Source organism: Talpa europaea (assembly GCF_964194135.1).
Source record: "Talpa europaea genome assembly, chromosome: 3".
Lineage (NCBI taxonomy): Eukaryota > Metazoa > Chordata > Mammalia > Eulipotyphla > Talpidae > Talpa > Talpa europaea.
The window spans coordinates 84,559,534-84,620,481 of record NC_140069.1 but is presented as its reverse complement, the minus strand read 5'-3'; the positions used below and the strand labels follow the sequence as shown (position 1 = coordinate 84,620,481).

The window sequence follows — 60,948 nt, the reverse complement described above, 5'->3', positions numbered from 1 at the left end:
TTCCTAGATACATAGAGTATATTTTGTTTAATCATTAATTTTCTTTTGTCCAGTCAGATGCGTCTGTGTATTTTCTTTATTAACCAATTTTGTGTCCTTTCCTCTGTGCTTTCACTATAGAATCCATGAATCCAATTTCTTTAAAAAGAGATGCAAAGAAAGTGAAGGAAATAAATCACCCCTCTGGTGAGTCTGGAGTTGGTGGTGAGAATGGAGGGGGGGAAAAGACATCCATTTTGACAAAACTGTAAATATTATGCTTTTTAATATCCCCTATAGTCCAGACTCTATCCTGACTTTTAACTTATTTATTTTGGTATTGAGGTAACTTGGGTTTACTATACTGTGTATGCTCTAGGGGGATCAGTTCATACCTCTTCCACGCATGTGGTAGCTCCAGGTACTACCCTGGCCTCCTTGTAACATATCTGTGAGTGGCAGCAGAACGTGCCACCTTAAAGTATGCCTTTACGGCATAAGGATTATTTTGAGCTAATTATTTGAAGGAACTGCAGACAGAGGCAAAACTCTGAAAATATCAGAAGTTCAATTAGAAAAGTATGTCTGTAACAGGATGAGAGCCATTACCAGAGGTCACATTTTTCTCCTGAGAGTTTTGTCTGAGTGACAGGGCAACCTCTGTAGCCTCTCCTTTTCTCACCTTCTTGGGAGTTATCGTCCCTGTTTTGAAGTCCTAGAACCCTGACCATATTATTTGGCTGCCTTTGGAGTCTTATATCTTTGTAGGGCTACTGTAATTAATGAACTAGTTGATTGATTAACTTAAAATTTAAAATCTTAAATTTATTTCAATTTAATTAATCTAATTAATTTAGTTAATTAAGTACATAATTTTAATGATGTGCTTCATTTATATTTTTCTTCTGCTAACCTGTCTTTTAGTATAGGGAGGCTCAGCAAGAATGTAGGATAGGGGCCTCCCAGGTGGCACTAGGGGTTAAGCACAGCACTGTGAAGCTAGCCAAAGCTACTGCAGCAACCAGTTTGATCCCCAGCCAGGGAGCTACCCACATGGCACAGCACACCTCTTCTGTTTAACCCGCTGCTCCCTTCAGTAGTGTATTTCAGTCAGTCTGCCTGCTCTGTTCCCCACTCTGTCTCTGGTGAATCCTTTCACACCACGCATCTCTGGCCTGTACCTCAGTTCTTGTATGCAGAAATAAATAAATCTTAATAATAATAACAATAATAATAATAAAACAATGTAGGATAAAAGGAAAATTATTTTTCATTCTCAATTTTTTTAAAAAATTGATTTATTTATTATTTTATTTTTTTATTTACACAAAAGCTGGGGTACAGGCCAGATGCGCCAGAGGGTGAGAGGATTCACCAGAGACAGAGTGGGGAACAGCACAGGCAGACTGATGAAATACACTGCTGAGGGGAGCAGCGGGCGAGATGGGAGAGGTCTGCTCACCATGTGGGGTTGCTCTGAGGCTGGCGGGGATCGAACCGGTACTGCAGAGGCTGCAGACAGCCTCACAGCACTGCGTTCAACCACCTGCACCACCAGGGAGGCCCTTCCTTCTCTATTTGTGGGATACCACGTTACATCAGAAGATCTGTTAGAAATTTTGCTATAAAACATTATTGTCCTGCACTATCCATGAGAGGGAAATTGAGGCTTAAAAAGTTAAGGTTACTAGCTTATTAAATAGATGATAAATAGTGCTGCTATTTCATCTTCAATAATCTTGAAAATATTGAGTAATGTATTTTATAATATTTGTATCAGTTATTTTCTCATTAAACTTTTTATTTTGAGACAGTTGTTGGTGCATACGCACTAGTAAGAAATAATGCAGAGAGAGCAAGAAAGAGAACCCATGGACCCGTTACTCATTCCCCTACGGCAAATCTTACAAAACCAGAGCACAGTTTCACAACTAGGATGTTCACATCATGCAGCTCAGATACAAACATTTCCATCAGCACAACGTTCCTTCCTTCTATAGTAACACCCACTTCCCTTCTGCCTCCACCCCCTCTTTAACTCCTGGCCACCACTAACTTAGTCTCCCTTTCTGTTATATTGCACTTCAAGATGATATAAGTGGAATCATTTGGGTTTCTTGTTGCTTTAGACCATAGTAGACATGAGTCAAAGCCCATTTGCTCTTTTAGTGAACTATAAATATGAATGTAGGGGGTAGACAGAAGCTGCAAAATTATGAGGCTGGAAGAGTGGGCAAAGGCCAGATCACATGTGTCATATGCTATAATTAGACCGGTATTCTATAGGCCATTAAAACTGTTAAAGGATTTCAGTTAGGAAAGTAATGGCTTCAGGTGTGTGATTTAAAGAGCCCACTCTGGCAGCCGTGTACTGGATTAGTCTAAGTGGAAGCAGGAGAAACAATCAGAGCATAATGTCAGTAGTTCATGGAAGAGATTACAAAAAGCTGAACTAAGTGGTGGCAGGAAGAAGAAGGGGAACATAATAAGATATTAAAGAAAAAGCATGTAAGTAGAGGGGTGAAGGCCAGGACTCTGGCTTAGATGGTTCAGTAGGAGGGCCATTTATCAGGACAGTGAGGGGAAAGATTGGAGTTAAGAGGTTAATTCAGTTTACAAATACTCATTTCAAGGCACTTGAGGGACATCTGTGGGCAATGGCCAGAAGGATATGTGAAGTGTGAGGTCTAAAGAGAGGTTTAGGGACTCCCTGGAGGCACAAGGGTTAAGACACAACCTATGAAGCTTTCCACAGCCACTGCAGCTTGAGTTCGATTCCCGGCCAGGGAGCTACCCACATGGCGCAGCAGACCTCTCCTGACTCGCCCGCTGCTCCCCTCAGCAGTATATTTCAGTCAATCCATCTGTTCTGCTCCCCACGCTATCTCTGGTGAATCCTCTCACCTCCCACACACACACACACACACCTCTGGCCTGTACCCCAGCTCTTTTATGCATAAATAAATAATTCTTTTTAAAAAAAAAGGGGGAGAGGTTTAGACTGAAGACTGATTTTTCAGTCTTCCAGAAACACGTAAAAGAATGCAATCCATGGGGACAGAGGGTCCTGCAGAGACCATGGGCACAGAGAAGACACCAAGCCAGCAAATCACTCCCATCTCTTTCCTTATCTGTAAATTGGGTATCATGAAAATCATCAAACCTATACCATATTTTGTGGGGAGGGAGTGTGCAAGGCAAAAGTTAAAACATTATAGAATTTTATATATTCACGACACAACTACTATAATTATGATAATCTTAAAACAGATTATCATAAATACTAGCAAAATTTTAGCCCTCTGTATTTTCCTTTTAGTACTAAACACTTTTTTAAACTTTTCCAAACATGTAAGTCACACTCCTATTTTTGAAGAACTCAGAAGTTCTTCAAAATTGCAAGGCAGGCTTGCAATTATAGTAGATATTCTGAGTTGTTGTTCAGAGATAAACAGCAGCTTCAACAACAAGAATCTCATAATTAGGGGCAAACCCTCAACCACAGCACCAGAAAAAGTAGGATGGGACCAAGAAAAGCACCAAAGGGTCAGATTCACATTGAAAAATGTAAGTTTTCTTACTTTGGTATTTTCATCTTGTATTTTCCATTCAAGTATTGTTCTGAATATTTTTTGCCAATGCAGTGTTGACATGAATGGAGAAAAGAGACCCACTTGAAAATCAAAACAATCTAGTCATATTCGGCAATTTCCTCCTCCCCATTCCCACCACCAACTCCAGACTCACCACAGGGTGGATTTATTTCCTTCACTTTCTTTAAATCTCTCTCTCTTTTTTATTTAAAGATTTATTTATTTATTTATTTATTTATTTATACAAGAACTGGGGTACAGGCCAGAGGCGCGGGAGAGTGAAAGAATTCACCCGAGACAGAGCGGGGAACAGAACAGGCAAAAGGACCAAAATACACTGCTGAGGGGAACAGCAGGCGAGACAGGGTCTGCTGCGTCTTGTGGGTATCTCCCTGGCCAGCGGGAATTGAACCCGCACTGCAGAGGCTGCGGACAGCTTCACAGTGCTGTGCTCAACCTGCTGCGCCACCGGGGAGGCCCTCTTTATTTTTTTTTTATTTTTTTTATTTTTTTTTTTTATAACTTTAATATTCTTTTTTTTTTTTTTTATAGAGGCATGCTTTATTTATTTGTTTGCTGGTTTGTTTGTTTGTTTTTGTTTATACATGCACTGGGTACAGTCAGAAGCGCGGGAGGATGAGAGAATTCACCAGAGCCAGAGCGGGGAGCAGAGCAGGCAGAAGGACCGAAGTACACTGCTGAGGGGAGCAGCGGGCGGCAGGAGAGGTCTGCATGCCATGTGGGACCCTCCTCTGGTGGCCGGGGAGCAGCCGGGGATCGAACCGGCGCCGCAGAGGCCGCGGGCAGCTTCGCAACCCAGCGCTCAACCGTTGCGCCACCGGGGAGGCCCTCTTTAAATCTCTTTTTAAAAAAATTGTGTTCATGGATACTAAGAAAGCACAGAGAAAAAGACATGAAATTGGCTAATGAAGAAAATACAGATTTATTTGACAAAGGAGAATTTATGCTAAACAAAATATTATCTATGTATCTTGGAAATGAAATCACAGATTTCCAAATATTCAAGAGAATTCAAATATGCTATCAAATTTATACATGTGTCTATCAGACTGTTTTCCTCTTGTGATACTGAGGGAAATAGGAATCATTCATTCAAATTCTTCTTGACACTGATTAATTCATGCTTTCATTCCTCTAAGCAGCATCTACCTAGTGAGAACTATGTGCAAATCACTATGTTAGACTCTGGATGAGACTTGGGCCTTAAGGAAATAGCTTGAAAAATTCCTAATTTGGTAGATATTAGTGATTCAATAGAGTCTTAGCTGATGTTATAAAAATCTTATAAAGAATTCCATAGTATCTAAGGGGTTACAGGAAACCATAGGCATATATACTATGGAATCTCTACTATTTACTATTTCCTTTTTAGATACAGCTATCTATCATTGCCTAATTTCAAAAAGCTTGTGAACTAGTGGCGAAGGGTCCTCAGATATGAATAAAGGGTACCTGCACAACTACAATAAAGATTCCTAAATCACCAGATGACTACCTCTGCCCAGGGGAAAACCAATTATTGCTACTTCCATGCCAGTCTGAAGCTCTGCTGAATGCAACATGCAGCAAATCAAAGCTTTAAGAAAGAAGGGCTTGTTTGTGGTTTTATAACGGCTGAAATTCAGAAAGCTACGAAGTGCCTCTTAGAAGGCCCCATCCACACCTAGCCTATGTCTCTGCTCTTTATCTGGGCCTAATCTGCATTGAGAAGCACCACCTTCACTTATCTGCAGCCGCAGTGGTACTGAGAAAAATTCCCTACATGGAGGAAGAACAGGGGGCTGCTCCATCAGGAGGTACAATAGAACTGAGGTGCAGTGGCGTGAAAATCATGAGGGCTCATGTTGGAATTTAAAGTGGACAAAACAGGGCCTCCCTGGTGGCTCAGAGGGTTAATATGCAGCACTATGAAGCAATCCACAGTCACTGCAGCACGAGTTCCATCCCCAGCCAGGGAGCTGACCCACATGGCGTAGTAGTCCTCTCCTGTCTCAACCACTGCTCCCCTCAGCAGTGTAGTTCAGTAGATCTGCCTGTTCTGCTCCCCACTCTGTCTCTGGTGAATTCTCTCACCCCCACACCTCTGACCTGTACCCCAGTTCTTGTATGCATAAATAAATAAATCTTAAAAAAAATAAAGTGGACAAAACAGATCTTTTACAGGTCAGGGGAAAGTAGTGTTGGGGGAAGAAAAATGTGGAGAAGGGAAGAAACATAGTTTCTCTCTTTTACTGACAGGCATGTGTCTTGTCATTTTTTTCTTTTAATGTGAAAACATTTCTATAGGTTTTATTTACAAAAATGTTGAAAACAAAAAATGCCCTTTTTTTCCAATATTATTCAATAAAAAGCATTCAATAATAATGTTTTGTTTAAAAGAGACCATTCACTTATAGCACTATAATATCATTAACAAAGAATGTACTAGAGAAAACAGCCAGTGGGGCTAATATTTGGAGATTTGCTAATGTTACTGGTTGAGGTGGCGATAACACACATCATAACTTGAGCTCCATCATTTCAAGGTAAAGCTAGTGATTACCAGACATATTCCTACCCATTCTGTGATTTGGTCACATATTCTTTGTGGCTAAATATTTCACAGTCTTTTTTATAAATATACATAAAATAGATTGCAAAGATATGCACCAAAAAATTAACAAGCATTACACTCCTTAGGTAATTTATTCTCTTTCTCTCTCTCTCTCTCTCTCTCTCTCCCCATCCATCCATCCATCCATTCATCCAGTTTATACAGATGATGGATATCGATATAGATTGCATTTTGTTATTTTGCACAAAAATATCTCCATTGTTTTCTTTTTTTTTTTTAAAGATTTATTTATTTACTTATACAAGCACTGGGTACAGTCAGAAGTGCGGGAGGGTGAGAGAATTCACCAGAGCCAGAACAGGGAGCAGAGCAGGCAGAAGGACCAAAGTACACTGCTGAGGGGAGCAGGGGGCGGCAGGAGAGGTCTGCGCACCATGTGGGACCCTCCTCCGGTGGCTGGGGAGCAGTCGGGGTTCAAACCGGCATCGCAGAGGCCGCGAGCAGCTTCGCAACCCAGCGCTCAACCGCTGTGCCACCGGGGAGGCCTCTCCATTGTTTTCTTTGCAACAACTATGGAAACACAAATTTTTTATCTTTTACATTGGTAAAAAATATACCTAAAAATGTGTTATATTTGGACTTGATGAAATTGATTTGTGGACTCAACAATATAGGTCAAAAGTTAAAAAAAATTAAAATAAGGGTAAACAGTGATAGGATTAGAAAGAATCAGATCAAGGGAAAAGTGCTATCATACAATAACTGCAGCTTTTCAACATCTTGAATACCTCTTTTCTGGGAGCTACTAACCATCCAATCACAAGGAGTTTTTCCAGAAGGATATAAAGCTGGTTTAAAAAATTGTTCTGTCACAGAGCAGTCTACACATGCCAATTAGAAACTGAAAATACTAGATGGGAGATTAAACACTATGTACAGAACAGCAGTTACTAAGCTCCTCAGTGGTGCTTTTTTGTGTTGTCTTGTTGAATCAACTGTCTGTGCGATGTATGTGCTTTCTTTCATGAGTCAAAGACAAGTAAACACTGTATTAAGTTGGCAGAAGGTCATTTTTTCCAGTTAAGAAGAAAAATCAAAATTTCTAACAAAAGGGTTTGATTCAAAATCAAGGGCAAACTTGACAATCCACAATCTCAAATAAACTAAAACTGTGGTAGAATGGAAGGGAGACGTGAGATAAGGAAGTAAATTAGTCAATGCTAGTTAATTTAAGAAAAGGAGAAAAGCAAAGGTAAGTACATTTTATTAAAAATATTCAGTATGATGTACATTTTCCCACTCTTGGTCACATATGCCTGCTAACAAGTATATTAAAGCTCAATTTAACTTGAATGCTTTTCTCTTTGTTAAGAGCCGAGATGGGAATGATTATACTAAGTATTAAAAGGAAAAAATAAAATGGTCTAAAAAAGAAAGTATTGTCTATGTTCAAGGAACTCAACCACAGATAAAACCTACATACCAGCATGTGTGTGTCTCACATAAAATAAATGTCAAAGGACTATTTCAGGCCATGAATGTTGTTGGCTTCCTCTTCACATGCACCCCTGTGCTGTTCTGTATGTGGGAGCCAGAATCAAGGCCATACAAATGACCGCAGTATTTGGCATCATCAATATGATCTTCACAAAACATTTCTCTCAGCTTAAAAAGAGGCCAATCCTGAGAGCCTTTCTGTGAATCAGAGCCTGCCTGATGTAATGGTCCTATCCGTTCAGTTCCAACTGCTCAGCAATTTTCTGTGAACCACTTTTGAGATTTTTGCAGCTCTCTGTCAGGTATTCCACATCACAACTGATAGGAAAAAATAATTGAAGGACCTCAAAGAAGTCAAATTCTTCTTCCAGCAAGTTAGAGTTGGTCAGGGTTTTGGTGAAACAAAGTCATAACTTTTGATCCCTTCGCAAAGGACCACTTGCTTCTACTGATGTCAGAAGATGTTCTGCAACAGACTGGATCTTAAGTCCTTCCTCTTCATATTTTTCATCTGGATACCAGATGTTGTTAGTAGTTCTATGGAGTCATGGGTGTACCTGTCTTCTGTCAAATTAAATTGAAAATTAAAGTGCCAGGTTCAAGGCTCAGAGGGTGTTCTCCTCGCTTATTCATAAACATCAGTCATAGCTGAATTACCTCTGACAGGTCCACATTACATGCAATTGTTGGTAATGGTTGTCAGTATTGCTCCTGAGTTCACCAACGGGTCTGGCAGCCACTCCTAGAAACCCAGTGTCCATAGCAGCATAAATATTTTCAGAAAACTGAATTTTCTCATCTCTTCATCCAGGTGGCAAGTCCAAACCTCACAAATTCTTTGGCTATGATGTACAGTTGCTGCTAACACAGTGAGGGCACAAGGGCATCTAGATGCTAAGCATCATAAAACACTTTATCCTTTATTTATAGGCTCGTGCTTCATAAAACACTTTATCCTTTATTTGTAGACTCATGTCACTGAGCTTGCGTTCCTCCACCTTGCCTGAAAGACAGCACCTGGAGGAGAGCAAGTGGTGGTGGCCAGCATTAGCAGTGCGTCCTTCATAGACACCTCTCCTCTGCAAAGCGGGGAGAGGAAAAGGGAGGCAGAGCTTCACCTTGGGTCCTGACCAGAGTCTTTTTTTTTTTTTTTAAAGATTTATTGATTTATTTATACAAGCACTGGGTACAGTCAGAAGCGCGGGAGGGTGAGAGAATTCACCAGAGCCAGAGCAGAGAGCAGAACAGGCAGACAGACGAAGTACACTGCTGAGGGGAGCAGCGGGCTGCAGGAGAGGTCTGCACGCCATGTGGGACTCTCACCCGGCCGCCGGGATCGAACCAGCACTGCAGAGGTTGTGGACAACTTCGCAACCCAGCGCTCAACTACTGCGCCACCGGGGAGGCCCCTGACCAGAGACTTAACTGCTTCTAACTCCAAACTAGGTTTTATAAATTGGCTGTTTCTTTATCTCTCCAAAATGAGTGAGAAGGAATGCCAGCCAGTTTAACTAATCATACATTTGACAAATGCACACCTACTACAAACAAGCCGTGGAGCTCATATTCTAGTTTGGCATGTGCGTGGGGCAAATGACATTGCAAATTGTCAAAAACCAGCATCCTCATAGCACTGACCGTCTTGTACTCTTGACCCAAATAGTCAACATGTTACACGTGTGCGTGTCCTGGTCTCCTAGCCACTTGCTCTACCTACAGGACCATCGGCATCGCTAGTCTCTCAGTCTCGACTCCCTGTACACTGGGTCTCAGTCACACTGTTCCAGCCCTGCTTATTCAAGCTCATGTCTCACCTTCTGCCCCATTCACTCTTATGCATTGTAACAAAAGAACAATGAACAGTTTTCAGCATTTAACCAAGACCTGAGGTGTAAGTTTCCACTCCTTGCTTTCAGGGACTTCTTCAAACAACCACTCCACCTGCTTTGCCCTTGTTTTGCTATAAGCCTTTGACTTTTGTACATGCCCCTCATCTCTGCACCTGCAGTCATGACTGGCCAAGTGCTGACCTGCAGCACATTCATCACTGAAGTCCACTGCAAGTGCTTAAACCCGTGTATGTCCTTCCATGCACAGAGGGCTGTGCTACAAGCCCCAATAGGGGGGATGCCACCCATCAGGCCCCAAGATGTCACTCACACCGATTGAAACTATCCTTGTGGGCAATCGACCTCTTTAAAATCCAGAACAGTCAGCTCTCTAACACTTGATTCTAGATAAGCAAAGGAAATTGGAGGGGCTCTTGACTGGAATAAGTTGGGATTGCACCTGAGCTGGGACCTTTGTGAAGCACTTTCCTGTCACACTTTTAATTTGTTATTATCATTGATGACATTTTCTGGATATCACAAATCACTATGACAATCAGAATCATTACTATGTGCAGATACAATAATTTGTGAGTAGCTGGTGTTGGTTGATGACCGACTTCATGTAGAGATGATAATACCTGAAATCAAAGGTTTCTGTCTATCATCCTTCCCCTCACTTCTCATACTCCTTTTCTTCTCCTCTTCATTCAATAATTTAGATCTTTTACTAGTCTGCAGGATAGTTTGGTGTGAAAACACTGTCTTACAGGGCTATAAATTAAATCACAAGCATGGCCTCTGGGAGCTTTTGTGTCAGAGAGAATCAGACCTTCAAGCCAGTTTGGTGTTCAGGAGAGATGAGACAGATTCGTGAAATAGGATAAGGAGTTATGTAAATGCAACATAATGAACAAATGCAAATTCAAATCATATGGTAGAGCTACAAATTCTAGAGAGGCCTGGAATAGAGATGTCAAAGGTAGTTTGCAGAGAACAAAATCCTCCCCAACATAGTGGTTATGGTGCCTGCTGGCAGTTTGCACCATTACATATGCCAGATAGAGGGAAAAAGGGCCAGGGATGCCAGGGGAAAGCCCCGTTTCTGTGGCAAGCTGTCAGATAGTCATTAGCATTTCCCTGACCACAGAGGAGCTCAGATTTGAAGGTTTCGCCTGATCAAACACACTTTCTGTGAGTATTAAGCCAGACCATGAATAAAAAACCAGTACGTCTTCCACTGCAGTGGCATTTGGAACATGTTACTCTTCTGTTAGTGGGATTATATCTCCATCAGGCCTATTATCTTTCTTTCATTTCAACTATTAAAGTGGAAGGAAATGACTTACTTTATGGTGGAACGTTTATCTGATGCACATTCTTCCAAATCAGTTAACAAAGGTGTGGGTAGTTCTGATGTAATAGACAGTGTCTATATTGATCTAATACATTTATTTTAACAGTGTGATACAGAGAAAGGGGAGAGGTTATAGGTTCTCTGCCCCACCTGCGGAAGGGTAGAGCTGGGCAGAGATGAGAAGCTGAAGAGGAAGTGCAAGAGGATGTTAAAGAAGGCTGGGAGTGGGGAACTGAAGAAGAATGAAGACTGGAGGAGACATGTGGGCAGGGAGACATGTGAAGAAGAAGTTGTGCTTTCTTGTACCAGGGACTTGCTAAACATGGAAGGAGGCACTTGAAAAAGACATGGGTGAGAGACCCATGGGAAAGCTGACAATACAAGCCATTACCTTGACTTGTGTTTTGATTTTGCTCTTTACCTTCCAGATTTTGCTGGCTCCTTCAGCCCCTTTCCTATGGGTCCCCACAAGATAATGCCTTAGACTTGTGGCAAGGTTTCAGGACCTCAGTGGTCCTGCTTTGGGACAACCCTGTTTGGCTGTGCATTTACCCACAAGGGGGTGGGAAATTTGGGTGTTTAATTGGAAAACTATTTTAACTATATTCTCTTCTCTCTATAGCACACCAATTTTATTAAAGTTCTTTTCCATTGAAGGTCTTATGCACTAAAGTATGTTTTGTCTTTATGTGGTAGATGGCAGGACCCATTCATAGCCGGTGTGAGGGTCCCGGGTGCTCTTTGGCCTGCCTGCTAACATTATGAATAATAACTAATAAGATTTTGAAACAGGTAATATAAATGGAGTTGATTATTTTTCCTTCTGATACATTTTTCCCACATATATGTATCTTTTATTTTTATTTTATATGCATTTGTATATATTGTCTATATAAATGCATATTTATGTATATTTATATATGATATAAAATCCATTAAAATACATTTGTAGATATTTTATGGACATTTATAGATATTAAATGTATTTGCTATTCATTAAAAAAACAGAAATAGGACCTCCCTGGTGACGCATGGGGTTAAGCACCACACTGTGAAGCAATCCACAGCCTCTGCAGCTTAAGTTCTTTTCATTTATTTATTTATTTATTTGTTAAAAAGATTTATTTACTTATTTATACAAGCACTGGGCATAGTCAGAAGCGTGGGAGGGTGAGAGAATTCACCAGAGACAGAGGGGGGATCAGAATAGGCAGACTGACGAAATACACTGCTGAGAGGAGCAGCGGGCAGCAGGAGAGGTCTGTCACGCCATGTGGGACCCTCACTCGGTGGCCAGGGATCGAACTGGTGCTGCAGAGGCTGCGGGCATCTTCTCAGCCCAGTGCTCAACCACTGCGCCACCAGGGAAACCCAGTAGCACAAGTTCTATCCCCAGCCGGCCAAGGAGAAACCCACATGGTGCAGCAGACCTCTCCTGTCTCGCCTGCTGCTCCCCTCAGCAGTGTATTTCAGTCAGTCTGCCTATTCTGTTCCCTGCTGTCTCTGGTGGATCCTCTCACCCCCCCATGTCTCTGGCCTATACCCCAGTTCTTGTATGCATAAATAAATAAATCTTAAAAAAAAAAAAACAGAAATACCAGGCTTTCAATTTCTTCAAATCTCAGAAGACATATTCTTTTGATTACATATTAGTGTTAACAAATATATACTCAAATTTTCTAAAGAAGTTCAACTGGAAATGCGTTCTATGTTCTGGCTTGTTGCATTATCAAAAATAAACGCCAAGTTTACATAAGGTAGATTGAATTTAAGAAACAGCATGATTCAGAGGGCAGAACAACCCAGTAGCATCTGTCTCAGGAGTACATAATTACTTCTCAATAAATACCACAGGCGTATACCACTGTATACCATTAGGGTTGATCTGTACAACAAAGAGTTTAGGGAACCCTCGGGCAGAGTGCCATTGTTGGATGTGTTTGTTTCTTATCTAGCTAATTACTGCATTTCTGAGAAGTTACACCCAAACTTCAAAAGCTGCAAGGGAATAGAACCAGTGTTTGCTGGGATGGGTATACCCTCGGGCTAGAGTCAGAGGGTCACAAAAGCAGTAGTTCTTTCCGGGAGAGAGAAGTTCCTGAAAAACACCCAAGGAAGTACTCTTAATTGGAAGAACTTACAACCTGACACATAAAAAAATAAGAAAACTTGACAGACAGACTGAGATTGTATGTAAATTTAATAAAGCCCCCGTATTTTTAGGTTTACTAGAATATTAAAGCAAAGGCAAACTCAAAATTGAAATATTATTCATAATATTTTACATGAATAATATTGGTAATAGCTAATTTTCACTTACCTTTCTTGTTCACTGGAAATTTAGCTAGCTACCCCTTTTTCCGTTTGAGTAAGAAGTGACTAATTCATCTTCTCAAGATAATAGCTTGAGAAGTATCTTTTCATCGGGGTGGATAGTTGCCCAAGTATCTCTTGCTTGATTTGTTAGAAATGCACTTTGCTTCAAATAACAAGCAAACAAAAAATGCCCTAGGGGTCAAGGCTTTCATCAGGAATCTTGATCCTTCCACCTCTTGGCTCCTTCTGTCCTTAGTGATATAGTTTTCTTCCACCCAGTTGGAAGGTAATTGCTGCATCTGAAAATATCAAGACCATTTGCAAGGTTGGAAGAAAGCAAGCAAAGGCTAATAGCAATATTCTTTTCTTTACCAGGCATCTTTGTCTTTTATTGGTGAAGGAAAACCTGAAGGCTTCTCTCCTATGTCTGAGAGTCATATCACACCCTTTGCTGAAAGGGAGCATAGGAAGCTATTTTTTTTACTGATATTTTAGTTCTAAACAAATGAGCATTTTGTGAATTTGGAAAAAGGAGAAAATGGAATCTAGCAGGTAAGTGACTTTATTTGCAATAAGTAGCTTTCTAAATCTGTAATTCTGGAGCCGTTGTTGTTACCTACTTTCATTTTCTCAGTTCTTACTTCTTCCTACTGATACACAGACGTTGGTTGTTAGGCCCTACATTACTTTCAATTATCTTCTTTAATCTTTCAGAAGCATGGCTATAGGGGTGCTACAGTCATCCAAGTGTTACAGGATAGGTAGAGGAGGACCCCAAAGCCCCTAAACCTGCATGCTCTAAATATGTTCTGCTATCTGCCACGTAAAGACAAAACATACTCTAGTGATTAAGGCCTTCAATGGAAAGGAAATTTATTATGATTTGTGTGCAATACAGAAAGAAGAAGAATGGGGAAGAATATATTTTCCAAATCAAGCACCCAGTATTACCCATCCCCTTGTAGGTAAATGTCTAGCCAAACAAGGTTGGCCCCAAACAGGGCCTCTGAGTCCCAAAAGCCTGCCACAAGTCTAAAGCACCTTCTGGTGGGGACCCATAGAAAAGGGGCAATAGGGGCCAGGCAAATCTGGAAGGAAAAGAACAAAATCAAAATCATGATAAAGGGTGCCATTGTCAGCCTCCCCACAGGTCTCTGTTTCAAGGAGGCCAGGATGAAAAGGCAATCGCAGCTTCTTCACAAGTCTCTCAGCAACATGTACCTCCTCCAGATCTCCTTCCTCTCCATCCTGCTGACTTCCTTCCCCAGTCTCCTCTCCAGCTTCTCCTCCCTGCTCAACTCTACCCTCCTTTGGGTGGGGCAGGGAATCTGGAACCTCCCCTTTTCCTGAGGACCATGCTATTACACAAGGACAGGGCCCAACAGAGGACAGGTCACTGTCTGTGGCGTTTTCACCCACAAGCACAACTGCAAGATCACTCAGGCTCAGGGAATAACAACAATGGGGTTTACTCAACAAGCAGAGGAAACAGAGTGTCTAAGACTGATGGAGTTTTGTGGAGTGCTGGCTCCTTGGGTTCACTCTGGGAAAGGTGCCACCGGAGCTCCGTTTCTGCGGCACGCTGTGAGTTCCCCAGGCGAGTTTCTCCACCAGACAGAGATGTTAGTTATATTTAAAGGGTAGGTTTATTAGGGAAGGGATAAAATATTTAAAGACACTTGCATAGACACAAGCAGGAAGGAAGAGGTGCCCAGAAGGGACAGGTTTGCTAAGAGAGGCCTGCATGTTTGCAGGAAGGAGGCCGCTGCCCTGCAGAGGGAGAGAGTTGGTGAAAAGAGGCACCTGCATAGTCACAGGTGGGCAGTGGGAGTGCTGCCCCGAGCCTGTGCAGAAACTGCACTGATATAGTCCTCTTCTGTTTGGAAGGGGTCATGCCTCTATGGAGTGGCCTGCTTGTTGCTGATGTTGGGTAACAGGCAAAACCAGGAAGGGACCTGAGATTCCTGGGTGGGTCCAATCTCCATATCTTTACCCTCAGGCCTGTACAGCTCCACTCCCTAGAGCAGTCTGATTCTGCTTGGGTCTCCTGCCTTGTGATAAGGCACTGGCGCCTAAGGGTCCCAATCTCTACAGCCGGGTAAATGGTCAAGTTATTCCCCTCGATCCCCATCTCCTAGTGTGAGTCAAGTTTTAGTCTTGCGAGGCCCCCTTTCCAGTTTTTCTATTCTTGTCCTCCATCAAGAGCACAGGTTTCGCCATCTCACCGTAGAAGGTGTCCACAGTGTCCAGAAGTCCCAAACAAAAGGTCGTTCATCCAAGATGGTGCTCTTCAGAGGTCGGTTGCTGGATGCTTTTCTTTCCATCTTCCAAGACCAGATACAGAGGGGGAGAAGTCTGGGCCTCTGGGCCTCTTAGTATCTGGCAGTCCGGGTGTCTGGGAGTTGAGGAGTCTGGGCCTCCTAAGCTAGCCCTTGCCCTGCCTTTTATCCTCTTTCAGGTCCTTACCCTAGTTGATACCTGTCTGATTGGACCATTATCAATTCTTTTTTTTTTTAAAAGATTTATTTATTTTTATACAAGAACTGGGGTATAAGCCAGAGGTGCAGGGGGTGAGAGGACACACCTGAGACAGAGCAGGAACAGAACAGGCAGATTGACTGAAATACACTGCTGAGGGGAGCAGTGGGCGAAACAGGAGAGGTCTGCAGCGCCATGTGGGATCCTCGCCGGCCAGCCAGGATCGAACCGGTGCAGCAGAGGCTGAGGACAGCTTCGCAGCACAGTGCTCAACTGCCTGCACCACTAGGGGAGGCCCCCAAAGATTTGGTTTTAATGCCCGGGCATAGTTTTTGTTGCCATATAAAGATGAGAGAATATTCTTTGTTTTTGCAGAAAAATGTCTTGCTCCAAGTGCATGATTGTACATTACACACAGCTACTCCTTTCTGTATTGTATATAAACAGCAAAGCTGGAAATTTTACCCAGCACAGCAGGGGGTAGCATCAGTACAAACTGATCCATGCACATGAAATATTCACTTAGACTTCAAAAACAAATCTTGGATGAGACTGAACATATTGCTTCCTTTCATCATGAACTAGAACAATACACAGAAGAGGAATTCATCTACACTCTCTCCCTTCCATACTGGAAAACACTAAATGCTGGCCATAGCCATTGTCAGCATGTGGCTTTCAAACTAATACCTACCTTAAAGGGGGTTGGTTTTGCTTTCTTCTTAACTTGCTTCCAGATATCCTGGATTTTTACTTGTATTTTAAAACAGATTTCATCATTAGACAAAGGAACATGCTGAAGCATCTTTGATACATCTCCTTTCTATACACTCCAGAAAGAAATATTTCCAATGTATAGTAATTTACCCATTACAAGACCCCCTTTCCTGGTCTACAAATTTATCATTTGTTAATATGATTTGTATCCGGAACTTCTCAATCACACAAACTTAAGATTTTTCTATGATTAAATCACTCCCTAGTGCATGAATGATAAGAAGTATCTTCTCCCATTTTAGAAATTAATCTTCCAACAAACTCAGTGTTTATATAACCAGGTGCATAGCAGAAAAAGTAGACATCAGATAGACATCTATTATAAGAGGAAAGAAAAAAAGATTAAAAGAATTAACACAGGTGATTTTTGCTGTGGAAAAAACTACAACCAACACAGTAACAGTTAATGGCTAACTACTCAAGCGCACTGCTGGCATGTCTACATGTGCATCAAGAATTATCCCACAGGGCCTCCCTGGTGGCGCAAGGGGTTAAGCACAGCACTACGAAGCAATCTGCAGCCTCTGCAGCACAAGTTCGATCCCAGCCAGCCAGAGAGAAACCCACATGGCACAGCAGACCTCTCCTGTCTCGACCGCTGCTCCCCTCAACAGTGTATTTCAGTCAGTCTGCCTGTTCTGCTCCCCACTCTGTCTCTGGTGAATCCTCTCATCCCCCGCATCTCAGCTCTGTATCCCAGCTCTTGAATGCATAAATAAATAAATCTTAAAAAAAAAAAAAAGCATTATCCCACAATGTGGCAAGACAGATGAACCCAGAACAGAACAGCTCTATATAAGTCAGTCCACTTGCCCGTATACACATCATTACTGACATTTGCTTTATTTTCACGGTGAAAAAATTTAGAATCCGCAATAGCCAACTCATTCTAACCAGTTGAACATATGCCTTTTTCTCTCTATCAGGTCTGATTAGGGCATTGACCTTGGCCACGTCAGTATCGTAGAGCTTCTGGTGTTTGCTGGCCTTGCCATGTGCAATGAACACAAGTAGGCTGTTGTCATCTATCATCATCATGGCTGATTCGGTGGTCAGGGAAACTTAATATTGGCACAGTGGTCAAGATTGTTTCTCTTGGGGGCATTCTTCTAAGGATATTTGAGTTCACTGAAAGGTGGGTGACATGTAGATCTCTCTCTCTCTTTTTGTGTGTGGCTCTAGGGGCCTTTCAGCACTGCTTTCTTGGCTTTCAAACCTTTTGCTTTGGCTTCAGCTTTGGAGGGTCTTTCTTCTTTACATTCAGCATCATCTCCATGAAAAAGTTGGCATTTTCTTTTTTGTGTTTTAATTAGTAGCAGAAAGTTGTGCTTGGCACAGTTTTATACACTGGTGAATTGGGCACTGGCAAGATGTAGCTCCAACGAATCCTACTGTGGAATCTAATTATGTGGCCTTGATGGTAAAATAAGACAGATCTTCCTCTTCCAGAGAGGCAAGAGCTCTCTGGAAATAACCTCCAGTGTAGAGAACTGAAACAACATAAATTCTATGTACATTGTCTCAGGTGATATTTGAAAAACTTTATAAACTGAGGTTTATGAGTGCTTGTTTACCCTGTTAAATTTTGTTTCCAAATATTTGTTCAACGGGGCCTCCCTGGTGGCACAAGGGGTTAAGATGCAACCTATGAATCTATCTGTAGCCACTGCAGCACATTCGAATACCAGCCTGTCAGGGAGCAACCCACATGGTGAAGCAGATCTCTCCTCTCTCGCCCGCTGCTCCCCTCAGCAGTATATTTCAGTCATTCTGCCTGTTCTGTTTCCCACTCTGTCTCTGGTGAGTGAGTCTTCTCACCCCCTCCACCTCTGGCCTGTACCCCAGTTCTTGTATGCATAAATAAATAAATCTTTTAAAAATATATTTGTTCAATGCTCCTGCACATATCTAATTGGTTCAAACACACAACTTATTATAATAATAAAGAAAAATTTATTAACTTCTCACATGTCCAAGACTCTATGCTAAGGAACTTACCTACATGCTCATGACCCTGCTTATCCTTATATAGATTAAGAAAGTGAGGCTCAAAACTTCTTTTTTCAGTTTTATTGAGATATAATTTATGTAACACACTGTTTAAGTTTAATGAGTGGCTTGAATTACAAATATTACCTAATAAATTCAGTTAACACCTAGTATCTCATACAGTTATAAAAATGCTTTCTTCTTTGAATGACAGCTTTTAAGATTTATTTCCTGGGCCTCTCCTGGTGGCGCAGGCAGTTGAGTGCAATGCTGTGAAGCTGTCCGCAGCCTCTGCAGCGCCAGTTCAATGCCTGGCCGGCCGGGCGAGGGTCCCACATGGCGCTGCTGCAGACCTCGCCTGTCTCACCCGCTGCTCCACTCAGCAGTGTATTTTGTCAGTCTGACTGTTCTGCTCCTCATTCTGTCTCTGGTGAATCCTCTCACCCTCTGGCGCCTCTGACTGTACCCCGGTTCTTGAATAAATAAATAAATAAATGAATGAATGAATCTTTAAAAAAAAGATTTATTTTCTTAATAACTTTCAAATATAACATACAACAATATTAACTCTAATCACCATGTAGTACACAACATCCTCAGTATTTATCTTGTAACTGGAGTTGAATCTTTCGACATTCCTCCATTTATCCCACTCCTCAATCCCTGGCTCTGGTAATCACAAATTTGATTTCTTTTTTCTTTGAGGTGTTTGTTTTTAGATTCCACATATAAGTGAGATAAAATAGTTTTTATCTCCCTAACTTAGCATAATATCTTCAAGGTCCATTCACGTTGTCCAAATGGCAGAATTTCTTTCTTTTTTTTTTAAAGATCTATTTATTTATGCATACAAAAGCTGGGGTACAGGTGAGAGATGCAGGGGGGTGAGAGGATTCACCAGAGACAGAGTGGGGAACAGAACAGGCAGACTGATCGAAGTACACTGCTGAGGGGAGCAGCAGGCAAGACAGGAGAGGTTTGCTGTGCCATGTGGGCTGCTCCCTGGCCGGCTGGGGATCAAACTCGTGCTGCAGAGGCTGCGGACTGCTTCATAGTGAGGTGCTTAACACCTTGCGCCACCAGGGAGGCCCAGAATTTCCTTTTTTTTTTTTAATGGCTGGATATTTTTCTATTACACACATACTTCTTTATATTGACGTTTTTGTTATTTCTGTATCTGTTGATAAATAGATTGTTTCCAAGTCTTGGGTGTTACAAATAATGCTGCAATGTACATGGGAGTCCAGATATCTCTTCAAAATTGTGATTTCATTTCTGTTGGATATATGCCCAGAAGTAGAATTGAAGATCATATAGTAATTCTATTTTTTATTTTTTGAGGCGCTTCCATACTATTTTCCATGGTAAGCTGCATTTACATTCCCACCAATAGTGCATGCGAGTTTCCTTTTCATCTTCAGAAACAATTTGTTATCTCTCCTCTTTTTGACAACAGATATTATAAATGCCAACCTGTAACAGGACAGGGAGAGGGACACCCCAGGTCCCCCAAAATGCCTGCTCTAAACAGGTTCTGCCATCTGCCAAATCAAGACAAAACATATAAGACCTTTAATGGAAAGGAACTTTAATTCACTTAGAGAACAATACAGAAAAGACAAAGTTATAATTTCTAGGCCTCCCTTAACCCCTGTGCAAGGGGTTAAGACCCAACCTATGAAGCAATCCTCAGCCACTGCAGCATGAGTTCAATCCCTGGCCAGGGAGCTACCCGCATGGTGCAGCAGACCTCTCCTGTCTGGCCCGCTGCTCCCCTCAGCAGTGTATATCAGTCAGTCTGCCTGTTCTGTTCCCTACTCTGTCTCTGGTGAATCCTCTGAACCCTACACCTCTGGCCTACACCCCAGCTCTTGTATGCATAAATAAATAAATCTTTAAAAAAAAAGAATATAGTTTCTAAATCAAGCACCCAAAGTTACCCATTCCCTCATGGGTGAAAGTTCAGTCAAACGTGATTGGCCCAGAGCTAGGCCTGAAAGCCTGCCACAAATCTAAAGCACCTTTCGGTGGGGACCAATAGAAAAGTGTCAGAAACAGCCAGACAAGTCTGGGAGGAAAAGAGCAAAATCAAAATCAAGATAAAAACTGCCATTGTCACCTCCCCACGGGTCTCTCACCCACATCTGTTTCAACTCGTCCAGGACAAAAAGGCAAGCACAGTTTCTACAGGTGTCTCTCTGCTCAATGTGCCTCCTCGGGGGCTCCTTCTAGCCCTCCATCCTGCTTCCTTCCTTCTTAGTCCCTTCTGCAGCTTCTTCTCTTCTTCTTGCTCAGCTCCGCTCTCCCTTGGATGGGGCAGGGAACCTGGAACTTCCCCTTTTCCTGTGGACCACCCTGTTACAATCCCTGAACTGAAGTACAGGTATGTTAGGGTTGAAATGTTCCTTAGCAGTTAGATTTATTTTTCAAAATATTTAGTATATAAGGGGATATATTTTCATCCAGAAAATATTCATGCAGTAGGGTATCACCAACACATATATATCTCTAGAAACACCAAAGGCACCAAAAAAAAAAAAAAAAAAATTCCCACATCGTTAACACACAGGCCTGAGAAGAAGACTTGCTATTCAGCAGGGAAATAAACTTCTTTCTTAAATCAAGACATAGTTGATTTGTGTATAAGCAAACTTTCACACTTTTTAATTAAATGTTAACATCATGATTTCAGACACACATTTGGATAATTACCAGTGTCTCTTTTAAAGTTCTCAGATCTTAGGCTATTAAGATCTCTAGTCACCCAAGGTAGGTCTATTCTGTGTATGCCTCAAGTCTTTCCTTCTGGCTGACCTTTCAGGATAGAGTCAGGCTTATTGAAAGATGGGATTTAAAAAGCATACAAACAAAATGAAATAATTTTAATCTGACATGGAATCAAATCTCATGTTACACTTGTATTTGTATGCCCTTTATTCTTTTCAAACTTCCTGATGGCTCAATCTCCAGGTAGTACTGACTGTAATCAGTAGTCAATATATTCATTAATTCAACAAATGACACAATTTTATAGTTTTAGGTAGCTAGGGCCTCACCTCATTGGAAATAAAGTTTAAAGCTCATATAATGGATGTCTTTAATCCATTCTGGATTTGTTCTTTTAGAACAGGAAGCTATTAAGTAGTAACAAAGACCTCATTGGTTGAAGATAATTAAGGTACAAGGAAGTTGTTCTGGATTAGGCAAGGGAGGTGCCTCAAGGCAGCTTTGCATATACCATCACAGTTTTGGTTAATTTGGTTTCTCCTGGGGCCAAATGGAAGAAGTCCTTTCCTATAGGAGGAAGGCATTCTGACCAACTGGGGTCAGATAACCATTCAGACAACTAACATTTATGACTCTAACTTAAGTGTAAGGTCTATTCCTGGATGTTGTAGGAAATGAAAAAATGCAGACTTAGCTCTGATAAAATCTGCCAATATATTGATTAAAAGAGATAAGCTGTGTATGATATGGTTCAGGTAACTGTCATGAAAAGTACAGACAGGAATGGTAGTAATTCCCTGGGGGCCACAAAACTGACCATGAAGAAACAAGGAGGACTTGGGCAGGCAGAGATTGAAGAGAATGTTGAGGATGCAGACAGTAAAAGTAGACCAAAGGAAGGTGTGTTCTGGAAATACCTCAGGTCACTAGGAGTAAGTCTGTCAGCCAAGTCAGCAGGAAGCAAAAATTGAAGGGTTGTGGCACCCCTGGGTGGAGCAAGTAATCAGCACCATGAACTTAGTGCCTCGTGTCACATGTAATTAGTGTGTGTAACATGGGTGGGTTCTCTACTCCAAGGGGAGAAGAAACCCCTGGCTTCCTGGGACTCAACGTCACCATCTCTACAGTGTGAAGAATAAGTAATACTGGAGTGGGGAGATCTAGTAATAGATATTGTTTCCCACAAATTTCTTCAAAAATGAGTTGTCAGTTACAGTAACAGGGGAAATATGTCAGTTTTCAGATTGGGAAGGGTACCAAAACAGACTCAGGAAAACATATGTCCTTCATTATATGAGATTTTTTTGTTTTTCGGCTAATAAAAAATTTGTCCGGTAAGAAATATGTTTGGTGAATCTGACAAAATAGGCTTTTGTTTTATTCTTTAAAATTTTATATATATATGTGATACTTTTAAGGCCATTTGTCCTTTGGATCCATACAATCCCATACAATCTACTGGAAGCAGACATTTCAACATACTTCTATTTGCTATTTGAAGTTGGCTTGTTGATTTGTTTCTATCCTCAAACAAGGTCCCTAAAGTTGAGCAGGGACTGACTGGTTTGAAATCTTTTGAATGTTCTTTGGGTTCAGAAAATATTCTTGAGATTCTGTTGTAGAGCAACCCCGATACAAAACGGGGTGCCTGACTGTGGGTCCTCACCCGCGCGCTTAAAAGGACTTATCAATGCTCTACTGCAGGCACACGTGAAAGGTTAATAAAAGGTTTATTTACAAGGGAAGGGGAAATGAGGAAATGTACAGCTCTGGGAGAAAAGCGGGAGACAAAGTTTTAAATGAGTCCTACCCGATCTGCCAATCAGGAATCCCAAAATGGCGCTCTGAGAGCTGGCCGCCAGCCAGGAGCGGTGAAGCCGGGAGGCGAGCGATCGCGAGCCAGAGAGAGAGCCCAAGGCCCACGTGTTTGGTTTTTTATACCCAACCTGGCTGCCCAACTCCACCCTCAGGTCCCAGCCACCCTCCCTTTGGTGGTGATGGGATTTGTCTTTCCCAATGTCCTGATGGCTTTAGTCTGGAGTGGGGGTGGGGTCCACAAAGCCTGTATGGGATTAACTCAGGACATCCCTTCCCCCTAACAATTCCACTAACTGAGCAAGGGGTTTTCTTGCTCTAAGACAGGAGAGATCCTGGATTGATAAATGGGGTTTGTGAATGAAATCTTCAGAGGAAACAAGAGGCTCATTAGGTGATTCTGGTGTATAGCTATGACTGAGAACTCACTGGCCAATCACTTAATTTCTCATAACACCAGGTAGTCCCCCATGGATATAATATTTGCTACATAGGATAGATGTTAGAAGTAGACAGGTTGATAAAATTGAAGCTCAAGCCAAGTGCATGATAGGTACAATGTAAGATTGGCTCTCAGTTTATTCTCCATTTCTACCAAAGTGGTTTTAGAGGCAGATTCTAGTTTTCTTTTCTTTTCTTTCTTTTTAAAGATTTATTTATTTATGCATACAAGAACTGGGGTACAGGTCAGAGGTGCAGAGGAAGAGAGGATTAACCCCAGACAGAGTGGGGAACAGAACAGAAAGATTGACTGAAATATACTACTGAGGGGAGCAGCAGGTGAGTCAGGAGAGGTCTGCCGCACCATGTGGGTCACCTTCCTGGCCAGGGATCTTGCTCATGCTGCAGTGACTGCAGATAGCTTCACATGCTGCGTCCCAACCCCTTGGGCCAACAGGGAGTCCCCTCTAGTTTTGTTTTCTTAAAAATATTTATTTTTAATTATATTATAGAATAACTTACAAAAATAGTTGCATAAATTTGAAGTGTACACATAATTTGGTATATGTCTACTTTGTAAAATGATTACCAAGATCAAGATAATATCACATTCATTACCTCCCATAGTTAACTGTGTGTGCGTGTGCATGGGCATGTGTGTGTGTGTGTGTACATGCACTAAGAATGCTTAAAATATACTCAATAACTTTCAGGAACAACTCTATTATTTATGAAAATCATCATGCTGTACATTAGATCCTTAGAACTTATATTTCTGAAAATTTGTGCCCTTTGACTGGTATCTCACTTTCCCCTCATTCAGACTCTGAGGTTGAGCCACTATCCTTTTCTATTTTTATGAAATTAGCTTTTACAACTCTCATACAAATGGTCAATAGGTATATGAAGAGGTGCTCAAAATTACTGATGATCAAGGAAATGCAAAAAGAAAGTACAATGAGATATCAACTCACATCTGTTAAGACAGATATTCTTAAAAAGACAAGAGATAACAGACATTGGCATGGATGTGGGAATAAGGGAAACTTTACACACTAATGGTGGAAATGTAAAATGACTTAGCCAACAGAATGAGGGTCCTCAAAAAGCTAAAAATGGAACTATCACAATGATCCAATCATCCCACTCTTAAGTAGATTTTGAAGGAACCAAAACCACTATATCTAAGAGCTATTTGCACCATCACATATATTGCAGCATTATTTTCAATTGTTAAGACATAGAGACAGGTGGGCATTATGCTATATAAAGTCAGACAGAGAAAGACAAATACTGTATGGTATCACTTTTACGTGGAATCTTAAAAGATGAAATCCTAGTTTTCTCCAAAGAAACAGTGTTTTGTTATGTTTTTCAAAATAGTGAGGTGTAAAGCAACAAAACAAAAAACAAAATAGTGAAGTGTAGACTTGTTCTGTCTACTGTATTTACTTCTCTGTTACTGCTCTAATTACCATAAACTTAGCACCTTGATGATCAGCTTATTATCCCACTGTTCTATGTGTTCGAAGTGCAGGCAAAGTAGGAGCTAGGTCTCGCACATTTAATATCAAGGTGTTGGGTTGGACTCCTGTTTGTAGGCTTGCCTGCACTAGAATCAATTAGAATGATTTAAAAATTCAGGTTTCTGGGTCCCACTCCAGACCTACTTGATTAGGAATCTACACTGTAACTAGCAAGCCAGATGATTCCCAAGCACATTTAAATGTGTCTGTCTTGTCTGTCCTTGCCTTTTACCTCTGGAGAGTTAATTATAAATGGCGCCTATATAAATTCTAACAAAAACAAATGATAAGATCGTGATCCAGGATTTTTGGTAAACAAAAGGTAGTTCAAATCTAACGATATAACTCAAAACATGCATGACTTAAAGTTACCATGTTGGATATCAATACTTTATTTTATGTTTAAATGTCTTTATTTTGAAAAAAGAAGCCCAGGGTATTCAAAAAACAAGAGGAATTTACCCGGTCTGTGTCAACAAAGATACATTTGCTTTGTAATTAAGTTCTTTTCCAGAAACATAAATCTGCCTGTCTGTTTATTTTTATTTATTTATTTTTTTAATTTTCTAGAGGCATGTATTATTTATTTATTTATTATTTGTTTGTTTTTTTGGTTTATACATGCACTGGGTACAGTCAGAAGTGCGGGGGGGTGAGAGAATTCACCAGAGCCAGAGCAGGGAGCAGAGCAGGCAGAAGGACCGAAGTACACTGCTGAGGGGAGCAGCGGGTGGCAGGAGAGGTCTGCACACCATGTGGGACCCTCCTCTGGTGGCCGGGGAGCAGCCGGGGATCGAACCGCAGGTAGCTTTGCAACCCAGCGCTCAACCGCTGCGCCACCGGGGAGGCCCTCTGCCTGTCTGTTTAAAAGAACTCTTGTCTTTCCTAGTGAATGTCTAACTTTCTTGCCCCGGTCCAAAAAAAAATTCAAGATGTCATCTAAAGCCAAGTGGGACAAATTACTCGGTCATACTGAGTCACATATATACGGTAAATGTACACAGTATTAAGATGTCTCTCTGATTTTTCTTGCTTTTATCAATCAGCCTAATGTTTGTGTGATTATTCGCCAGCCTTGGTGTGTGAAATTGTCCCACAAACAACCCTGCAATTTAAAATTCAAATCCTAAAAAAAAAAAAAAAAAAAAAAAAATTTATTTTCTTTCTAAAGTGTGTGTTTACATCTAAGTCATCTAGCACAAAGAAGGAACAGTATAACAGCTATTAGTGTCTTACTAAAAATGAAAGCTGAATAAATGTAAGTAAAGTGAGGTGTATGCTTAAAAATATATATATTAAAAATAAGTATTTTAAAGGTCCTGAAAGTAAAGTAAAAAAAGTGTTAAAGGTCTGAGAGAGGAAAAAAAATTTAAAAAAAGAAATGAAAGAAAGTCTTAAAGATCTAAAGACAAAACAAAAGTAGGTCTAAAGGTAAAAACAAGTAGCTCTGAAAAAAATTTTTAAAAAGCAAAAAAAGTGTTAAAAATTAAAAAAAAAATAAAGTTAACGGTCTGAAAGAGGGATCTTAAAATTTTTTTTTTCAATGACTTACTACAAACTGTAAAATTGTTAGGGGGAAAGGATGTCCTGAGCTAATCCCATACAGGCTTTGTGGACCCCACCCCGACTCCAGACAAAATCATCAAGACATTGGGAAAGACAAATCCCGTCACCACCAAAGGGAAGGTGGCTGGGACCTGAGGGTGGAGTTAAGCAGCCAGGTTGGGTATAAAAACCAAACACGTGGGCCTTGGGGGTCTCTGGCTCTGTCGCTTGCCTCCTGGCTTCACGGCTCCTGGCTCGCGGTCAGCTCTCAGAGCGCCATTTGGGATTCCTGATCAGCGGATCGGATAGGACTCACTTAAAACTTTGTCTCCCACTCTTCTCCCTGAGCTGTACATTTCCTCATTTCCCCTTCCCTTGTAAATAAACCTTTTATTAACCTTTGGCGTGTGACTGCAGTAGAGCATTGATAAGTCCTTTTAAGTGCGCGGATGAGGACCCACAGTCAGGCACCCGTTTTGTATCGGGGCCGCCCTATAACAAAAGGACAACCTATTCTAACAATTTATCTCATTAGCTCCAGAGATTTGACATGGCTTTAAAGGCCTACTGGAAGGAGACCAGTCAGACTGAGGGAAAAAAAGGAAAAAAAAGACAAGAGAAGGGCCCAGTATATGGTTGTTGCCATTGTCAGTACCCTGCCACCTCAGACTCACAGGAGGCCCCTTGCATCCCAGGCATTCAGGACCTCAACCTGTTTGTGGGCTGCCAGCCTGCTTTTACCACCAGCAACCAGGACACGTTAGCCACGAGTGTCTAAAAAAGGCACGCCCAGGCCATGCCCTCAGTGCCATGGCACAGGACACTGGAAGAGGGACTGTTTCACTCTCTGAGTCAGGGGTGGGAGGGCAGCCCAAACCACAGGCCAGATGGGAGGACAGGCTTGACTATCAGCTGCCTCTGACCACAAAGAACCAGGTACAGAAAAAAAAAAAGATGTTTTCTAAAAAAGCCCAGAGGTAAGACAAGCCTCGGGTGACTGTAGACGTGATAGACAGAAAAATCACCTTGGTAAATAAGGGGCCACTTACTTTGCCTTGCTCCAACTCTTTAGACTGGCCTACTGGTCATCTATCTCCCTCACTAGTACTGATAACTAGCCTGAGCCAGGATACTTGACAACACTGTTACCTTGCTCACAGCCAAGGCTGGGGGAGTTTGTGCCCTCTTAAATGAAAGTTGTTTTTTTAAATTAACTCTTCTAATGAGGTTAAAAAAAAAGGAAAACCTTGGCTGTATTAAAAAATATCTATGTTTTAAATTACTTTAAAAGACACATAGAAAAGACACATGTAGCCTAGTTGGCTACAATCCATCTTTGCCTCTATAAAAAACCAACTTCTATCCTGGTTGCTCCCCTTTCTGATTCTGTTAGGGGGAAAGGATGTCCTGAGCTAATCCCATACAGGCTTTGTGGACTCCACCCCCACTCCAGACTAAAGCCATCAGGACATTGGGAAAGACAAATCCCATCACCACCAAAGGGAGGGTGGCTGGGACCTGAGGGTGGAGTTGGGCAGCCAGGTTGGGTATAAAAACCAAACACGTGGGCCTTGGTGGGGCTCGCTGTCGCTCGCCTCCTGGCTACAGAGCTCCTGGCTCGCGGCCAGCTCTCAGAGTGCCATTTTGGGATTCCTGATCGGCGAATCGGGTAGGACTCATTTAAAACTTTGTCTCCCACTTTTCTCCCAGAGCTGTACATTTCCTCATTTCCCCTTCCCTTGTAAATAAACCTTTTATTAACTTTTCACGTGTGCCTGCAGTAGAGCATTGATAAGTCCTTTTAAGCGCGCAGGTGAGGACCCACAGTCAGGCACCCCGTTTTGTATCGGGGTTGCCCTACAACAGTTCCCTCACTATATTGTTCTCTTGTTCAGGCCTTGCATCTGCGCACCCTCGTCAAAACAATCACCTCTCACCTAAAGGCCAACAGACTTCAAGTGGTCTTTCAGATGGAGCCAAATATGACACTTCTACAGTCCTTCTTCTGAGATCCGGTAGATGTTTGCCCTGCGTTGGAGCCCTATCTAAAAAAACTCTCTTCGAGGGTACCCTGAAATCTGTGCCACTATAGATATGGTGATATAAAAATAAAAGGGGAAAATGAAGTGGAAAATGCTAGGCTGACCTGTTGATTAGCTAAAGTTGGGACATGGGCTGTAGACTGAAAGTTTCAGGGAACAGCTGATAAGCACCCTCAAGGCCACACACCCCCTAATTCATGCATTTCCAGATCACTGTATCCCTTGCTTTAGTCAATAAATACTCTGTAACCTAGTGTCTCGGGACTCAGACTTTGGAGAGATCTCTGGGCCCGCCCAAGTAAAGCCCGCTGGTGTAAATAAAGAACTTCTCTCCTCCTGTCTGAATGATGCCTGCTTCCCTGACTGAATTCTGCCGTAACACTCCCTCACTGGGTTCTGAGCGAAGTCCTTTGCTGAGTTTTCTGTATAACTTCTTCACTTTACTAGAAGGTCAGTCAACAGATCAGTGGAGTTCTCGGACTGACAGTTACATATATACTACTTTCACACATGCCACAGCCACTGAAGACTTTGGGTAGATTTTGTTTCTATAAGATGAGACACACATTCTTTTGTCCTATTGATACCGGAATTGTAGTTCTTCAGGCCTAGTCTCCAGCCAGGAATGGATCCCAGGCTGCAGTGGCAGCGCTGAGCCCCAGCCACTAGACCTCCATGGGTTGGTGTCTCACGAAGCCGCAGCAGGAACTTCGCAGATGTTCAGGCAAGCAAGCGAGAAGAGGCAAGTTTGTTTAGAGAAAGAAAAAGTTTATTGAGGAGAAAAGGAACAGAAATAAAGTGGGATTCCCAGATCATGAAACCAGGCCAGGGAGGGGCAAGGAAGCCAAAGCCGAGTCGTGCCTCAGGGAATATATATACCTTCTTTCCCTAACTATTCTAAAGCCCCACCAGTCTCTGTGATTTGATTTGTTAGTTCTCCGTGGTCTCACTCACTGCCCTAATGTCTCTGTGCCCAGAACTAAGTCTCCATGTCACAGCCCTTATCTTTTTTTTTCTTTGTCCTCTATTTGGAATATCTTGTTGACCCTAAGGTCACAAAATAAGTCCCTAAGATCATAAGTCCTGGAGTGTTTGATTAGTCCCCTTTGGAATTTGTTGTCCTTACCTCTGGAGACGTCCTTAACTCTCCTGAAGGCCCTGCACTGTCCTTGAGGCTGCCTAATTATCCCTAACTTGCCCTAGGATTCACTATTCCAAAGACTACTGAGAAGAATGATGTTACTCCCTGGTGGCACAGGGGTTAAAGTCTCAGCTCTGTCAAGCTAATGCGACTGCAACATGAGTTCGATCCTCAGTCATGGTGCAGCAGACCCACATGGTGCAGCAGACCTATCCTGTCTTGCCCGCTACTCCCTTGAGCAGTGTATTTCAGCAGATCTGCCTAATCTGCTCCCCGCTCCGTCTCTGGTGAATCCTCTCAACCCCCGCATCTCTGGCTTACACCCCAGTTCTTGTATGTATAAATAAATTTAAAAAAATTAAAGCAAAAATATAATCTCACTGGGGCCTCACTGGCAGCCTAGGGGTTGAGTCTTAGTGCTGTCATGCTACTGCCTGAATTCAGTGCCTGGACAAAGAGCTAACCCACAGATGGCACAGCAGATCTCTCCTGTCTTGCCCGTTGCTCCCCTCAGCAGTGTATTTCAGAATATCCGCCAAATCTGCTCCCCACTGTCTCTAGTGAATCCTCTCTCCCCGCCCCACAACTCTGGCCTACACCCCAGCTCCTGTATGCATAAATAAATAAATTTTTAAAAAAAAAAAATAATGAGGTAAGTGGAACATTTCACCTCAGGCCTGACTGGTAGTGACGGAACAGGGGTGGGGGCTTATTCCATGTCTCTAATGGCAGTATTTCTCCCATCTCACATATTTAGTAGAGAACTCAAATGTACAATGAAATTTTATCCAATGGGGAGGAAGTTGTGGACATCACAATACATAGTTGAAGTTAGTTGCTCTGTAGTTACCTTGACTTAAATACTAAAGCAGAAAAAAGCAGTGAACCATGTTAGTGACCTTTCCTGTGTGCAATGCATGAAGTAGAAAACTGCTGAATTAAATGATGAATGAAGTCTTTGAAAAAAGAGTTTTGTTCCTTGTGTTGTAAATGGCAGAGAGCTAGTATTCCTAAGAAGACAGCCCTGAAATGTCAGCAATGGTCAGGTTTAACTGCTACTTTCTTGGCTCTAGAAGCCAGATTACCTGTGAGATGGCTCGTCATTCTTATACAAAAGGTGTAGACTGAGTAATTTAGAGTATTTGATGCCTGTATTACCACACTCTGGCCTCCTGGGTGTGATTTTGACATATATTATAGGTAACAAAAGGAATAAAATGTTTACTGACAGTGTGTATAGGATAGTTTAGGTTGAATTGTTGGAAGAGTTACCCATGGGAAACATGAAAAAGTGAGTAATCATGACAAATCATAATTTTAACATATGCCATGGGTGAGGTTAATTTTAAATTCTTAGTTGTGACGAAGTACAATGGCATTAGAGAGGAAACTACTGCCACCCATGACATGTAAGGAGTTTGGAGAAAAATGGTGTCAGTTTAAAGAAACCAATCTACTATTTTAAACTTCATTTAAAAAATAATATCACTGTGGCGTCTCTCTGGTGGCACAGGGGTTAAAGTCTCAGCTCTATCAAGCCATTGCCAGCCACTGCAACATTAGTTCAATCCCCAGCCAGGGAGCCACCCACATGGCGCAGCAGACCTATCTTGCCCGCTGCTCCTCTCAGCAGTGTATTTCAGTAGATCTGCCTCATCTGCTCCCCACTGTCTCTGGTGAATCCTCCCCCCAACCCCGCAACTCTGGCCAACACCCTGGTTCTTCTAGCATAAATAAATAAATTAATTAAAAAAAAAAATCTCGGGCCTTCCTGGTGGCGCAAGGTGTTAAGCACAGCACTATGAAGAAATCCGCAGCTTCGGCAGCACAAGTTCGATTTCTGGCCCAGCCAGGGAGCTACCCACATGGCACAGCAGACCTCTCCTGTTTTGCCCACTGCTCCCCTCAGCAGTGTATTTCATCAGTCAGCCTGTTCTGTTCCCCACTCTGTCTCTGGTGAATCCTCTCACCCCCGCATCTCTGGCCTGTAGCCCAGCTCTTGTATGCATAAATAAGCAAATCTTTAAATAAAATAAAATAAAATAAAATAAAAATCTCACTGATGCCAGTAACTTGCTGCTGGGTAAAGTCACTACTTTGCATTTTCAGTTTCTATTTCCCTTGCTTCATTATTTCAGCTTCAGTAATAACAGGAAGTTTAGGCAATGCTACATTGACACTTACAGTTGCAAAGAGGAAAAAAAAATAATCCTTTAAAAGAAATCCGGACAAGTAAGTTTCAAACAATTTTATGCAATAACCTAGAGATATCAATGAGCAAATTCAGAAAATATTAACTTTACAATTTATAGACTATTAAATTAGTAAGAGGAGAAATAAATACATATCTACTGTTTAAGATAGAGCAAAAGTTCTATATTTAATTCTCTATTACATTCTTATGAAGTGCTTTACTAGCCCTAACTGAAACCATTTTTTTTAAGATTCATTTATTTATGCATACAAGAGCTGGGGTACAGGCCAGAGGTGCAGGGGAGGGGTGAGAAGACTCACCAGATACAGAGTGGGGACCAGAACAGGCAGATTTACCGAAATACACTGCTGAGGGGAGCAGCGGGCGAGTCAGGAGAGGTCTGCTGTGCCATGTGGGTTGCTCCCTGGCTGGCCGGGGATTGAACTTGTGCTGCAGAGGCTACGGACTACTTCATAGGTTGCATCCCAACCCCTTGCGCCACCAGGGAGGCCCTGAAACCATTTTTGATCTTAAATAAAAATTTATTAGCACCCAGTAGTTTCTCTTCTATCCTTTAAGTCAGTATATTATAAATAACACTGGACCTTGACTTATTTTGAAACTTCAAAGTCAGGATAAATTTCACCACTCTGTTCTCCTTCACCTGTTCTGAGACATTCACCCTCATTTCACCAGTTTCTCATATGGTAAATTCATTTGAGGGTTTGCCCAAGTAACCTAAGAGGGTCAAAGATCAAGAAAGGATGGAATAAAGGGTCTAAGCAAGTTGATTGGGAGTCTTTCACATGGAAAAAAGCCCTAAACATCATGATTACCTAAGGACCTCAGGAATAGCTGGTCAATGTCCAATTTGGGATCACTAAGAAAATACATGAATTGTCCCTGGAGGTGCAATCTGAGGTCTGAGAGGGCGACACATTTTAGATGATAGTGCACCTTCACGATCCTTGATGCCTAAAACCTAGCAGCTTCATTGGGCTCTGCCATCTCCTTCTGTGATTTCCTTCTACCATCATTTTGGTTCTGGGGAAGGCCCTGTCCTCTCCCTTATTAACTACATCACAGATGAGACCAGATGTTCCTGAAGCTTCCAGAATAATAGAACAAGGAACACCTGAGCAACATTTTCAGGGTAGATATTTCTGGCAATAATGTTGGAAAGGGCTCACTGTATAATGTCATAATTTGTAGTAAAGTCAACTATTAAAGTGTATTTGTCTGTTTAATTAGGCAATCCATGCTACCAGATATTAAGTATTATAAACCCAAAATCATTAAAATAATGTGGTATTGGAGAAGAAATAGGCAGATGAACAGATCAGAACAGTTGAAACATAAACCCATAAACTAAAATTTAGCATATTATAATAAAGGTGACTTAAAAGAAAACCCAAAACCCCAGTTATGAAGTAAAGTGTACTGGGATAACTGGACAGGCACACTGAAGCTACTTTCCTCCCTCACTCCAAACAAGAAAATAAAATCCAAACATTTATATATTTAAAATATTGAAATATTGATTTAAAACCATAAACATTACAAATGTATATTTAAAATATCAAATTACAAAAGAGGAAAATATAAGAACACATATTTATATTCTTGCTGTAAGCAAGACAAAATTCAGAAACCCTAAGAAATGTATTCATATAAATTTGCCTATATGAAAAATAAAAACTATTATGTAAAAAAATCATGACTTGTGGTACTTATGATAGAAAATGGACATTTCAGTTTATAAAAATAAAAAAACAAGTTTTCCAAAAGAATAAGCAAAGACATAATTAGCTGAAAATGATGTGTAAATCACCAATGTATAAAAAAATTACTCAATCACAAATAAAAGTTAAAAATACTAATCAACATAATTTGCAGATATTAACACAGTAGCATAACTTTCTGGCAAAATTAAGAAACCTGATAATTAAAAATTTCAGTAAAATGGGGGCAGGAAAATATACTCTCATAATTGACCAGTAGTATAATATGGTATAAATTTTTAGAATGCATTTGATGTAAATGCATACAAGTGTTTGACTTAGTAGTTCCACTATAGTTATACCCACGAATACGTCAAGTATGTTCAATACAATAATATTCATAACAGAAAAATTCCCTAATCAAACTCAGGAAGAGGAATGGTCAAGTTGTGGCATTTCCATACAGAGAGCTACTTAACCATTAAAAAGAATAATCTGCAAGTTACTAAATTTAAAAAAAAGCAAGGAACAGAATTATGTTAATAATTTGGAAATTTAAAAATATGAATATCCCTGTTCACAGATGATATATAAGAAACTTCAGTATATGTTTGGAGAAAGGAACAGCTGGGCAGAGGCAGTGAAGAAGGAAACAACTGCTTTTAAATTTTATACTATGTATTCTGTTTTACCATGTGCATAATAACCTTTCTATAAAACCACTAAAAAAAAGATTATTGCCAAATAATGTAATAATAACCTACTCAAAATTCTAGAATATAAAGCAGCAACTTCAGGAATACTTTAGTTACTGAGAAGTACACATAAAATCATGTCAATGAAAGGACATGGTTCTGGTCTAAAGAAAAATGGGATGTTGATTGCCCTTGAGGAAAAACTGGGAACTCTTCTCTACCAAAACAACACACTTAACCTAGCTTTGGCAGTATTGTGAGCATAAATTCTCTTTCGGATGATTGTAACTACACCTCTTTCTTCAGTATCTAGGTCAAATGCCAGCATTTCTTTGAAAGCTCCCAAGTCCCTAAACGCTTTCTCGTGTAGGCTTCCCATAGCTCTTGGTACAGAGTGCGATCATGACACGTCATATTGTGCTGAGACTTTGTTCACTGGTTTGTCAATATCCAACCAGAACGTCAGGTCCCTCGGGCAGGCCTTACCCACAGCTTAATCATCTTTTTCTATATTTGACAAGCCATATATGTCCAGTAAATTTTGTTGAATGAATGAATGAATCAACAATTAGTAGCTGGAGGAAATAAGTTTTAGCTCTTTGAGTTTTCGAAATCTCATCTAAAAGCATTGAAAATTTTTGATTTTGACAATTTTGAAAACAAATTAAGGATTATCTCTGCATACTGTTTTCTTGCCAGTGTCCACTACTATCTTAGAGGACACCCTGCTCTTTCATTTTGGCATCATAGCCTGCTTGTTGCTATAGTAACCAGGAATAGCAACATGAGCAAGTGGTAGTGCTCTGGAATATCTAATGGTTGTTGTAGAAAAAAGGAACTGAGCTTTCTCCCTACCATCAAGAAAACAGAACCTTTTGCTCACACTAAAGATTTCATTCTTTTCTTTTCTGGCCTATATTTTCCTTTTAAGAAAAATGTCTGATGGCATAATATGTGGAAGTTCAAATCAACATTTTCTCGAGTAGAAAACCTGTTTAGGAGTCCATCTGTAACCATGAGTGTTTTATTTAGAGGTCTCCAAAGTAATGGAACAGAAGGAAAATGGTGGGCATGGTACAAATGAAAACTTCTTAAGGTGATGCTATTTCTTCATTCAAAAAAAAATTATGAAATTCCCACTATGTCAGGGACAACAAGAAACAAGGCAAACATTGATATCCTTATTCTCACGGGTAGAAAAAACAAGATTAAAAAAAATCATAAAATAACATGTGCTACATGGATAAAGAGGAAGCTCAGAACAGGTGACCCTAACTCAGAAATGCTTCTGAAAAGGCAGTACATTCTGTCTGTGATATGAAAGAATACATACAAAGGAGATAGAAAGGCAAAAAGGGACTTCTACACTGAATAGAATAATCCAGGAAGCGGTCTGCAAAATCACTGCACTGAGCTTGGGAGCCAGAACCTACGAGCTGAAGTTCACTCATGGCCACTTTCCAGCTCTGTGGCAACAAGCATTGTACACGTCCTAGTTAGTACTAGAACTGCATAAAAAACTACCACAAATCTAGTGACTGAAACACTTGAAATGGCAGAAATTAGACTCTCCTAGTTCCGGAAGCCAGACATTGAAAACCAAGGTATCAGCAAGAGCCATTTCCTCTGAAGGCTCTAGGGGAGAATCCTGCCATGCCTCTTCTACATTCTGGTGGCTTCTGGCATTCCTGGGTTTATGGTAGCACAACACTCAATTGGCTCCCACCTTCTCATGGTGTTCTATCAATTTATCAAATTTCCTTCTTTCTTATAAGGATACCAGTCACTTTATTTAGGGCCTACCCTCAATCCAGGATGACTTCATCTCAAGATCCTTAACTAATTACATTAGCATACCCTCCTGGTATACCTCATTTTATTGTATTTTACTGTGTTTTTTACAAATTGGTTTGTGGCAAATATTGGTGGAGCAAGTAATCAGCACCACGAGTCACATTTAATTAAGGTATGTACAATTTTTTTTGACATATTATTATTGCACACTTAAAAAACTATCTTAACTTAAATTTTATATGCACTGGGAAACCAAAAACTCTGACTGGTTTTATTACGATACTCACTGTATTAGAGGTCTGAACACACAGTATCTCAGAGGTCTGCCTGCAGTTTCAAACAAAGTCATATTTGGAGACCACCACAAACATGAAGCCTAATCTTTTAAAAATTTCTTTATTTAAAAAATGAGTATTTATTGTAGTTAATTTTGTAATTAGAGAAAACTTAAGTATAGAACCTAAAAATAATACCCAGGCAACTGTTATTGTACCTATTGTACAAATGAATCTATAGTTGTCTATTTGAAAAATATGAGGAAATGCAGAAATGAAAACTATATGAGTTGTATCGAGGTATAAAAGGTTTATGGAAAGATAAGAACTGTGATTTAGTACAAAGACCACAAACCTGGGAGTCAGGAAAATTGAATTCTCTTGCCAGATCTTGCATTATCATTTAGGTATACTGTACATGTCTAGACCTGCTCTAGATCTTTAAAATAAGGGGTATTACATACCTCTAGAAATCAGCAGTGTTATAGTTTTAAGTGGCAAAGAAATCAGTAGTGGTCTTGCATGTTTAATATGGTGAGGAAAACAAAAACTAAGTCATAGCAGGTGTGATTTTAAAAAGATAGAGAAATAAGGGCCTCCCCGGTGGCGTAGCGGTTGAGCGCTGGGTTGCGAAGCTGCCCGCAGCCTCTGCAGCGCCAGTTCGATCCCCGGCTGCTCCCGCCACCGGAGGAGGGTCCCACATGGCGCGCAGACCTCTCCTGCCGCCCGCTGCTCCCCTCAGCAGTGTACTTCGGTCCTTCTGCCTGCTCTGCTCCCCGCTCTGGCTCTGGTGAATTCTCTCACCCTCCCGCGCTTCTGACTGTACCCAGTGCATGTATAACTAACTAACTAAATAAAATAAAATAAATCTTAAAAAAAATAATTTCGGACTCCAAGAATGGGAGAATTAACAGTAATTTTTGAGTGTACATTGGTGTTGGAGTAGATGGAAGGATGCTGAGATGCGTTTACATGAAGCTACTATTTATTTTTATGATCCAACTCATTATTTACCACTCTTCAAAGTGAATATTTACCACTCTTCAAAGTGAATATTCATCTACATTCATTATAAACTAGTTCAGCAATCTTTATGCTTCTATTGAAGAAATTCCTTTAATAATATAAAAAAAAGAACTTTCTGTTTTAAGATCCTTCCTGTTCACTGAGATCCTAACCTATGACCTGCTGAAGAATGTAATTTTAAAAAACAAACAAAACAAACTGGTCACTCTTCACTACTGGTTGTCAGAACACTTGTGATCCCAGAGTCAGTAGCTTTTTTTTTTTTAATTTCTAAACAAGAACACAATTTAAAAAAGTTAAAATACAATGAATAGCACATCTTCCAATTCTAATCTCATGACCTAGAATTACTGCCAACAATTTTTTTTTTAAAGATTTATTTATTTATACAAGAACTGGGGTTCAGGCCAGATGTGCGGGAGGGTAAGAGGATTCACCAGAGCAGAGCAGGGAACAGAACAGGCAGACTGACGAAATACACTGCTGAGGGGAGCAGCGGGCTAGACAGGAGAGGTCTGCAGCGCCATGTGGGACCCTCGCCAGCTGGCTGGGATTGAACCAGTGCTGCAGAGGCTGCGGACAGCTTCATAGCGCTGCGCTCAACCACCTGCGCCACCAGGGAGGCCCTACTGCCAACAATTTATGACTAAGTTGAAAATTAGTTTATAACAGACTATCAATAAATCAAATTATTTACATTTTTAAAAAAGATTTATTTATTTATTTATACAAGCACTGGGTACAGTCAGAAGCGCGGGAGGGTGAGAGAATTCACCAGAGCCAGAGCGGGGTGCAGAACAGGCAGACTGATGAAATACACTGCTGAGGGGAGCAGTGAGTTTGGTAGGAGAGGTCTGCGCGCCATGTGGGACACTCGCTGGCCCTTTGGGGATCGAACCAATACTGCAAAGGCTGCGGGCAGCTTCGCAGGCCAGTGCTCAACTGCTGCGCCACTGGGGAGGCCCCAAAGTATTTATATTTATTGATATGACAGATGTCACATTTTCTATTCTAAATTCTTCCATTTTTTTTTTTTTTTGTTATATAGTCTGTTTGTTTTTTTTTTTTTAAGATTTATTTATTTTTTTATACATGCACTGGGTACAGTCAGAAGCGCGGGAGGGTGAGAGAATTCACCAGAGCCAGAGCGGGGAGCAGAGCAGGCAGAAGGACCGAAGTACACTGCTGAGGGGAGCAGCGGGCGGCAGGAGAGGTCTGTGTGCCATGTGGGACCCTCCTTAGGTGGCCAGGGAGCAGCCGGGGATCGAACCGGAGCCTAGGAGGCTTCGGGCAGCTTCGCAACCCAGCGCTCAACCGCTGCGCCACCGGGGAGGCCCTAGTCTCTTTTTTTTTTAAATTGCTTTTCCACTTTAACACTTTAAAGACTTATTTTGTTGATTAGTTACAACTGTTCAGCATATTACATTCCTATTTCTTGATGTATTCACTTACAAAGTATCCATTAACTTCCCACTCTGGAGAGTAATCTGGTATTTACATTACCTCCTCTCCTTCCTTCTACCTTCTAATTGTTAGTCATCTTTTCTACAATGTCAAGATTTGTAATATTTAATGTGCTCTTGTAACCATACTTTTTATCTTTACATATATGGATACTTTTCAACATTCACCTCTAGTCAGTCCACTCACATCTCTTTTTAGATGGGTATCATTACCTACATTTTCCAAGAGGGGTTTACCAGTATCATGTTCCTTCCTTGATTCCTCTTACCTTTATTTGAAAGCCAGTTTGGCTTTTTTCTCTGAAAATCTAAACTTTCCTCCATCCTGCTTTAGCATTGAATATTGCTATGAAACCAAAGGTCAACCTGTTCTTCCTCATCTTCTCCTCTCAGTAAACCTTAGATTTTATTGTTGTTGTTTAGATATCATTCCCCTGATTTGGACAATTTGCAGATACTGGTCAGGTTCAGTAACAACTGTACTTTTAAAAAATTGCTGTAAAAATCTGAATTTCTTACTTTTGTATTATTTTAGCTTTATTTAGCTTACAATCTTATTTATACATATGCACAGGTAGATACTTAGAATTATTTTTGGGAGAGTGTTGGGATTTAAGGTGTTTTAAAAATTTTAATCTTTATCTTACTGCAGCAGTATTTGATTTTCCCTTGTAAGGTATTTACTTTTACTAAAAAAGTTAAATTTCCATTAAAAAATACAAAAGGTGGCAGTAAATGTGCCAAGACATAATGTTAATTTTGGATGGTGGTGAATTTTCTGATTTGTAGTTTTCTGTGTTTTGAAAAAAACAAACACAAAGGGAAATATTCAGTATGTTTTAAAAAGGAGACAATTTTGTAATCACCTCCTCTCAATTCTGACAACTTACATGGTTAGTGAGTTTGTGTAAAGATTTGGATTTTTTTCTCCTGGTACTGAGATACTTTGTAAGTTTAATATAAAAACAGCCGCAGGTGATCTTGGTAGTATATAATAGAGTGTACAAGCCATTGAGTGATGTGGATGAAAATTTTTATAATTATGACTGGATATGAAAATGAGATGTTTCAGAGATGGCCCTTGTCAAGAACATTCTCTTGGCTCACATGCTGTTTTTCCCTCTGTATAGCAGCTGGTTCTTTCAGTTCTTTTTTTTTTTTAATTTATTTTATTTTATTTTTTATAGAGGCATGTTTTATTTATTTATTTGTTTGTTTCTTTTGTTTATACAAGCACTGGGTACAGTCAGAAGCGCGGGAGGGTGAGAGAATTCACCAGAGCCAGAGCGGGGAGCAGAGCAGGCAGAAGGACCGAAGCACACTGCTGAGGGGAGCAGCGGGCTGCAGAGGAGGTCTGCGCGCCATGTGCGACCCTCCTCCGGTGGCCGGGGAGCAGCTGGGGATCGAACCGGCACCGCAGAGGCCGCGGGCAGCTTCGCAACCCAGCGCTCAACCGCTGCGCCACCGGGGAGGCCCTCTTTCAGTTCTTTTTTACTAAAATGTCTCAGATTAACAAATAAAATTTATTTCTAATCTCTGGCATTTGGGATTCTTTATTAATAAATTTCTACCTCCAGGTTAAACATTCAATAAATGAGTTACTGTCACTTAGAAGAAACCTGTCTTGCAGTATGCTGTCAAGATATTGTTACTATCAAATTATGACTCAGAAAGATTCATATTGTGCCAAACAACTTCCTCACCCCTACCGTTTTCTTAAAACTGGTGGATAGTGCTCAATTATCACCTTACATTTATTAAAAAATGTTTTTCTTTTATGTTCTGGGGGTAATCTAGAAAGAACTTTATTTTAGCATTTAGCCATTAATAGGTAATTCAAAGATAGGCAAATACAGTTAAAAATAAATAAATAAATGAACCAGGCTTCCCTGATGGTGCAAGGGGATAAGCACAGCACTGTGAAGCCATCTGCAACAGGGAGCTACCCACATGGTACAGCAGACCACTGTCTTGCCTGCTGCTCCCCTCAGCACTGTATTTTAGTCTGCCTGCCTGTTCTGTTCCCCTGTGTCTCTGGTGAATCTTCTCACCTCCTTCCGCCCCCTGCCCACCACAACCTCTGGCCTGTACCCCAGTTCTTGTATGCATAAATAAAAAAAAGCACCTCTTTAGACGTGCATAACACTAATTACCTTCTAAGATAAGATGCACCTAGAACTTCAGAGCTGGGAATCTACTAGTTCGATTATTATTTCCTAATACTCTGTTAGGAAATGTGTTGATCATGTGCTCATTAAGTAAGACCCTGACAAGTCCAAGGGACAAAAAATTACTGTGGAAGAAGTTATGTGGAAGAAGTAAAGATATGCTAGGTGGTTATATTCATTCTCTTTCCGTTTCTTTCCATTGTTTTTAAAAGCTTGCAGTGATTAAAAAGTCTGGAATCAGACAACTTCCTGACAAGCTTATCTTTTATTTGTTTCATATCATATTTTCCCTATTCACTTTCTCTCAATTACTGGCCCTAAAAGCCCAACCCCCCCCCCTTCTGTCCATTTCCCCACAATTCATCACCCTTAGTTAAATTTGTATGTTAAGTCCCTGAGTCTGTTTCTTTGGGCTTCTACTTTTCTGTGAAGCCCCTGTGCATGTGAAAATATTAACATAAGCAAGACTTGTCTTTTCTCTTGTTAACCTATATTCAGTTTATTTTACAAGCTCTGGCTACTGAACCTTAAAGGTAGAGGAAAGTTCTTTCCCTTTCTCTATAGGATTAAGTGGGGTAATGCAGTGTGCTAATAAAACACTGCTGGCAGTGAATATACAATTCTAGCACATGTCACTCCCATTTGCCTAATGGAAGATGGGTTCCTTAAGATTTACAAATATCACTTGCCACTCAATCCCTATTATCTAGCTCAGTATTTTACTTGTAGAAGATACTCAAAAAGTTGTGTAAGGAGTAGCAATAAACAAAAAGGGAATAATATCCAGGAGTCAGGATGTGGAAGGCTACAAAATGAGGAATAGGTACTTTACTCAAAAGGTAGTAACGCACACTTTAAAGACAAGAGAGAAATGCTTTACAGCACTGAAAAATATCTTTTGTCTACAAAGTTGAAACTTTATTCCCAAAAATAAACATCAGAATATGAATATTTTCATCTTTTGTCATGTTTCATTCTTTGAAACATTTCTTTTTTCTAATAATTCTTAAAAAACTTAACTGCTTTATGATGTTACAGGCCCAGTGATTTCAGTTTCTAGACCAACTACTGATTTCTCATTTATCAAAGGTAAGAATTTACCATCTAATTAAAAAGAATGGATCACACCAATTAAATCAATACACATCTCTTTAAGGTAACTGATTCTATTAGTCAGGGTTCTCTTAAGAAACAGAGCCTACAGAATATGAAAAGAAATTATGAGGAATTGGATAATGTAATCATGGAGGGTGCAAAGTACCGCAACCTGCTATCTTCAAGCTGGATACATAGGAAAGCCTGTGGTGGCATTCAATCTGAGTCCTAAGGCCTAAGAATGATGATGTAAATTCCCGTCTGGGGACAGAAGAAGAGATGAGTTGTCCTAGCTCAACTAAGTCAGGAAAAAGGGCTAATTCATCTTTCCTCTGCCTTTTTGTTCTATTTGAATCCTCAACAGAGTATGATGTCCAACAACAATGGGGGGGGGGGCAATCTACTTCTACTGAGCACACTTATTTGACTACAAATCTTGCCCAGAAGAGCCTTACAGAAACATTCAGAAACAGTATTTATGATATCTAGGCATCTCGTGAAACAGTTAACACATAAAGCTATCAAATTGATCATTGGACTTAAGTAATGAAGTGTTGAATTTGTTTTAAATACTTGAAAGCATCAACCTTGATACCCTCCCTGATGAATTACCTCTACGTAATCTCAGCCAGTGGTAGGATTAGATTAGGTGGCACAGCATGTCTGTATACCGAGGGAGCTTAGTGCTCTTTAGGTACTTGCTTCTTTCTCCCCACAATGTGAAGACTTCAATTGTTCCCACACTAGCATGACTTAACGTTCTGGATACTAAAGGCTGCCAGCAGTGATAGGAGATGCCATGTTCCTAAAACTATCCCTTTGCTATATTAAATACATACATACATACATGATAGACTCTGTTCCTAATCACTCTCTCTACAATTAGTGTCATTCAAAATGTCAAGCATACTTGCCAGACAAGATGACATCAGTATGGGGTTAAAAAGAATAAGGTGGATTCTTACTGGTTTTAAAGTATTTAAAAAAATGTACCCAATATTTCTGTTGGGTTTGTAGAAGGAAACATTTTCAAAGGGAAAAATTCCAGTTATACTTCCATGTATTCTGAGTCTTATCTCTTCGATTTCCTTCCAGTTATTTCTAGGAAAGTTTTTTTTTCAGGTGGTTAAGAGGGAACTGAAGTTCATATACCACAAAATATACATTTTTTAAGTCTTCAAAATGCCGATGCTGATAGAAAGTAAGAGCAATATAATCTTAAGAAAGTAAAGAATTATTATCAATGAGCGGGAAAAAAGAATACATGGATGACAGAAGATAACAGAGCAAGGTTCAAAGACCAAAAAAGTTCAAAGGCAAACAGTGAGGGGAAATTCAACCAGGCAAGTAAGTTTGTAAGAATTACTTTTTATAAACATTAAGTATAAGTCATGTTCATGTCCAATTATTCTAAGTGCATGATTACCTTCATCTCATCCAGCACATGACTTAATGTAAACCTAATCAAGTCTAAATTTTTTAAAGAAAAATTCAACTATCAAAATAAGACCTGCTAGTCTTATATGTTCTCCACTTTCTCTCTCACACACACATCTTACCAAACAGTACAAATACAAGGAAGAACCTTATACAAACTAAAGAAAAAGTTGAATCATTAGTTCGCTTTTAAACTACTTTCTAGCTTTATCACCATCTGTTTGCAAGCTAACAACAAAAATTAATGGAAAAGTGATATTCAACCTAAACGCTAACAAGCATATGAATCTAATTTTATAAGACTAGAAGGACAACACAGTTTAAAGTGAGTTCTGGCGCGTCCCCGGCACCGGCATTTTGCAGCAGGGACCTTTCTTTGCTGGAGACTGTGTAAACCTAGCAGAAGGCTCACCGAGGAGCCAGAGGTAAGCTGGGAGGCTTGCCCATGCCGGGCGCCTTCTAGCCTGCAGTTCCAGCCCAAAGGGGAGCAGCACCCACCTCTGGGGCAGACCGGGCGTGCAGGGGAGCACATTCCCGGCACAGGCATTTTGCAGCAGGGACCTTTCTTTGCTGGAGACTGTGTGAAAAAAGCAGAAGGCTCACTGAGGAGCCAGAGGTAAGCTGGGAGGCTTGCCCATGATGGGCACCTTCTAGCCTGCAGTCCCAGCCCAGAGGGGAGCGGCACCCACCGCTAGGGCAGACCGGGCGTGCAGGGGAGCATGCCCGGCACCAGCATTTGCAGCAGGGACCCTTCTTTGGTGGAGACTGTGTGAACCCAGCAGAAGTTCCCCAGAGGAGCCAGAGGTGAGCTGGGAAGGTCGCCCAAGATGCCGGCCAGTACCAGCAACACAGTGTCACAAGGAATACGGCAAATTAGAAAACAGGCAGTAGGGAGTAGAAAAACCACATGCCACCCAGCAACTCCTCAGCAAAAAAGCACACTGCAAAAAGAAAACCATCTACCAGATTGCAACGACAGTAACTTGGAAGAACTTTTGAGCCTTCCAGATAGAGAATTTAAAATTGCTGTGATTAAAAAACTGACAGAAGTCATAAAGGAAAACAATGAAAAGGGGAAATAATTAATGACCAGAAGAATGAAATTGAGTCCCTAAAGAGGGAAGTAAAAGAAATACAGGAGATCAAAGAATTAATGGAGACGCTAAAGAACTCTGGGAAAAGCAATGAAAGCAGAATAGATGAAATGGAAGAATGAATAAGTACTCTTGAAGACACAGAAATAAAAAGAACTAAAACAGAAAAGGAAGGAGAAGTACGAAGGAAAAAGACCGAAGAAAGACTTCGGGAACTATCTGACTCCATGAGGAAAGGAAATATAAGAGTTATAGGAATCCCAGAAGGAGAGGAGAGAGATGTAGGAACAGAGAAAATATTCAAGGATATAATTGAAGAGAACTTCCCAAACGCGAAGAAGGAGCTGAAAATTGATATACAAGAAGCAAGAAGAACACCAAACTTCCATGACGAAAGGAAAAATACAGCAAGACACATAATAGTAAAGCTCCCAAGAATCCAAGACAAGGAAAAAAAAAATGAAACTGACAAGAGGGAAGAAACAAATAACATTCAAAGGGAAACCAATCAGACTGACATCAGACTTCTCTGAAGAAACACTACGGGCAAGGAGAGAGTGAAGGGACATAGTCAACAGACTCCAAGAAAACAGATGCCAACCAAGAATACTCTATCCCGCAAAGCTCTCCTTCCTCTATGAAGAAAGAATAAGGACCTTCCCAGACAAACAGAAACTCTGGAATTTTATTACGACTAAACCCCCACTCCAAAAAATACTACAAGGAGTCCTAAAGCCAGAACCTCAGAGGGACGAATAACAACAAAAAAAGGCCAAAGAAAGTTATTAAAAGAATAAATAAATAAAATCAAAGGAAAGACAAACACAATGGCAAATACAGATGCTAACATATTAATACTAACTCTAAATGTAAATGGACTAAACTCTTCAATAAAAAGACACAGAGTTGCAGGCTGGATTAAGAAACAAAACCCAACCTTTTGCTGTCTCCAGGAAACACATTTAGCTGCAAAAGATAAAAACAGACTCAAAGTTAAAGGATGGAAAACAATTCTACAAGCAAATGGACCAAAAAAGAATGCAGGAACAGCTATACTCATATCAGATAAAACAGATTTCAAACTTAAAAAGATAAAAAGAGACCCCAGTGGTCATTATATTATGATCAAGGGGACAATACTTCAAGAAGAAATAACACTCATTAACATATATTCACGAAACGAAGGAGCACCAAAATATATCAGACAACTATTGGCATCTCTGAAAAGAGACATCAGAGAAAACACATACGTAGTGGGAGACTTCAACACACCACTATCAACAATGGATAGATCAACAAGACAAAAAATAAGTAAAGACACTAAAGCTCTAAATAAGGATCTAGAGTGCTTGGGCTTAACAGACATATATAGAACACTAAACCCCAAAAAATCTCAGTATACATTTTTCTCAAGCGCACACGGATCATTCTCCAGGATCGATCACACAATGGGGCACAAGACAAACATCAACAGATACACCAAGATTGAAATCATACCAACCATCTTTTCTGACCATGAAGGCATCAAACTAGAAATAAACCATAAAAAGAAGGCAAGGTACTCTCCTACCTCATGGAGATTGAAACCCACACTACTGGAAGTCCACTGGACTAATGAGGAGATAAAAGAAGAAATTAAAAAATTCTTTGAATTGAATGACAAGGAGGACACCAATTTCCTAAATGTATGGGATGCAGCAAAAGCAGTAATAAGAGGAAAATATATAGCAATAGATGCTCACATCAAGAAACAAGAAAGAACTCAAAGAAACAACCTAATCTCGAAGCTCAAAGATCTAGAAAAAGAACAACAAAAAAAACCCAAAACCAGCAGAAGAAAAGAAATAATAAAAACCAAAGCAGAAATAAATGAAATCGAAACTAAAAAAAACAATCCAAAATATCAATGAAACCAAGAGCTGGTTCTTCGAAAAAATAAATAAAATAGATAAACCCCTAGCCAGGCTCACAAGGGCAAAAAGAGAGAAAGCACAAATAAATAGGATAATAAATGAAAGAGGAGAAATCACAACGGACACAGCAGAAATCAAAAGAATAATTAATAACTACTATGAACAGTTATATGGAAACAAGTTCAACAATCTAGAGGAGATGGACAAATTCCTACAACTCTACAATCACCCAAAGCTAGATAAAGAAGAAATAGAACACCTAAACAGACCAATTACAATTAGCGAAATTGAAATGGTAATCAAAAACCTCCCCAAAAACAAAAGCCCAGGACCTGATGGATTTACCAATGAATTCTACCAAACATTCAGAGACGAATTGGTGCCTATCCTTCACAAACTCTTCCAAAAAATTGAGAAGGAAGGTATAATACCTAACACGTTCTATGAAGCCAACATTACACTAATACCAAAACCGAACAAGGACAACACAAAAAAAGAAAACTATATAGGCCAATCTCCCTAATGAACACTGATGCAAAAATCCTCAATAAAATTTTAGCTATCAGAATCCAACAGTGTATCCATAAGATAATTCACCACGACCAAGTAGGATTCATTCCAGGGACACAAGGATGGTTCAACATCCGAAAATCAATCAACGTTATCCGGCACATCAACAAAAAGAAATATAAAAACCATATGATAATATCAATAGATGCCGAGAAAGCTTTCGACAAAGTGCAACAACCATTCATGATAAAAGCCCTTGAAATTCTTGGGATACAAGGAACATACCTCAACATCATAAAGGCCATCTATGACAAGCCAACAGCCAGTATCATTCTCAATGTTGAAAAGCTGAAAGCATTTCCATTAAGATCTGGAACAAGACAAGGATGTCCACTCTCACCACTGCTTTTCAATATAATACTGGATGTCCTAGCCAGAGCAATAAGACAAGAGAAAGACATACAAGGAATCCAAATAGGAAAAGAAGAAGTCAAACTATCAGTATTTGCAGATGGTAAGATAATATACATAGAGAACCCCAAAAACTCCATAGAAAAACTAATTAAACTCATCAATCAGTTCAGCAAAGTGGCAGGATACAAAATCAACATGCAAAAGTCAGAAGCCTTCCTATACACTAACAATAAATCTGAAGAGGAAGAAATGAAAAAAACCATCCCCTTTATTATCGAAACAAAAAAAAATCAAATACTTGGGAATAAATCTAACAAAAGATGTAAAGGACCTATACAAAGAAAACTATAAAACACTGTTAAAAGAAATAGAAAAAGACACAAAGAAATGGAAAGACATCCCCTGCTCATGGATTGGAAGAATAAACATTATTAAAATGGCCATCCTACCAAAAGCAATATACAGATTCAATGCTATTCCAATCAAAATTTCAATGTCATTCTTCAAAGAAATAGAACAATTATAGATGAAATTCATATGGAATCACAAAAAACCCCGAATTGCCAAAGCTCTCCTGAAAAAGAAAGAAGGGAATGGAGGCATCACACTCCCAGACTTCAAACTATACTACAAAGCCATAATCATCAAAAATGCATGGTATTGGAACAAGAACAGACACACAGACCAATGGAATTGAATAGAAAATCCAGAAATAAACCCACAGATTTATGGTCAACTAATCTTTGACAAAGGAGAAAAGAATATGCATTGTAGCAAAGAAAGTCTGTTCAATAAATGGTGCTGGGAAAACTGGGTCGCTACATGCAAAAGAATGAAGCTTGACTACTACCTCACACCATACACAAAAACCAACTCAAAATGGATTAAAGAACTAGACATAAAACCTGAAACCATAAAATACATAGAAGGAAATACAGGTGAAACACTACGGGATATGCACATCAAAGACATCTTTACAGACACATCACCCAAAGCAGTGATAGTGAAGGCAAAGATCAACAGCTGGGACTACATCAAATTAAAGAGCTTCTGCACAGCAAAAGAGACAACAACAAAAACAAAGAGAAACCCTACCAACTGGGAGAACATTTTTGCACCCAACACTAATGATAAAGGATTGATCACAAAAATCTGCAAAGAGCTGATGAGACTCAACAACAACAAAGAAAATTATCCAGTCAAAAAATGGGCAGAAGAGCTGAAAAGAAACTTCTCTGAAGAGGAAATGCAAATGGCCAACAGGCATATGAAAAAATGTTCAACATCACTTGTAATCAGGGAAATGCAAATCAAAACTACCATGAGATACCATCTTACACCAGTGAGAATGGCACATATTAAAAAAACTAGCAACAACAAATGTTGGCGAGGGTGTGGGGAAAAAGGAACTCTTCTGCACTGTTGGTGGGAGTGCAAACTGGTCCAACCACTATGGAGAGCTGTGTCGAGATTTCTGGACCTACTAAACATAGAGCTTCCATATGATCCAGCAATTCCACTCCTAGGTATTTACCCAAAGGACACAGAAACATCAATTCCAAAGAACACCTGCACCCCTATGTTTACAGCAGCACTATTTACAATAGCTAAGCTTTGGAAACAGCCCAAATGCCCAAAAATAGATGACTGGATCAAGAAGATGTGGTACATATATACGATGGAATATTACTCAGCATTCAAAAAAGATAAACACCTGCAATTTGCAGCAACATGGATGGTGCTGGAAGGGATCATGCTCAGCGAAATAAGCCAGAAAGAAAAAGAAAAATACCGGATGGTCTCACTCATAGCAGGAATCTAGAAAATTTAAATAAGGGACCAGGAAAATGAATAACTATAAGAAAGTGAAAATCAAAATCAGCAAAAATCTATGAACCAGAGACACTTTTGGGGGGGTGGGGGGTGGGAGGGGAGGGATTGGGTTCAAAATGGGGGGGTTGAAATTATATGGGGAGTATAAAAATAAAATTTATTATTAAAAAAAAAGTGAGTTCTATGAAAAAAAGATTTGAAGCTGACAAAAGTAAAAATTTGATTAGTTGTTAAGACTTAAGATATTGCACTCACATTAGTTCCATGATGGCACACTATGTAGCAGTTCTGCAAATGAGGAAGTATGTTAACTTTTCACTAGACACTCGTCAGAAAACCTAAATAGCTGGCATTCTAGTACTGAACCTCAAAAAAGGACAATGAATACTTCATTGTGGCAAAGTAAGCAGCTGTACTCAATTGAATTATATACAAGCAATATATAAGAAAGCATATAAATGCCTGGGATAATTTTCAATACTGTAACAAAAAGTATCAATAACAGAATATGAGAAGCACGCAAACAACTGGTAATATTTTAGGCAGAAGAAATGATACAACACAGATAGTTTCAGTTAGTTTCTAGGCAGCAATGCTAAATTCACTAATGAGTAACAAATCAAATCCATGGCAAAACAAAGCTCATTTTCATGCTTTACAAATACTTAGATTCATCTAGAAAATGCCAATGTTGTTGAATTTAATCAAGCTTAGCTGTTGATTCAATTAAACACTAAAGGAATTTCTCTTTGGACAACATGTTACTAGATTGATGCAAAGTATGTTTGGGGTAGATCTCTTCTCTTTATAAGAACATAAATTCAGCAACAATCTCCCATACTTTCCAAAACTGTATCTTTGAAAAACTTAAAAAAAGACAGTAATTCTGCACGTATTTAAGTAAATCAATCTTTGCTCTAATAACATCATTAGCAGTACAACTAAATAAAGCTAACAAAAAAAGGACACTATCTCAATGTTAAAAATCACACAACTCTGCTACTAAAGCAATATGAAGTAGCTTTTCTACAAAGCTTGCTGAGTACAAATGACTATATATGTGTGTAATACACAGACACATACATGTACATATACACTAATAAGTTGTACATACATACATGTATGTATTACACACACATGCACATATACACTAATAAGTTACATATTATGTAGCAGGTTGCTGAAAATCAAGGCAGACACACTAGAATCAAGGGTCTTATAAACATTTGTATTTGTTTGATTAGAAAAAGGTAGGTCAATTTTTATTTGTATCCTAAAAGTCTTAGACAAATCTGAGCTCTCAATGAAACATGCCTAAAAACAGATTTTTACTGAGTCTTCACATATGGCCAAAAGATGATTAAGCAAAGATAGAAAAATGATTTATTTATAAACTAGGAGCAAAGAATTCATAGATAAGTATCTTTTGAAGTATAAAATGTCTATCATGTATGTCTCACAGCAAATGTTACCTGCTTACAGGACTTCCTTGACATCCTACTCAGATGACGGAAATGTAGTAACCCTCTTATTTTCCTAACATAACTCTGAAATATTTTATCCATGCATCTAATAACCTTTAAAGTTCCAGTGTAGAATTATGGCTCTATGAGAGCAGGTATCCTTACATTTTTCTTCTCACCAGGTGTTTGTAGTAGATGCTGGGAAAATGATTTCTTTAATAACAAATCATCAGCGTACATAACAGATCAAAATATACCAAGAAAAACTGCCTTTCATTTTCTACACACCCTCCCCCCTACACACACTCCCTTTGCCCTACAGTTTTTAAGGTACACTATTCAAAATCAGAGATGGAATATTTTGTTGCTTTAAAGTAAATAATGTCTCTATCAGTAAAACTTAATTAAGCCTACCTAACTTGAAGAATAGTGATGTAAAAACAATTTAAATTAACATTTTTGAAGTCACCCAAAACTACCCACAAAAGCAGTCTCTCACAACTTTTACATAATTTAAAAATAATCAGATAAAACAGCTTTAAACATGGTAATTTATTTTATGCAGTTGTTTAAATTCATTATTTAAAAATATTCAAAAGGCACTTTAGAAAACATTTAAAAATACATTTTTCTGACTTATTTTCTGATCACTTAAAATAAGCAAGTCACCAGACATTTTTAAACCATTCATGATACTATTACCTTATATAATTTTTAAATTTCCAAACACAAAGATTCACTGTGTAATATAACACTGCTTAGCAGTAAGATTAGTATCCTTCTAATAATATACTTTATATGAATTATTAACTTACAGGGTCCTGCAAAATTATTTAAATTTATAACTCAAAACAAGAAAGGTAAGAGTTGAAATAGAGCACTATTCAACTCTAAAATTAACTTTAGAGTTGATTTCTCTAAAGAGAACTTGCAAAAATCTTTATTCTAACCTGTATTAATATTTCTAGTTCAATATATAAACATGTCATTTTTTAAAAAATCAACAGAGGTAAATAATATTTAGCATGTAATAAACCACAGGCTGTCTCCCAGATTTCTTAAGTTTCAGTTGGGCCTACTATAAGAAGTAGTGGCAAGTGAGTTTTTGTTTTTGAGAAGAGAGTGGGTACACAGGGGTGAAGGTGGGTAAGAGATGAAATCCAAATGATTTTACCTCATTTAGTTACTGTATATATAGAATTAGTTTAAAATTGTAGATTTTTAAGTAGGGCAAGTAACCTAAGCAGGAGCAGGCATTATTCTTAGAATTTTACTTCCAATCGCAAAGGGAAACCTAACGTTAATAGGTATAAATTATCAGTAAGTGATACAACTTCTAATTACTAATAATAGCCAAATTAACCTGTGAAGGCAGCACTAAGGCTAGCTAGAAAATGGAAATTAGTTATAAAGGAAATAAAAAAAGGGCAATAAAGAAAAAGAAGCAGACTTGTTAGACTATTCAAACTGGAAACTTAAATAATAAGACATAATATAGTAAAGTAAGGAGTTTTTCAAGCCTCAGTCTGAAAGTAATATAGTTTGATAGGATTAAGGAAGTAAAAAAATAATACTCAGGAAACAAGTATGAAAATAACCAGTTAGTAAATTTAATACTCAAATCCAATTACCATATTTCAAAAAAAAAGAAAATTGAAAAGTGATGAGGGATTTATTTAAAATCTTGCAGTAACAAAAATTCCTCTAAAGTTTATTTAAAAACAAATAGTTGAACTCTGGCACAAAATCTGCTTTGTATCATCAATGAACATCCCACTAGAAAATACAAGTATACCATTATTGGAGAACATAAGAGAGCAAAAGCCTCTAGCTTTGAGACTACACTAAAGTCATTTATCTAAATGACAAAGATCTTAATTGATAAAAGGCAAGACATTATCACGAAATTTGGTTTTATATAATCTATCAAATATGGAAAAATTTTTGCTTAGGTCTATAATTGATTCTGAAAAATGATGAAATTTTGATAGTATGAAATAGGAGCAAATATTCTGCATATAAAAACAGCATTTTGCTACCTCAACATTTTTTTACTAACAATTGTGGATAATTTTGATGTCATTTAAATATGCTCTAAATGAGTTAGTATAGATTTGCTAGTACTTCATCAGCCCTTCCTGACTTAATCTGAAATTACTAAACTTGGACAAAGATTTTATTGTGAGCCATGGTCACTTTGAAGAAGCTAAAAAATTCTGCCAAAATGAGTTACCCATTGATCCTTTAAATTATCTTTAAAGTCACTTAGATTGCCTATAGTCTGATGATGGACAACAATGATCTAAAACATGCTTTATCTAAGTCTTTCAAAGGTAACTTACTTAACAGGACAGTAATCCTCAAACCATTTGAAGCAGAATCACCATGGTTTTGGTACAGTGGTTCTCAAATGAGATGAGTAAGACTCAACTGTCAGGCTTGCTTAAACAGAACTGCTAGCTGCCAGCCCTAGAGTTTGGGAATCGATATTTGGGGGTGGGGGAGAGGAGTGGGTAGGCAAGACTGCAGTTCCAATAAATTCTCAAGTGGGAATCTAATTGGGACCACTGCCCAAGAGTATCTGATAGGAATGCATACTGTTGACCCACACACTAGAATCAGAATTCCCAGGACTGGGCTCTTGAACACTGCATTTTAACCAGCTCCCAGACAAAAGTGTAAGAACCACAAGTTGAGAACCACTATGACAACTTAGTTAACTTGACTATTACTGGCCAATGTGTCAGATGTCATATAAGTAAAAACAGGAATAATGCTAAATGACTAACTTCAAAACTGACACGGTACAAAGAAAACACAGGTTTTGAGCATATATCCAAGGTGTATTACTTACTAGCTTTGTGACAATGGAAAAGTACTTTTAGTTCTCTGAGCCTCAGTTTTCTCATCTATAATTTGGGAATACACCTGATCTGTGATATTAATACTAATGTACACAGAGTACCTAAATATCTGGCATATAGTAGGCACTAGATAAAGACTAGCTATTATTTATTGTAAGAAATAGTTCCTTCCACATCTAATTTGATTAAAGCAATTTTTCATTCATTTAAATCAAATATTTACATTCCAAGGTAACAGAATAATAAAAACCTTATATTTATTGCTCCACACTCTGGGCCAGACAGTGTTTTAAATACTGATATATATTCACTCATTCAATCCTCATAAAAACCTGTGAGGTAGGTAGTATTATTATCCCTAATTTACAGATGAGTTAATTGAGGCACAGTATTAACTTGTTCAAGGTTACAAACTAGGTAAGTGATAGAACAAGAATTTAAACCCAGGCAGTTTGATTCCAGAACCTGGGATTTATCACAATGTTAATTTCCCATCAGTAAATTTTAAGGTTTTGGATATTTACTATAAACTACACGTTAGTGCAGAAAAGGATCATATATGGATTGCAAATAAATTCATGCCCATGCCAAGGTAAGGAACTGTTCAAAGAACAGAATGAATATCTTGAAATCTGGGGGAGAAACCATCATAAAAACAACAAAAATTAATTTAATAGGTAAAAACTGGTGAGTTTTTACTATGTGAACATAGTAATTAGTTGCAAAAATGAACATCCTTTCAAATTTATCATCCAAATCAATCCTGGTTTTGATATGTTTTGGTACAATAAATATAAACTATCTAAGCAGCAGAGTCAATAACATGAGTGCCATGAAGAATTATCATAATGATAAACTTAGGAGAAATGTAAATCATCTATAATATTTAAGACAATCATACAGAAAGTCTAAAATATTCTGTTAAGATATACGCATATAATATTGCTAAGATGAAAAATTAAAACTTTTCTTCCCTCCCAGAAACTCTTTAAATAGTCACTAAAATTTGAATGAAGCACTTTTTGATTATAGCCTAGAAAGTGTTTTTGATGACAAAGTAGACTGGGTATTCTGCTCCATCAGGATTATCCATTGGGAAGACAATCATTGTAAATTAACAGTTGGCATCAAAATTTAGGCTGTTGTTCATAAATTAAATTTGAAAATATCACATATTTCAGTCTGCTTAAACACATTAATGTTTTTAATTAACTTTGGTCAGAACCCTGCATTCAAATCATGCTGCCAGTATAACTAACAGCCACCTCAGATCCTAAAACAGAATTACAAAAAACCATTTTAAACAAGTCATGAAAGGCACAAACAAGTTCTAATCTTTATGGATGAGAATAAAAGGAATTATAATTTTGTAGTTGAAAAGAATTTTAAATAATTAAAAATGTAACTTATCAATTCAAGAGAGTGGCACTGATGTAAGATAAACACCCCAAATAGCATTAAATTTACTATTGTTTCCCAAAATAAAATGGGTAAGTGCAGAACAAAATATTTTATAGAATGCTATTAATGGTTTTAGTAAATAAATATAAGTAATGAGAATGGTATTCAAGAGTGGTTAAAGAAAAGAGAAACAGGGACTCGGTAAAAGATTAATTACAAACTAGAACCAAGTAGATAATACAGTCAAGGCCCATGATCATTTCAAAATGTGGTTTTATTAATGCACTTTAGTACAAGTGCCATTCTTATTCCACCTTCTTCTGGAAGAAATACTGCCAATTATAGAGTCAGCAAAATTTTCATTAGACAAAAACTGTGTGCATGTAAGGGGGTGGGGTGGGGGGCCGGTTTATTTATATCATACTGCAATATAAACTCATGTCTTGAGTTTATATACAACACTGAGCATCAATATTTCCTCCTAAAATTTTCTTTAAGGCAGACCTGTTTAGCATCACATGTGTTACTAACACAGTGCACTGTAGTTTTAGCAAATTAAATGTTTTAGTTTCTCATTGAAAATAATACGTGGTCCGAACAGGCAACAAAATCTCTTTTCTAGTCCCTGTGACCACTTTAAAAACACACGTTTTTCATAAAAATATATATATATATATCTATATACAGACACACACATACATATATATTAATTACTGTATCAAAACACATTTTAACAGACTTTTTTAGCTCACTTAAAGCTTCAGTTTACAGTCATTCATATGCAAGATTTATAATATGGAATGTTCACTTCCTCACTGGGATTCCAGTGTTCTAAATGAGAAATGCAGAAGTCTTCTTCAGTGCAATGTTAGACATTTTGCCTCTGTTCACTTATGCTTTTCTCTCAAGTGTTCACAATTTTACTTTTGGATCTTCATTTTTGTATGCTTTACTTATTTCCTTTACATTATTCTCTCGTAAGGCAGGTTGATATCTGTATAAATAACCATATGGACGAAGATGATAAACGAGGTATTCTAACTCATACATAGTTGTAGGATCAACATAGTGAAAAGAAACTGCAAGGTCAGAACAGCAACCAGGACCCTAAAAAAAGTAGCGGAAACAGGCATTATTAATAAACAGCACACTTTTAACATGTAATATTCACATATTGATAAAAGAAACACTAATTTTTTTTAATTTTTATTTTTTATATCATTGTTCATTTTTTTTAAATAATAAATTTTATTTTTATATTCCCCATACAATTGCAACCCCCCCATTATGATCCCAATCCCTCCCCTCCCGCCCCCCACCCCCCTCATTGTTCATTTTTAAACAATATATGCTACACCGCCCCCCACCAGTATAATCCCCATAGAATTTCCTTCCCCAAGGCACCCATGCACCATCACCATAGTTCCCTGTGTTCCTCCCTCCCTCCCTCTGCTCCCTCTCCCTCCTCCTCCCCTGCAGGATGTCTCTGATTTATAATTGTCTGTTTTTGCTTTGTTGTGTTTTGTACTGTTACTATTTTTTTACACAGGTGTCTTATTTGATTCCCCTGTATTCCTCCTATAAGTGAAACCATCCGATATTTTTCTTTTTCCTCCTGACTTATTTCACTGATCATAATTCCTTCTTGCTCCATCCACATTGCTGCAAATGGCATGAGTTTATCTTTTTTGATTGTGGAGTATTATTCCATTTTATGTATATATACCATATATACTTGATCCAGCCATCCATTTTTGGGTATTTGGGTTGTAAAGAAACACTAATTTTAACAGAATTGAAGCATTAAAATTAGCAAGGTAAAGCAGGTAACACCTAGTATTAGATCTATGGAAAGGAGAAACTTGGTTATGAGTTCCTGATAATTTAAAACCGAAGATGAAATTGTCAAGGTATTTCTGAAATATATTCTCCCATACTCTATCTACAATGTTTAGCAGAATTTTTTTGTTTTTTTGAGAATTCTTCAAATGAGAGAAAAATATGTACAAAGGATAAGGTTCTATTTCTCCCAGTTTTGCTTTCTCTTCACAATTTTGTCACTGTTAAGTTTCTGCTGGCTAAGCCTCAGAGAGACAACACTGGAACTTCAAGTCTTGCACATTATGTGTTTACAGCCTACTATTTTATTTACATACTAACTATTTAAGACAGAAAATGCTGAGTCAAACTTTGATCTGAATCCAAATTTTGCCCACTAGTGTATGACCGTGAACTATTTACTGCAAAAGGTGGTAAAAGGACGCGATGTGTCTTGTTGATTATAAATGCTCAATAAATGTTAGCGATTATTGACAGAATAATCATATTCAAAAAACCCTCAGTAAGGAGGTCAGAATTAAACCTTTCTTCAGTTATATAATTCTCACAGATATGTGAAAGATTTGATATAATAGGATTAAAACAGCAAACAGGAACAAAAAAGCAAGAAAATAATAAAAATCCCCAGGCTGGTCCCAGAATTAACAGTCACAACTATTATTTTGGGGTCAGAATTGGTATCTGTAGATCACTCAGGTGATTCCAACAAGACTTCACACTCTGTCTCATGTCTTTTGGAAGGACCCAGGGAGAGAGAGAGAGTCTGGCAGCTTTTCAGAGAAGATTCACATTGAGCTATTAAACTAAACATTTAATAACTCATATATGGAAGTAAGTAGTTTACAATGTAATGAAAGTTATCAAGAAATTGTTCATTACATTTTTTCACTGGTCATCTCTCTGAATTTTCCTCTGAAATAAACACTAAATATATGGGATTCTTGGATAATCATGTAGGCATTGGAAGAGTATCTAGTGCCTACTTTTTATACTATTAGGGAATACAAAAGGAGTAAGTATGAAAAGTAAACAGAAGCGTCAACCTGTGATTACCTAAACCAGTTTTGTCCAACACATCTATGTGTGCCACATTCAAAAGGTAAAAACAGGTAAAAATAATTTGAATATATTTAATTGAACTGAACAAATGTGTTTTCAGCATACAATATATTTAGCATTTTTAATAATTATTTTTACTTGTCCTTGAAATCAGATGTGAATTTTATACAGATAGCAAATCTTAATTTGAACTAGTCATATTTCAAACACTAGAAAGTAATATATCAGTGGTTACTATATCAATCATTACTATTAAACTAAAAGACTAGAGCAAGAACAGTTAATTTCCAATTGCTGATCCTCTCTAGAAACAATTTTTATATAACTTTGAGCATGTATTAATTGTATTTATTTTTTACTCGATGGTCAAGATAGTTATTATTAAGCATTAAGAAATAAAAGGCAATAAAACAGCTATAATTATTAGAAACAAAATTATTCTTTGCATCTGACCACAGTTAACTCCCAAAACTCAAGAAAGTCAAGTGGAAAGATCACCAGAAGGAAGGAATGCCGGAAAAGAGTCAGGTTTTAAAGATGCTTTAAGTTATAGTTTTCATACATACCAGTTAAAAAATGCAAGAGTTCAAGGAGAATAGTAACAAAAATATTAAATACATAACCTAGGAGATACTAAGGAAGAAATGAAGTTCTGAAGAAAACTATACAGTATAAGCTAGCTAAATTAAGACTGCAAATTCTCTGCTGAAAAATCTATTTCTAGGGAAAAGATTGTTCCTAGAGAATAGATTCACTTCTAGGAAGGTGAAAAGTTAGTAAGGGAGGAGGGGAAACACACTGAGCGTAAGCGCTGACCAAACAATTTAAGAACACAATGGATTATAATATTATATTTCATATTCTGACTTCCTAGATAAAAATTTTCTACTGTATATTTTCAAAGATTACTGCAAAGGAAAAAAAATATACATGAAACTTAGAAAGGCTTTGAAAATAGTAACTCAGTTAGGGAGAAGAAAACTTATTAAATGATGGATGAATAATGGAATTTTGATTTCATATTGGATTTATACAGAACCTCTGCATAATGAACAGGCAATGTTAGAAAGCTGAGTCAATTCTGTCAATTCCACATCTATCTTATAGTCTTACTATATCTGTATAGGAAGAATATAATTTTGAGATCCATTCAAAAACCCACTGCAATTTAAAAATAACATGCACTACAGAAGTATTTCTTTTATTCACATAAAATATACCGTAAAGTACACTCTATTTGTAAGTAGAAATGGTGGGCAGTACTCTTAAAGGGGAAGGATATTTAACTGGTTAAAAGATAATGACAACTACCATGTCTCTTTGCTGATATTATCAATATCAGATACTCTTCACAAAATCTTACATGCATTTAAGTGTATTTGTTATATGCATTTGTAGTGTTCTTGAGTTTGGCTATTTTTTACATGAAAAGAGGTATAGAATTAAACAAGGAAGATGTTAAGTAATCTTGGAAAGGTCAATATGTATTAAGAAAGGTTACATCAAAAAAGCATCCTCGCTAAAATAAAACAAAAATATACTATCAAAAGACAGACTTGGGAATACATCTGTTTTACAGTCTGGGAAATTACTGCATCTACAACAGCAATAAAATGGTAGTATCTGTCAGTCTCATTACATAGAACTGAACTTTAAAATGTTTAAAATGTTTATTAACAGTGGAATTAATCCCCAAAACAGAATATTTATCTAACATATCCCCATATCCCGTCTTCCTTTTGGGGCACATTTCCCATTATTCACAGAGAGGAACTCATGATTTTAAGAGATTTTAGAATCAGAATGATTTACAATACTACCTTGGCCATTTATGGGGACAGACAAGTTACCCGACTTTCCCTCAATTAAAAAAATCACAATTTTAAAAAGTAAATAAACACATGCAAAATTACGTGAGGAGTAATTATTGTGTTTGTACCAAGAAAACAATAGTGGTTGATAGCAGAAGCAGCAGGAATTTGCTTAAAAGTTTTCTTTTTATGCTTATAAAGTTTGGGCCAGATGTTTTAAGTCAGGATTTCTTGACTCAGAGGTACCCACAGTTTAGATTAGAAAATTCTTTGTTATTCGTTGTTATTAAATTCTATATCTGTGTGGGGCCTCCCTGGTGGCGCAGGTGGTTGAGCACCGCACTGTGAGGCTGCCGCAGCCTCTGCAGCCTCTGCAGCGTGGGTTTGATCCCGGCCGGCCCGGGGAGAAACCTACATGGTGCAGCAGACCTCTCCTGTCTTGCCTGCTGCTCCACTCAACAGTGTATCTCAGTAGATTTGCCTTTCTGCTCCACCCCCCCCCACCCGCCCCGCCCCAAGCACCTCTGACCTACATCCCAGGTCTTGTTTGCATAAATAAAATAAATCTTAAAAATTTTTTTTTTCTACACTTACCTCTACAGGAGGATAAAAGTTGTAATTCCAGTACCAAAAAGTTTTAGGTAGATAACCCTTGATTAAGTGGTGTTCTGGTACAAAGGGATGAAAAGTTTCTTTTCCAATGGTATCTCTGGAATCTCCTGCTTCTACATTTATAATTTCCATGCATCTCCCCAGTGCTAAATCTTCAATGGAGGAACTATGTGTACAAGTGTCTGTTTTGAATGCATTAACAAATCTCTTCAAGGCTTCTTTGCTCAGTACATATCCTGCTCCTCCACTCATGTAGCCCTGCTTTACATAGGGCTTAAATCTTCTCCCAAAGTAAATGGGTTCTTCAGGGTTGTATTTTGAGAGAAGCCATCTCAAATTGTCTAGTATAACATAAGTATCATCATCTGCTTTCATAAACCAATCAGCATCTTCTAAATAATGTTCATGAACATATTGAAAAGCTTTAATTGTTTTCCAGTATAGTTGGTCTCTGCCTTCTCTGGTTTCTAATCCCACAGCAGGGAAGTCTTTATTTTCTTCTGAACTCATAAACAATACTTTATTACAACGCTGGGCCCATGTAGCTTTGACATGTTTGGCCTTTTTTTCTAGATTTTGAGGCCCTGTCATAACCCAGCAAAGAATTTTAACTTTCTGATAAAGGTGTGCCGCGATGTCT

At 38.9% G+C, this 60,948-nt stretch overlaps 1 protein-coding gene and 1 pseudogene across 2 annotated transcripts in view; both read right to left on the bottom strand.

Moving 5' to 3' along the window:
• Positions 1-7,669: 7,669 nt before the first annotated feature.
• LOC311168872 (CCR4-NOT transcription complex subunit 7-like) lies at positions 7,670-9,375 on the bottom strand (annotated as a pseudogene). The gene is made up of 2 exons: positions 9,362-9,375; positions 7,670-8,531 (listed from the first exon to the last, which is right to left on the bottom strand). The product of its transcript is annotated as a CCR4-NOT transcription complex subunit 7-like (transcript).
• A 46,524-nt stretch (positions 9,376-55,899) lies between these two features.
• The window catches only part of C1GALT1 (core 1 synthase, glycoprotein-N-acetylgalactosamine 3-beta-galactosyltransferase 1), a gene marked incomplete at its 3' end in the record, with an annotated part of 8,967 nt that continues 3,918 nt past the window's right edge, over positions 55,900-60,948 (bottom strand). Inside the window, exons 2-3 of the mRNA XM_084229820.1 lie at positions 60,291-60,948; positions 55,900-56,094 (exon numbers count right to left, since the gene is read on the bottom strand). The exon at positions 60,291-60,948 is cut by the window's right edge and continues 10 nt beyond it. Of these exons, the coding sequence (XP_084085946.1) occupies positions 55,900-56,094; positions 60,291-60,948 (853 nt within the window). The remainder of the gene's footprint in view (positions 56,095-60,290) is intronic.